Consider the following 72,089-nt stretch of genomic DNA (forward strand, 5'->3'; position numbering starts at 1 on the left):
GTGAAAAATCAACTAAACCCCATTATTAAAATAAATTTCAAAAACAAAGACAGTGAAGGAGAGAAAGTTCTTAAATAATTCGTTCAGGGCTTGTGATGAAACTTGGATTTACCACATCTACACCCACAGCTGGGTGAGACATAAGGCAGGACATTTGGGGCTGAGAGGATTGGTGAGGTTCGGTGAGCAAATGCAGACCCTTTGAAGTAATACTGTATGCTACCCATTCCCTGGGTCCCAACTCTCCTGGTTTAAGGGATTCTTCCTACAGCTAAAACATGCATGGGAAACCCAGAGGATTGTACACCATGTGATCGGGCAACGTTTCTAAAACCCATCTCATTTTTTGTCCCCTGGTACACGGGTTCGCCATTCCAGACGCTTTACTAAACATCTCCCCACGTGGAGAGTCAGTGCCTTAAAACTCCTGTTTGGCACAGTTAGCAATTTCTGCGGAGGTTGAACGGGAATCGGGAGAACCAATGAGAGACTAGCTGTAGGTGTTTGGACGGTCACATTTCACTCTAATTTCCCACCAGGAAGAGGAATTAACAAAAGGCTCAGCGTGCCGTGATGAAACAAGATTAGGGCCTGAAGCAATCCTGCAGTTCTGCGGCCAGCGCACAAGAAAGCGAGTTGAAGAAAGGACCTCAGGGGCACTGTAATTCATAAACCTGCAGAGTTATAAATGACAGCTATCGTCCAAAAATATATTGAGGTAAGGCTGCGAAGAGGACTTGAAAGCATGGCACAATTGCAGGAAATATATTTCAGGAGGTAGATGGAAACTGCATTTAAAGCATATGAAAAGCGGCAGAACTTTGACAATGATGCACTTGGCCAAAAAGGGCGTATGCGTTTTTTTCCTGAATACATGCAGGAAAAAACGCATATGCTCTTTTTGTCCAAATAAGCAAGCCTGCAACGGAGATCTGCACTACAATGAAGTCTCACTTCCCACCGGTCAAAAGGGCCATCTGAAAAAAGTGTAAAAACCAGAAAGGCAGGACAGGCCATGGAGAACTGGGAGCCTTGTTATGCTGATGGGCGGGATGTAAATTGCCAACAGCCACTCTGGAGAAGTGTATGGTGTTTCCTGAAACCTCTAAAAAACAAAGCTACAGAGCCTAGGTTGCTTCCACTTATGGTCCTATAGCTTAGGAAAATTAAAATCAACAAGACACAGCCACCCCAAAGTTTAGGGCTGCTGTGTTTACAAGAACCTCAACTATGGTACAATTTAAATATCCCAGAAAGAGGAAAAGGGATAAAGAAGTTGTGGTACTTATGTACAATGAAATATCACTCAGCAATGAAATCAATATCATCAGGCCCGTAGGAGCATAATGAGTGAATTTAGGTACGATGATTCTAAGGAAATAAGTCACACAGATAAAGAAACTTATCATAAGATATCACTTATAGAGGGAATGTAAACTTGGCTACACATGAACTGAATTACAAAACAGAACAGAGTCTCACATTTAGAAAACAAACATGTTTGCTTAAGGGGAAAGGTGAGTTGGGGTGCTGCATAAATCCAGAGATTGAAATGAGCACAGATACCGTTCCATAAGCCAAATATGTAATAGACAAGACCTACTCCTTGCTCAGCGAAGTGGACTCAACACCCCCTATTCACCGCAGAGGAATATATCTGACTAGTAAGAATCTTAAAATCTATGTATTTATATGTCTCCGTAAGAGAATCAAGTGTGTGTACAGACGCATAAACACAGCAGTGAAAATTAGCTCAACCCCATTATAAAAATAAACTTCAAAAACAAAACAGAAAGACAGTGAAAGAGAGAGAAATTCTTAAATAATTCGTTCAGGCTTGTGATGAAACCTGGATTTACCACATCTACACCCACAGCTGGGTGAGACATAAGGCTGGACACTTGGGGCTGAGAGAATTGGTGAGATTCGGTGAGCAAATGCAGGCTCTTTGAAGTAGTACTGCGTGCTACCCATTCCATGGGTCCCAACTCTCCAGGTTTAAGGGATTCTTCCTACACCTAAAACATGCGTGGGAAACCCAGAGGATGGTCCACAGTGTGATCAGGCAAGGTTTCTAAAACGCATCTCATTATTCGTCCTCTGGTACTCGGGTTCGCCATTCCAGACGCTTTAGTAACAATCTCCCCACTTGGAGAGTCAGTGCTTGTAACCTCCTGTTTGGCACACTCTGCAATTTCTGCGGAGGATGAACGGGAATAGGGAGAACCAATGAGAGACTAGCTGTAGTTGTTTGGACGGGCACATTTCACTCTAATTTCCCACCAAGAAGAAGAATTAACCAAAGGCTCAGCGTGCCACGCTGGAACCAGATTAGGGCCTGAAGCAATCCTGCCGTTTTGCGTCCAGCTCACAAAAAAGCGAGTTGGAAAAAGGAGCTCAGGGTCACTGCAATTCACAAATTTGCAGAGTTATAAAGGACAACTATCGTCCAAAAATATATTGAGGTAAGGCTGTGAAGAGGACTTGAAAGCAAGGCACAATTGCAGGAAACAGATTTCAGGAGGTAGATTGGAATTGCATTTAAAGCATATGAAAAGCGGCAGAACTTCGACAATGATGCACTTGGCCAAAAAATGCATATGCGTTTTTTCCTGAATATATCCAGGAAAAAACGCATACGGCCATTTTTGCCAACCAAGGAAGCGTGCAATGGAAATCCGCACTACAATGAAGTCTCACTTCCCACCGGTTAAATGGGCCATCTGAAAAAAGTGTAAAATCCAGAAAGGCAGGACAGGCCATGGAGAACTGGGAGCCTTGTTATGCTGATGGGCGGGATGTAAATGGCCAACAGCCACTCTGGAGAAGTGTATGGTGTTTCCTGAAACATCTAAAAAACAAAGCTACAGAGACTCGGGCACTTCCACTTATGGTCCTATAGCTTAGGGAAATTAAAATAAAAAAGACACAGCCACCCCAAAGTTTAGGGCTGCTGTGTTTACAAGAACCTCGACAACGGAACAACTTAAATATCCCAGAAAGAGAAAAATGGATAAAGAAGTTGTGGTACTTACATACAATGGAATATCACTCCGCAATGAAATCAATGTCATCAGGCCCGTAGCAGCATAATGAGTGGATTTAGGTTCGATGATTCTGAGTGAAATAAGTCACACAGAAAAAGAAACTAGTCATAAGATAACACTTATAGAGGGAATGTAAACTTGGCTACACATGAACTGAATTACAAAACAGAACAGAGTCTCACATTTAGAAAACCAACTTATGCTTGCTTAAGGGGAAAGGTGAGTTGGGGTGCTGCATAAATCCAGAGATTGAAATGAGCACAGATACCGTTCCATAAGCCAGTAATAGACAAGATATACTCCTTGTTCAACGAAGTGGACTCAACACCCCCTATTCACCGCAGAGGAATATATCTGAGTAGTAAGAATCTTAAAACCTATGTATTTATATGTCTCCGTAAGAGAATCAAGTGTGCATCGAGCGGCATAAACACAGCAGTGCAAATCAGCTAAACCCCATTATAAAAATAAATTTCAAAATCAAAACACAAAGACAGTGAAAGAGAGAGAAATTCTTAAATAACTCGTTCAGGCTTGTGATGAAACCTGGATTTACCACATCTACACCCACAACTGAGTGAGGCATAAGGCTGGACACTTGGGGCTGTGAGGATTGGTGAGGTTCGGTGAGCAAATGCAGACCCTTTGAAGTAGTACTGCGTGCTACCCATTCCATGGGTTCCAACCCTCCAGGTTTAAGGGATTCTTCCTACAGCTAAAACATGCGTGGGAAACCCAGAGGATGGTCCACAGTGTGATCGGGCAAGGTTTCTAAAACGCATCTCATTATTCGTCCTCTGGTACTCGGGTTCGCCATTCCAGACGCTTTAGTAACAATCTCCCCACTTGGAGAGTCAGTGCTTGTAACCTCCTGTTTGGCACATCGTTTGGCAGCGATGCACTTGGCCAAAAAGGGCGTATACGTTTTTTCCTGAGTATATTCAGGATAAAATGCATACACACTTTTTGGCCCACCAAGCAAGCGGGAAATTCAAATCTGCACTACAAAGAAGTCTCATCCTAACACGTACACTATCCCTATCCCGCTACCATACCCTAACCTGTACCTGAGACCGTACCCGTTCCCTAACCCTAACCCTTACCCTAAGCTGTACACGAACACTAACCCGTACGCTAACATGTACCCTAACAGTAACACATAGCCATACACTAAACTTTATCCTAACCCTACCCCGTATCCTAACCCTTTCCCTAAACCGTACCATAACCCGTATCCTAATCCTAATCCATCCCCTAACACTAACCCATAACCTAACCCGTACCCTAATCCTAACCCATACACTAACACGTACCCTAACCTTAACCCGTTGTCATACCCTAACCTGCAACCTAATCTGTACCCATTCCCTAACCCTAACCCTTACACTATCCCGTACCATAATCCTAACCTGTACACTAACACTAAACCGTACCCTAACACTTACCCTACTCCTAACCCGTGGTCATACCCTAAACTGTACCCCAAACCATACCCGTCCCCTAACCCTAACTCTAAACCTTACCCTAAACCGTACCCTAATCCTAACCCGTACACTAACACTAAACTGTACCCTAACACGTACCCTAACCCTAACCCTTTGTTGTTCCCTATCCTGTACCCTAAACTCTACCCCTTCCTTAACACTAAACCTAACCCTAACCCGTACCTAACACTAACCCATACACTAAACCTAACCATAACCCTGAACATAAACCGTACCTGAATCCTAACCCATACCCTAACACTAACCCATACCTTAACCCGTACCCTAACACTAAACCATAGCCATACCCTAAACTGTACCCTAACACTAACCCGTACCATAACCATAACCCTAAACCATACTCTAAGCCATACAATAATCCTAACCCGTACCCTAACCCTAAATCTTACCCTAAACCCTAATCCTTACCCTTAGCTTAATTTTGTTTTTTTGTATTTAAAAAAATATTTTCTTGGGTTAAAACAAACTAGCAGAACAACAAAATAGAGGGCTTCGCTGGTGGTGCGGTGGTTAGAATCTGCCTGCTAATGCAGGGGACACAGGTTCGAGCCCTGGTCTGGGAGGATCCCACATGCCATGGAGCAACTAGGCCCATAAGCCACAACCAGTGAGCCCTCGCATCTGGAGCCTGTGCTCTGCAACAAGAGAGGCCGCAATAGTGAGAGGCCTGCGCACCGAGATCAAGAGTGGCCCCCCACTTGCCACAACTAGAGAAAGCCCTCACACGGAAACTCAGACCCAACACAACAAAAATAAATAAATAAATAATAAACTCCTACCCCCCCCCAAAAAAAGAACAACAAAATAAAACAGAAAGTAACCTGAGTGTCCCTCAAAAAGCTAAGTCTGAAATAGTTGGTACTTCTGTTCTATGGAATGTTATGTAGCCTATAAAAAGTGTGAGAGCTAAATCTGTTTTTCTACAGTGAGAAGCATGATATTCCAGATGTATAGAACACCTGGATAAAATGAGAAATCTACACATTATGCTGGTCGTTTCAGTAAATGGGAAAGGATGGCAAGTGGTAAAATATTATCTTTTCCTTTAATTTTTTAAATTTCACTTGTTACAAAGAACTTCAATTATAATTGTACTTTAAAAAAGTAACAATGGAAATTTAAAAGAAAAAATATATATTGTGTGTTCAGTTACGTTTCATAGAATTATGAAATGCTCCACCCTCTGGCCATTACCTGAAAAAACAGCTTTAAAACCTATGCTAATTGTCACTTCATATGAACAAGTCCTGCAGGGCTGTAAAGGAAACCTGCCTTCATCATGTCTTGCGGGAGGTAAAGGCCAAAGTATTTCAAAATGTGGCACATATTTCAAGAAAACCATTTGAAGAACTAAGCTGTAATAACCGTTTGAAAAATAAAAGGACATGCCTGAAAGCTCAGTTTCAAAGGATTATGAGACACATGCAAATCCAACCACACAGAGGTATCAGCTCACACCATTCAGAATAACCATCAGGAAAGAAACTACAAACGATCAATGCTGAAGAGGTTGTGGAGAAATGCATACCCTTAATTTGAAGTGGGACGTAACCTGGTAAGAGTCACTAATGGGAACAGGGTGGAGGTGCCTTTAAAAGGTAAATATTGAGCTATTATATGATCCAGCAGGCCCACTCCTGGGCCTATAACATAAGAAGACAGAATTGGAAAGACACAGGCAGGCAAATCTGCACTGCAGCAGTATTACAATAGCCAAGACATGGAAGCAACCAAAAGTCCATCAACAGATGAGTGGACAAAGAGGAACTGTTACATGTAGAGATGGAATATTAGCTCGGGAAAAAAGTGAAACAATGCCATTTGCAGCACCATAGATGAGTCTAGAGGTAACCATGCAACTTGTAGTAAGTGAGAAAGCGAAAGACACCTAACGTATATCACTTATAGGTGTTACCTGAAAATTGATAACAATGAAGATATTTCCACAGAGAAAGGCAATCACAGATTCATTGAACAAACTTATGGTTCCCCAAATCGAAAGGTGTGAGGATTGGATACATTACGATATTGGGGTTAACATAGATATAGAAACACATGTGAAATATATAATCACCAAAGACCTACGGAATACCAAGAGAAGACTACTCAACATTGTGTCATAACCTACCTGGGAAAAGGTTCTGAAGAAGAATAGATATATGTATGTGTGTGAAAGAACCACATCTTGCACACCTAGAACAAAAAAAAAAAACATTGTAATCAAATTTGCTGCGATAAAAAATAAAAATTAAATTAAAAATATGAACAAGAAATAATGAGACATAAACTGAAAGGAATTTTTCCTGGCACATCCCATTCTAATTTTCAACCTAGAACAGGACTTCCATTAAGGCTCTGTTGCCCTGGTAACCAGATTTGGTAAAGGAGAAATGCTGCCGCCTTGTGACTGTTTCACACAACAGCAGCTTTAAACCAAGAGGTAATGGTCACTTAATATTCAAAATATGTGCAGCACTGTAAAGGACACCGGGCCTCAAAAATGTCCTGGGGTCGTAATCGACCAGAAAATTCAAAAGACGTCAACATTTCAAGAAGACAATGTCAAGAGGCATATTTTACGCACATTTTGTCTTTTCTTTTTTTTCTCTTTAAAATAAAAGGGAATTGAAAAATGCGCAACATCAGCAATGAATAAAGCCATGCAAATCCAATTACAGAAATGTTCACCTCACAGCCGTCAGAATGTTCTTCAGCAAAAAGTCTACAAAGAATAAATGCTGAAGGGGTTTCAGAGAACTGTGTACCCTCCAGCTGCTGGGGGGGATGTAAACTGGTAACAGCCAGTAGTGAGAACATAATGGAGGTGCGTTTAAGGGTAAAAATTGAGCTACCATGTGATCTGGTAGGTCCTTTGATGTGCCTATCACCTGAGCAGAGCAGAATGGAAAAGACACAGACTGGCAATCCTGCACTGCAGGAATATTTAACATAGCCAAGACTTGGAAGAAACCAAAATGTCCATCAACAGAAAAATGCACAAAGAGGAAGTGGTCCATGTAAACAATGGAATATAAGCCATGGAAAACAATGAAACAGTGCCGTTTGCACCACCATATAAGGACCTAGAGATAATCACTCAAATTAAAGAAAGAAAGTGAAAGACAGATATCCTATGACATCACTTCTAGGTGTTACCTAAAAGTTGATACTCATGAACTTATTTCCAAGAGAAGGAAAAGCATGGATTAAGAAAAAAAAATTATGTTTAACCAATGGAAAAGTGTAAGGAATGTGTGAATTAGGATATGAGGGTTAACAGACATGTACTAATACATATGAAATATATAATCACAAAATACCTATGGAATACCAAGAGAGGTCTAGGCAACACTCTGTAATAACCTACATGGTAAAGAATGCAAAGATAAATGACAGATACATTGATATAATGAACGAGATTCTGTACACCTAGGAGAAACAAAATATTTTTATCAAGTTTGCTCTGATAATTAATAAAAATTAAATTTATAAAACAAACAAGAAGTAAGGAGATATAAGCTCTTGGGGATGTGCTCTGGCACATTCCACTCTAATTTGCAGCCTACTAACACGATTTCCAGGAAGGCTCTGCTGCCCAAAAACCCAGAGTTGGAAATGTAGAAATTCTGCTGCCTTGTGGCCATTTTCCGCAAGAGCGGCGTTAAGCCCACAGCTAATGTTCTCTTAACATTCACAAGGACTCAGGGCTGCAAAGGACACCTGCCCTAAACAACTGTGCTGAGGTAGGGAATGGACAATAAAATTCAAAACTGGCAAATTTTTCAAGACGATAGTATGAAGAGGTAAGTTTGACTCACTCTCTTGTTTAAAAAAAGGAAAATGGGTGAAAGCTCAACCTCAGGAATTATTAGACTCATGCAAATCTAATGTACAAAAAGGTTTCAACTCACACCAGTCGACTGACCATCAGCAAAAGGTCTACAAACAATAAATTCTGAAGGGGTTTTAGAGAACTGTGTACCCTCTAGCTGCTGGTGAGATGTAACGTGGTAAGAGCCAATAATGAGAACAGAAAGGAGCTACGATTAAAAGTAAAAGTTGAGGTACCATTCGATGCAGCAGTCACACCACTGGGCCTCTCACCTGAGAAGACCAGAATCGAGAAGACGCGGGCTGCAAAAGCTGCACTGCAGCCTTATTCACAATAGCCAAGACAGTGAAGCCACCAAAATGTCCATCAACAGATGTATGGATGAAGAAGAAGTGGTCCACGTTCACAATAGAATATTAGCCATGGAAAACAATGAAACACTGCTATTTGAGGTGCCATAGATGAGCTTGGAGATAATCACAGAATATGAGGTAAGTCAGAAAGCAAAAGACCTATATCCTATGATATCACTTATAGGCGTTATCTAATAACTAACACAAATGAACATATTTCCACAGAGAAAGACACTCACAGACTTAGAAATTAAGTATGCTTATCTAAAAGGAAAGGTGGGCAGAATGGATAAATTAAGATTAACGTTACCATACGTATACAAATACATATAATAAACATATATCAAAAAGACGGACCATATAGCAAGGGAGGTCTATGGAACACTGTAATATTTTACATGGGAAGAGGATCTGAACATGAATAGACATATATATTGTACAAATGAACCAGATTGTGTACATCTGGACAAACAATATCTAATCATTACCCCGATTAAATAAATTTTAAAAACCAAGATGTAATGAGACATAAACTTATGGGCGTTCCTCCTGGCACATTCCATTCTAACTTAAAACCTAGGACCACGACTTCCAGAAAGGCTCTGCTGCCCTAGTACCCAGATTTGGGAAAGGACAAATGCTGCCTCCTTGTGGCCGTTTCCCACAACAGCAGCTTTAAACCCAGTGCTAATGGTCACTAAATATTCACCAAACTTGCAGTTCTGTAATGACATCTGCCCTCCAAAAAAATCCTGGGGTCGAATATCCACCAAAAATTCAAAAGAGGGCAACCTTCCAAGAAGACAGCTTCAAGAGATAGATTGTACTCACACTTGATTTTTAACAGAAAGGAAAAAGGCGTGGAAAATGATGAATTTTAGGAATTTTTAAAGTCATGCAAACCCAAATTACAAAAACCTATCAGGTCACAACAGTCAGATTGGCCATTAGCAAAAATGCTGCAAACTATAAATGCTGAAGGGATTGTGGAGAAGTTCGTACCCTCGGCTCTAAGGGAGACATGGTAAGAGCCACTAATGAAAACACAATGGAGGTGCTTTGAAAAGGTAAACATTGAGCTACTAGTCAATCAGTCATACCCACTGCTGGGACTATCACCTGAGAAAATGAGAATCAAAAAGTCACAAGCTGGCAATCTTGCACTCCAGCAATATTTAATATAGCCAACACTTGGAAGCAACGAAAATGTCCCTCAACAGAGCAATGCACCAAGAAGTGGTCCATATACAAAATGGAATATTATTCCGATAAAAATATAAATTAAATTAAAAAAACAAACAAAAGTAAGGAGACATCAGCCTTTGGGGGTTTATCCGGGCACATTCCACTCTAATTTATAACCGAGGAAGACCACCGGCCGGAAGCTCTGTTTCCCTAGTACCAGCATGGGGAACAAAGAAAGGCTGCCGCAATCTGGCCGTTACCTGCAAAAGCAGCTTTAAAGCCTGTGCTAATGGTCACTTCATGTGAACAAGTACTGCAGGGCTGTAAATGAAACCTGCCCTCAAAATGTTTTGAGGGAGGTAATGGCCAATAAATTTCAAAATGTAACACATACTTTAGAAAACACTTTGAAGAGCTAAGCTGTAATCACAGTTTGAAAAATAAAAAGGACATGACTTAAAGCTCAATTTCAAAGGATTATGAGTCATATGCAAATTCAACCACAAAGAGGTATCAGCTCACACCAGTCAGAATATCCATCAGCAAGAAAACTACAAACAATAAATGCTGAAGCCATAAAAAGAAACGAAATTGAGCTATTTGTAATGAGGTGGATAGACCTAGAGTCTGTCATACACAGTGAAGTAAGTCAGAAAGAGAGAGACAAATACCGTATGCTAACACATATACCTGGAATTTAAGGGAAAAAAATGTCATGAAGAACCTAGGGGTAAAACAGGAATAAAGACAGAGATCTACTAGAGAATGGACTTGAGGATATGGGGAGGGGGAAGGGTAAGCTGTGACAAAGGGAGAGAGAGGCATGGACATATATACACTACCAAACGTAAGGTAGATAGCTAGTGGGAAGCAGCAGCATGGCACAGGGAGATCAGCTCGGTGCTTTGTGACCGCCTGGAGGGGAGGGAGGGTGGGAGGGAGGGAGACGCAAGAGGGAAGTGATATGGGAACATATGTATATGTATAACTGATTCATTTTGTTGTAAAGCACAAGCTAGCACACCATTGTAAAGCAATTATACTTCAATAAAGATATTAAAAATAAATAAATAAATAAATGCTGAAGGTGTTGTGGAGAAATGCATACCCTCAACTTTAAGTGGGATGTAACCTGGAAAGAGCCAATAATGAGCACAGAATCGTGGTGCATTTAAACGGTAAACCCCGAGATACCATATGATACAGGATGCCCACTCCTGGGCCTATAACATAAGAAGACAGAATTGTAAAGACACAGGCAGGCAAATGTGCAGTGCAGCAGTATTACAATAGCCAAGACATGGAGGCAACCAAAAAGTCCATCAACAGGTGAGTGGACAAAGAAGAACTGGTACATGTACAGATGGAATATTATCTAGGGAAAAAAATGAAACAATGCCATTTGCAGCACCGTAGATGATTCTAGAGGTAATCAGGCAAATTGTACTAAGTCAGACAACAAAAGACACATATCCTATAATATCACTTATAGGTGTTAGCTAAAAATTGATACCAATGAAGATATTTCCACAGAGAAAGGCAATCACAGATTCATTAAACAAAGTTATGGTTCACCAAATGGAAAGGTGTGAGGACTGGATACATTAGGATATTGGGGTTAACATAGATATAGAAACACATGTGAAATATATAATCACCAAAGACCTATGGAATACCAAGAGAAGACTACTCAACATTGTGTCACAAGCTACATGAGAAAACGATCTGAAGAAGTATAGATACATGTATATGTGTAAAAGAACAACATCTTACACACCTAGAACAAACAAAACATTTTAATCAAATTTGCTCTGATAAAAAATAAACATTAAAAAAAGAACAAGAAAAAAAAGAGAGAAAAAAAGGGGAAAAAAAGAACGAGAAGTAATGAGACATACACTTAAGGGGCTTTTTGCTGGCACATTGCATTCTAATTTACAACCAGAACACGACTTCCATTAAAGCTCTGTCATCACTAATAAAGCAGCTTTATAAGCAATGTTGAAGGTAGCTTAAAAGAATTCTCACTAATTATTGACAGTAACAAGAAAACAAACAAAAGTAAAAATCTCACGGCAAAAAGTATACATAGAGTAAGGGTAGTAGATCAAACACTTATTAAACTTCTGTAAAGAATAAAAGACAACAGTAGTATTTTTTTTAAAGAGAGGGGCCAAATAAATCAGAACTGAAAGAGATGATGTTACAAGAGCCACCACAGAAATACAAAGTATCCTAAGATACACACAGGGTAACTCAGGGCTCAGACTGGACAGAGCCCACTCTCCATTCCCCTGTACATGACTTACAGGAGCCTCAGGAACTGAGGAGGGGGTCCTTGAGGAGAGGCACAAGATAGAAGATGTTAGGCATTAACATGACTGCATTCATTTTAAACGTGCCTGAACTACATTCACATGAGATGATTTTGTCCTGTTTGTACATCAGCACCTCTAGTCGGAACTGCAGATCTTTGGTTTCACCACCTCTATGACAGCATTAGCTTCACCTGCTGTGGACTGTCTCCTATAGGATTTCTAGAACCACAAAACATCGAAGCTTCACAGGACCCAGAGTCTGTGCGACTCCACTCAGAGTCTCAACTGCATTCAGAGACTCAGAGTCTCAACAGAGACTCCACTCTTGGAGGACACACACAAAGTAGTGTGCACATCAGGACCCAAGGGAAGGAGCAGTCACCCCGTAGGTGAATGATCATACCTAGCTGCTAGTTTTAGAGGGTCTCCTGCAGAGGTGGGGTGTGGCTGCAGCTCACCATGGGGACAACGACACTGACAGCAGAAGTTCTGGGAAATACTCCTTGGCGTGAACTCTCCCAGAGTCCACCATTAGCCCCACCAAGAGCAAGGTAGGCTCCAGTGCTGGGTCACCTCAGTCCAAACAACCAACAGGGAGGGAACCCAGCCCCATGCATTAGCAGACAAGTGGATTAAACTTTTTATTAAACTTTTATTTAATCCACAGACAAGCAGATTAAAGCTCTGCCCACCAGAACAACACCCAGCTCTACCCACCACCAGTCCCTCGCATAAGGAAGCTTGCACAAGCCTCTCAGATAGACTCAATCACTGGAGAGCAGACAGCAGAAGCAAGAAGAACTACAATTCTGCAGCCTGTGGAAGGAAAACCACATTCACAGAAAGATAGAGAAAATGAAAAGGCAGAGGACTTTATACCAGATCAAGGAACAAGATAAATCCTCAGAAAAACAACGAAATGAAGTGGGGATAGGTAACCTTCCAGTAAAAGAATTCAGAATAATGATAGTGAAGATGATCCAAAACCTTAGAAAAATAATGGAGGCAAAGATCGAGAAGATGCAAGAAATGCTTAACAAAGACCTAGAAGAATTAAGGAACAAACACCTAGAAGAATTAAAGAACAAACAAACAGAGATGAACAATACAATAACTGAAATGAAAAATACACTAGAAGGAATCAGTAGCAGAATAACTGTGACAGAAGAACGGATAAGTGACCTGGAAGACAGAAAGGTGGAAATCACTGCCATGGAACAAAATAAAGAAAAAGAATGAAAATAAATGAAGACAACCTAAGAGACTTCTGGGACAACATTAAATGCAACAACATTCGCATTATAGGGGTCCCAGATGGAGAACAGAGAGAGAAAGGACTCGAGAAAATATCTGAAGAGATTATAGTTGAAAACTTCCCTAGCATGGGAAAAGAAATAGCCACCGAAGTCCACGAAGCGCAGAGAGTCCCAGGCAGGATAAACCAAAGGAGAAAAATGCCGAGACACACAGTAATCAAATTGAAAAAATTAAAGACAAAGAAAAATTATTGAAAGCAACAAGGGAAAAATGACAACATACAACGGAATTCCCATAAGGTTAACAGCTGATTTCTCAGCAGAAAATCTACAAGCCAGAAGGGAGTGGCATGATAAATTTAACGTGATGAAAGGGAAGAACCTACCACCAAGAGTACTCCACCCAGCAAGTATCTCATTCAGATTTGATGGAGAAATCAAAAGCTTTACAGACAAGCAAAAGCTAAGAGAATTCAGCACCACGAAACCAGCTCTACAACAAATGCTAAAGGAACTTCTCTAAGTGGGAAACACAAGAGAAGAAAAGGACCCACTAAGACAAACCCATAACAATTAAGAAAATAATAATAGGAACATACATATTGATAATTACCTTAAACGTGAATGGATTAAATGCTCCAACCAAATGACACAGGCTCACTGAATGGATACAAAAACAAGATCCATATATATGCTGTCTACAAGAGACCCATTTCAGACCTAGGGACACATACAGACTGAAAGTGAGAGGATGGAAAAATATATTCCATGCAAATGAAAATCAAAAGAAAGCTGGAGTAGCAATACTCATATCAGATAAAATAGATTTTAAAATAAAGAATGTTACAAGAGACAAGGAAGGACACTACATAATGATCAAGGGATCAATCCAAGATATAACAATTATAAATATATATGTACCCAACACAGGAACACCTCAATACATAAGGCAACTGCTAACAGCTATAAAAGAGGAAATCAACAGTAACACAATAATAGCAAGGGACTTTAACACCTCACTTACACCAATGGAGATCATCCAGACAGAAAATTAATAAGGAAACACAAGCTTTAAATGACACAATAGACCAGATAGATTTAATGGATATTTATAGGACATTCCATCCAAAAACAGCAGACTACAAGTTCTTCTCAATGGCACACGGAACATTCTCCGGGATAGATCACATCTTGGGTCACAAATAAAGCCTCAGTAAATTTAAGAAAACTGAAATCATATCAAGCAGCTGTTCCGACCACAATGCTATGAGATTAGAAATCAATTACAGGGAAAGTAACGTAAAAAACAAACACATGGAGGCTAAACAATACATTTCTAAATAACCAAGAGATCACTGAGGAAATCAAAGAGGAAATCAAAAAATACCTAGAGACAAATGACAACAAAAACACGATGATCCAAAACCTATGGGATGCAGCAAAAACAGTTCTAAGAGGGAAGTTTATAGCAATAAAAGCCTACCTCAAGAAACCAGAAAAATCTCAAATAAACAATCTAACCCTACACCTAAAGGAACTAGAGAATGAAGAACAAAACCCAAAGTTAATAGAAGGAAAGAAATCATAAAGATCAGAGCAGAAATAAATGAAATAAAAACAATAGCAAAGATCAATAAAACTAAAAGCTGGTTCTTTGAGAAGATAAACAAAAATGATAAACCTTTAGCCAGACTCAAGTAAAAGAGGGAGAGGACTCAAATCAATAAAATTAGAAATGAAACAGGAGAAGTTGTAACAGACACCACAGAAATACAAAGCATCCTAAGAGACCTCTACAAGCAACTCTATGCCAATAAAATGGACAACCTGGAAGAAATGGACAAATTCTTAGAAAGGTATAACCTTCCAAGACTGAACCGGGAAGAAATAGAAAATATGAACAGACCAATCACAAGTAATGAAATTGAAAGTGTGATTAAAAATCTTCCAACAAACAAAAGTCCAGAACGAGATGGCATCAGAAGTGAATTCTATCAAACGTTTAGACAAGAGCTAACACCCAATCTTCTCAAACTCTTCAGAACTTTTCAGGGGAAGGAACACTCCCAAACTCATTATATGAGGCCACAATCACCCTGATACCAAAACCAGACAAAGATACTACAGAAAAAGAAAATTAAAGACCAATATCACTGATTAATATAGATGTAAAAATCCTCAACAAAATACTAGGAAACAGAATTAAACAACACATTAAAAGGATCATGCACCATGATCAGGTGGGGTTTATCCCAGGGATGCAAGAATTCTTCAATATACACAAATCAATCAATGTGATACACCATATTAACAAATTGTAGAATAAAAATATGATCATCCCAATAGATGCAGGAAAAGCTTTTGACAAAATTCAACACCAATTTATGATTAAAAGTCTCCAAAAAGTGGGCATAGAGGGAATCTACCTCAACATAATAAAGGCAGTATATGACAAACCCACAGCAAACATCATTCTCAATAGTGAAAAACTAAAAGCATTTCCTCTAAGATCAGGAACAAGACAAGGATGTCCACTCTCACCACTATTACTCAACATAGTTTTTGGAAGTCCTAGACACAGTAATCAGAGAAGAAAAAGAAATAAAAGGAATACAAATTGGAAAAGAAGAAGTAAAATTGTCACTGTTTGCAAATGACACGATACTACACATAGTGAATCCTAAAGATGCCACCAGAAAACTACCAGAGCTAATCAATGAATTTGGTAAAGTTGCAGGATACAAAATTAATGCACAGAAATCTCTTGCATTCCTATACACTAACAATGAAAGATCAGAAAGAGAAATTAAGGAAACAATCTCATTCACCATTGCAACAAAAAGAATAAAATACGGAGGAATGACCCTACATAAGGAGGTAAAAGACCTGTACTCAGAAAACTATAAGACACTGCTGAAAGAAATCAAAGATGATATAAACATATGGAGGTATAAACCATGTTCTTGGATTAGAAGAATCAATATTGTGAAAATGACTATAGTACCCAAAGCAAGCTACAGATTCAATGCAATCCCTATCAAATACCACTGGCATTTTCTACAGAACTAGAACAAAAAAATCTTAAAATTTGTATGGAGACACAAAAGACCCCGAATAGCCAAAGCAGTCTTGAGGGAAATTAAAAGAGCTGGAGGAATCAGACTTCCTAACTTCAGACTATACTACAAAGCTACATTAATCAAGACTATATGGTACTGGCACAAAAACAGAAATATAGATCAATTGAACAAGATAGAAAGCCCAGAGATAAACCTACGTACCTATGGCTAACTCATCTATGACAAAGGAGGCAAAGATATACAATGAAGAAAAGACAGTCTCTTCAGTAAGTGGTGCTGGGAAAACTGGACAACTACATGTGAAAGAATGAAATTAGAACACTCCATAACACCATACACAAAAATAAACTCGAAATGAATTAGAGATCTAAATGTTAGACCAGACACTATAAAATTATTAGAGGAAAACATAGGCAGAACACTCTATGACATAAATCACAGCAAGATCCTTTTTGACCCACCTCCTAGAGAAGTGGAAATAAAAACAAAAATAAACAAATGGGACCTAATGAAACTTCAAAGCTTTTGCACAGCAAAGGAAAACATAAACAAGACGAAAATACAACCCTCAGAATGGGAGAAAATGTTTTCAAATGAAGCAAATGACAAAAGATTAATCTCCAAAATTTACAAGCAGCTCGTGTAGCTCAATATCACAAAAACAAACAACACAATCCAAAAATGGGCAGAAGACCTAAATAGACATTTCTCCAAAGGAGATATACAGATTGCCAATAAACACGTGAAAGGATGCTGAACATCACTAATCATTAGAGAAATGCAAATCAAAACTACAGTGAGGTATCAACTCCCAGCAGTCAGAATGGCAATCATCAAAAAATCTACAAACAATAAATGCTGGAGAGGCATTTACTGGAGAAAAGGGAACGTTCTTGCACTGTTGCTGGGAATGTAAATTGCTATACCCACTAGGGATAACAGTATAGAGGTTCCTGAAAAAACTAAAAATAGAAGTACCATACGACCCAGCAATCCAACTACTGGGCATTTGCCCTGAGAAAACCATAATTCAAAAAGAGTTATATACAACAATGTTCATTGCAGTTCTACTTACAATAGCCAGGACATGGAAGCAACCTAAGTGTCCATCGACAGATAAATGGATAAAGAATATCTGGCACATATATAAATGGAATATTACTCAGCCATAAAAAGAAACAAAACTGAGTTATTTGTAGTGAGGGGGATGGACTTAGAGTCTGTCCTACACAGTGAAGTAAGTCAGAAAGAGAAAAATAAATACCGTGTACTAACAGAGATATATGGAATCTAAAGAAAAAAGTTTATGAAGAACCTAGGGGCAGGACAGGATTAAGGACACAGACATAGAGAAAGGACTTGAGGACACGGGGAGGGGGAAGGGTAAGCTGGGACGAAGTGAGAGAGTGCCATGGACATATATACATTACCAAATGTAACATCGATAGCTACTGGGAAGCAGCCACATAGCACAGGGAGATCAGCTCGGTGCTTTGCGACCACCTAAAGGGGTGGGATGTGGAGGGTGGGAGGGAGATGTAAGAGGGAGGGGATATGGTGATATATGTATATGTATAATTGACTCACTTTGTTATACAGCAGAAACTAACACTCCATTGTAAAGCAATTATACTCCAATAAAGGTGTAAAAGGAAAATAAAAAAGAAAGAAGCCCAGAGATAAACCTACACACCTATGGTCAACTAATCTATGACAAAGTAGGCAAGACTATACAATGGAGAAAAGACAGTGTCTTCAATCAATGGTGCTGGGAAAAATGGACAGCTACATGTAAAAGAATGAAATTAGAACACCCCCTAACACCATACACAAAAATAAATTCAAAATGGATTAGAGACCTTAATGTAAGACCGGACAGTATAAAACTCTTAGAGGAAAACATAGGAAGAATACTCTAACATAAATCACAGCAAGATCTTTTTTGATCCACCTCCTAGAGTAATGACATAAAAAAGAAAACTAAACAAATGGGACCTAATGAAACGTAAAAGCTTTTGCAAAGCAATGGAAACTACAAACACAAAAAGACAACCCTCAGAATGGGAGAATATATTTGCAACTGAATCAATGGACAAAGGATTAATCTCCAATATATATAAACAGCTGATGCAGCTCAATATTAAAAAAACAAACAACCCAATACAAAAATGGGCAGAAGATCTAAATAGACATTTCTTCCAAAAAGATGTAGAGATGGCCAAGGAGCACATGAAAAGCTGCTCTACATCACTAATTATTAGAGAAATGCAAATCAAAACTACAATGAGGTATCACCTCACACCTGTTAGAATGGGCATCATCAGAAAATCTACAAACAACAAATGCTGGAGAGGGTGTGGAGAAAAGGAACCCTCTTCCACGATTGGTGGGAATGTAAATTGATAGTCACTATGGAGAACAGTATGGAGGTTCCTTAAAAAACTAAAAATAGAATTACCATATGATCCAGCAACCCACTACTGGGCATATACCCAGAGAAAACCATAAATCAAAAAGACACATTCACCACAATGTTCATTGCAGCACTATTTACAATAGCCAGGTAATGGAAGCAACCTAAATGCCCAGACAGACGAATGGATAAAGATGTGGTACATATATAAAATGGACTATTAGCCATAAAAAGGAATGAAATTGTGTCATTTGTAGAGACGTCGATGGATCTAGAGACTGTCATACAGAGTGGAGTAAGTCAGAGAGAGAAAAACAAATATTGTATATTAACGCATATATGTGGAACCTAGAAAAATGGTACAGATGAACCAGTTTGAAGGGCAGAAATAGAGACACAGATGTAGAGAACAAATGTATGGACACAAAGAGGGGAAAACCATGGGGGGGGTGGCGGTGGGAGGAGTTGGGAGATTGGGATTGACATGTATACATTTATATGTATAAAATAGATAACCAATAAGAACCTGCTGTATAAAAATAAATAAAATAAAATGAAAAATAAAATTTTTTAAAAAACGGAAAAAAGTTATTCCCTTCACATACATGTATTTATATGAATGAATTATTTCCATGCTTACATCCATAAGTACAAAAAAGAGGAATAAAACCTACCTTGAAACAAAAAAGAAAAAACAAAACAGAACCCACCAGTTATACAGATGAAAACCCTATCAGGGCACTTGCTTCAGTGGTAGACAATTCTGAAGTTGGTCAGAGGTGGGGAATCATCTCGCATGCAGCCAGCAGCCCCCCCGCAAGGAGTGTCCTCATTACAAGCCTGGGGGACTGTGCCGAGGCATCTGTGAGTAAACGTGAGATGAGCCCCAGGCCAGCTGCTGCTGAACTGTTCCCAACCTTCCCAGGTAAAACACCTGAATATGTACAAGGACTTGAAAGCCTAGAGGAAGGGCCATGGAGCCACACGAGTGACAGCATGCCAGCCGACTTGGTGCCTGCAGGCCAGCCAGGATGGTACTGGCCCTGGGTGCTCTTCTGGAAGATTTCCATTTCCCTGCCTGAGATACCCGTCCTGTCCCTGCCCCCACTGCTTTTTTCCTTCCTCACCTCTGCCCAGGGAGAAATTCCAGCAGCAGGTATGGGTGACACATCCTCTTCCTTAGCAGGTGGCAGCCTGGCAACTGCTGCAGAAAGTCCAACAGAGCCCCACTCACACTGGGCCACCCACAAAGCTGTGGCCTCTCACTCCCTCCCACCAGCCCAGCCCCGAGACTGCTGACAGGGCAGAGAAAATGGCGTCAGGCACGGCTGCAGGGGCTCTTGCTGCCTGGAGTGGTATTTATATTGATCTCAACCCAGGCACACCTGGGGAGGGCTGGCCGGCACGGTAAGGCTGCCCAGGTCAGCCAATCATCACCCCTCAGGGGCTCACAGTTGCAGAAAATGGAACTTGCTGAACCGGCCAGGTCCAAGGAACAGGTGTGGGCTCCTGAGAGTCAAGATAGACAAGGGGCTGCAGCTTTGGCTTGTTTTCTAATCATTTTATCTGGCCCATGAGTGGGAGACAACTTCAAGAAAACACTCTCCTAATGAGAGGAACCCAGGAGTCAGGGAGAGGAGGGGTGGGTGGTGGTTGGAGACAGAGGCCTGGTGCCCCGGGTGCAGTGGAAGTCTCTGGAAGACCAGGTGGAGGGAGGCCGTACAGAGTGATGACCAGGGTCACAGACCTGTCGCAGCTGCTGTTTGTTAGTTCAAGTCCTGCTCTGAGGTGCTCTGTGTCAGCTCTGAGTGACAGGTGAGCTGGGGGTGCTCTGCAATGAGGGCTATGTGCATGGTTCCTGTGTGCCCAGCCCTGCCACGGTACCTGCAAGGGTAGCTCTGTATCCGGGGATTGGTCTGACCACGAGAGCCCCATGGGCTGCTGGGGACCTGGTAAAGAATGTCAGGACAGTCAGTGAAGCCACCGAGGATATACCTCCAGCTGCTCCTAATTCCTACACCCTGCTGGTCATTCTACCAACCACCAGGACATGGTATTCTGTATTAGTCTTCAATGATGCCTTCTTTTGTATTCCATTAGTCCCAGAGTCACAAGAAATTTTGGCTTGTGAGTGGCAGGACTCAACATACAACTAAAACAATACTTCCGGGCCGTCTTGCCCCAAGGGTGCAAAAATTCCCACACCGTCTTTGGGGAAAGCTTAGGTAAAGACCTAAAAGTTCTACCTCTGGAAAAGGAAACCCTCCTTCAATACGCAGATGACATTCTGATCGCCAGCCCTACTAAGGAGGCCTCTGAACTACCAAGCCAATAAAGGATAGAAGTCGTCCAAAAAGAAGCTCAAATATCACAGACTGCGGTGACCTGCCTGGGCTTCATTCTCACAGAAGGTCAGAGAAGCCCATCCCAGGAAAGGGAAGAAACCATTTTCAGCCTTACCCCTTTCTAAAACTAGAAGACAGCTTAGGGGTTCCTGGGGAGGCCAGGGTTTGCTGCTTCTGGATCCCTAACTACAGTCTACTAGCTGGGCCTCTATATGAAACACTGAAAGGAAAAGATGATGATCCTTTTGAATAGAATCCAGAAGTGGCCTTTCAAGAATGGAAAGAGCAGTCAATTCAGACCCTTGCCCTGGAACTCCCTAATTTAGCTAAACCCTTTGACCTTTACATTCCCGGTGAAAGGTGAATCGCCATTGGAGAATTAGTGCAAAAACTGGGACCACTTGAAATGGAACAATGCAAGAATGCCATCCAGGTAGGATAAACTATGGTCACCAAGGGGCTTGACCCACTGCCACATCTGGCCAAGATACTGGCGGTATCTAAAAACCTGGAAATCAGCAGCCCAAAAGGCCACCTCCCTCCTAAGGGAAAAGGACCCCACGTGGTGATCCTAACCACCAACCATGCCCTGAAGTTGCAGGGTTCGTTCCGTTGGCACACCGACCTCGAGTGAGGAGGCCTTCCAACTCCAACATCCAGAGAGATAACCGGGGGCAACAGAGCACCATGACGACTCGTGTGAACATCACTTGACCTGGAGTTTTTCTCATAAAACAACAAGAGTGTGTCCCAAAACAGTAGACTACTGCTTGCAGGACTTACTGCACCCAGAGGGGAGCTAATAATCTTGGCGGGGGAACCGTATATCACACTGTCACTATAGAAAAGCCTACAGACACCGTGATGATGGTGGCCAATAAGACCGGCTGGACTCCTGTTTACTTCAAAAGGCTGTTGACTCAGTGGCCATCATGGTCCTTGATCACCACTGACCCTGGACTGTCTGGGAGTTGAGTGGGCAGGGCTCTGACACCTGGTGCTGTTTGTACGTTAATTCAGGGACCTAATTGAAGAAAGCACAGACTACTGGTCAGAGCATCTAGGCTGGCAGAAACGGTCAGCCTAAGGTGGCCGAACAAATGTGGGGCGGGGTGAAACCGGCCCCCACAACGTCTCTGCACATCTCTTTCCTGGACCCTTAAAGGTCATTAGAATCTATAACACTTCCAATGCTGGTGTTCAGGTGGACGAGCAAGGAGGCAGGGGGCCTGGGGAAAATCAACGTCACCTGGAGGCTGCTGGGGAGAAGTTCTGACCCTCGCCCCTGGGTATGAGGGCTCCCAACTCAGCACTCAGCAGTTACAGAAGAAGGGTCTGCACCCTCAGAACTCCAAGAATGAGCAACGGGACAAAAGGCAGAGGAGGGGTTTGTCCCCAGCAAAGCCCATTAAAAATCCCTGGGAGATAAAAATAGAATCTGTGCAATAAAGTCAAGTCTAACTTTTTTATCCTTTGTGCTTTGTCTAATTTCACGTACTCCTAGGGTCTCGCATGCAGAGGCTCCACACCCGCCACTTCAGACCAGATTTCCTAGTGCAGAATGGCTGGGTCGACACCTCAGCTCCTGGGGCCCAGTGCAGACTCCACGATATAGAGCCTGAGCTGCAGCCAACCCAGCCCTTGAAAGCTCTGTCCCCTCCCTCCCAATGACTCTGACAGGATCTCTACACAGCAGCCCAGCCCACAGCCCACGGGGTAGTGCATGCTCTCACCTCTCCATTCTCTGATCAAAATATAAAGTTTCCTTTGCTTGTGAACCAAACTCAGTCTCGATCTGTTGGCCCCAATGACACTGGGCAGGGGAACACTTGTTGGGGTCCACTCTGGAGGATCAGTAACAGAAATTGAGACTATTGTAACCTCAATGAACAGATGTGTGAGCCAAACTGTAGTTAACATAGAACAGTGTATAAGGCTCGGGTAAAATAAGATGTTTCTAACACTTCCATTTGATATTTCCATCACTTTATTATAAGCAAGTTCAGTGAAAGGGTTTGTCTTATTTGTCAGGTCAATATTAGAGAAACGAAGTGATTTCTTTCCAAGGATGTACATCTAATAATCTTGGTTAAACCTTCAATCTTGTTTTAAATGCTTTTCCATTGAAAATGATACCTCTCTTTCAGCTCCCCCATTTCTGAGAAGTATAAAATCTTATAATTTATTATTACCAAAGGGGAAAGGTGGGAGGAGGGATAAATTAACAGTTTGGGATTAACACATACACACTGCTATGTATAAAATAGATCATCAACAAGGAACTACTGTATAGCACAGGGAACTACACTCAACATTTTGCAATAACCTATAAGGGGAAATAATCTGAAAAAGAATAGATATTTTTATTGACATCATCTATCAATGACAGTTAAAGTGTAGCCTAAGGGAAGCTGGTGGTGAGTGCTTCTGACCCTGAAGACTTCAATCATCTAAAGTTTGGACTCTGCCTACTTCCCAAGGCCCTTAATGAACATATGTGTAGCCGTAGCTTAAAAAATTCCCCAGTTTGGGTTTCGGGGAGACACTGATTTTGAAAAAGCCCTGGTGTTCTCCTTACATGAATGGGACTCTTCCTACTGCTAAAACATGTCTGTCACACCCAGAGGATAGTATACCGTCTGATCGGGAAGAGTTTGGAAAAGGCATCTCATCTCCTCATCTCCTGGTGCTCGGGTTCACCCCTCCAGCGTCTTTACTAACAGTCTCCCCACTTGGAGATGTCAGCACTGTCAACATCCTGTTGCGTACAGTTTGGAATTTGTCCAGAGGATGAAGCGGAAGGATGAGGAACAATGAGAGACAAGTCCTAGGTGTTCAGACAGGCACATGTCACTCTAATTTCCAATCAGGAAGACGAATTGACCAAAGGCTAGGGTTGCCCATGGAAACAGTATAGGGCTTGAGGAAATCCTGCTGCTTTGTGGCCAGTTCCCATAAACACAAGTTGAACAATGGAACTCAGGGGCAGTAAAATTCACGAAACTGCAGAGTTGAAAATATCCATCACTGAAAAATGTCTTGAGGAAAGTCAGAGAAAAGGACTTGTAAGCAAGGGAGAATGGCAGGAAAGGGATTTGAGGAGGTAGAAAGGACTCGCCATTAAGCACAAGAAAAGGAGCTGAACATTGCCAACATTGCAGTTGGCCAAAAAGGGTGTATGCGTTTTTTTCTGTATATATTCAAGAAAAGGGCATACACTTTTTTAGCCAACCAAACAGGTGGGCACTGGAAATCAATACTACAAAAGATATCACTTCGCATCAGTCACAAGAGCCATCCTCATAAAGCGTAAACAACAGAAATGCAGGACAGGGCAATGAGAAGAGGGAGCCCTGTGAGACTTATAGTGGAAATGTATATTGCCAACGGCCATTCTGGAGAAGTATATTGTGTTTACTAAAGCATCTAAAAAATGAGCTACAGAGCATAGGGCACTTGCACTCATGGGCGTATATCTTGGGAAAAACAAAAATCGAGAGGACACAGGCACCCCAATGTTTACCCCCTCTCTGTTTAAAAGATCCTCGACTAGGATATAACTTAAATGTCTCTGGAGGGAAAAAATGGATAGAGATGAGGTACTTATGTAGAGTGGAATATTACTCAGCCTGGAAATCAATGAAATATGGCCAGTTGTAACAACTCTGGAGGAGTTACGTATGATCATTCTAAGTGACAGAATTCAAAAAGAAAAAGACACATATCATAAGATATCACTTAAAGGTGGAATCCAAAATAGCTACACATGAAATAAATTACAAAACAAAAACATAGTCAAATATGTAGAAAACACGCATAAGGCTGCTAAACGGGAAAGGTGGGGAGGGGTGAGGCATCATCCAGGAGGTTGAAATTAGCAAAGATACCATTCCAAATACCAAACTGATAATCAACAAGGCCTACACGGTAGCTAAAAGAACTACACTCAGCACACTCAAGTCACCGGAAAAGAATATATACGACTGGTAAGAATCTGAAAAAGAATTTACTGATGTCTCTCTGTACGTGAATCAAGTGGATGTACAGCAGCAAGAAACAGAGCTTTGAAAATCAGCTGTAACCAATATAGTAATAAATTGAAAAAAATAAACGACAGAGAGACAGAGAAAACCTCTTACAACTTTTCCTCAGGGACGGTGATGCAACATGGATTGAACACGTCTAGACCCACAGCAGGATGAGACATAAGGCTGGAAACTGTTCGCGCTAAGAGAAATGTGAGCTTGGGTGAGGAAATGCACACCCTTTAAAGTAATACTACCTGGTGCCCATTCAATGGGTCCCAAATCTGCAGGTTCAAGGGATCTTCCTACAGCTAAAACATGCATGGAAAACCCAGAGGACTGTACACCATGTGATCGGGAGATGTGTCTAAAATGCAGCTCATTTATCCTCTCCTGGTGCTCCTGTTCACCATTCCAGCCACGTTACTTAGAATCTCCCCACTTGGAGAATCAGCACATTTCAACTTCTGTTTCACACATTTTGCAAATTGTGAGGAGGATGAACGGGAAGAGGGGGAACCAATGAGAGAATAGTTGTAGGGGTTTGGACGGGCACATATCACTCTAATTTCCCATTAAGAATAAGAATTAAAAAAAGGCTCAGCCCACCTTGCTGGAGCCAAAATAGGGCCTGAAGCAATCCTGCGGGTTTGAGGCCAGCTCACAAAAGAGCAACTTAAAAAATGGAGCTCAGGGTCACTGCAATTCACAAACCTGCAGAGTTATAAATGAAAACTAACGTCCAAAATTATGTTGAGGTAAGGCAAAGAAGAGGATCTGAATGCAAGACAGAATTGCAAGAAACAGATTTCAAGAGATAGATTGGACTCGTCTTTAACGCACATGAAAAGCGGCAGAATTTCGACAATGATGCAGTTGGCCCAAAAGGGCGTATGCGTTTTTTCCTGATTATATCCAGGAAAAAACGCATATGCACCTTATGGGCAAGGAACCAAGCAAGCAATGCAAATGTGCACAACAAAGAAGTCTCACTTCCCACCGGTCAAAAGGGCCATCCTAAAAAATTGTAAAAACCAGAAATGCAGGACAGGCCATGGAGAACAGGGAGCCTTTATACGTTGATGGGCAGTGTGTGAACTGCCGAGAGCCACTCTGGAGGAGTGTATGGTGGTTCCTAAATCATCTAAAAAACAGAGCTACAGAGCATAGGACACTTCCAATCATGGGAGTATATCTAGGGAAGTCTAAAAATCAACAAGACACAAGCACACCACAGTTTAGGGCTACTCTGTTTACAAGAACCTCAACTTCAGTACACCTTAAATATCCCAGGAAAGAGAACAATGGATAAAGAAGATGTGGTACTTATGTACAATGGAATATCTCTTCACCATGAAATCAATGTAATAAGGCTAGTAGAAGGATAAAGAGTGGATTTAGGTCCGATAATACTACTTGAAATAAGTCAAACAGAAAAAGAAACATATCATAAGATATCACTTATAGAGGGAGGGTAAATATGGCTGCACAAGAAATGAATTACAGAACAGAACAGTGTCTCACATTTAGAAAACACACTTATGTCAGCTTAAGGGGAAAGGAGAGGTGGGGTGATGCATAAAACCAGAGTTTGAAATTAGCACAGATACCGTTCAATAAACCAAATAGGTATTAGACAAGATCTACACCTTGCTCAATGAACTGGCCTCAACACACCCTATACACCGCAGAGAAATATATCTGAGTAATAAGAATCTTAAAACCCATGTATTGATATATCTCCATAAGGGAATCAAGTGTGTGCAGAGCGGCACAAACACAGCAGTGAAGATGAGCTAAACCCCATTATAGAAATAAATTTTAAAAACAAAACGCAGAAACAATGAAAGAGAGAAAAATTCTTACAAAATTCGCTCAGGGGCTGTGATGCAACCTGGATTGACCACATATAAACCCACAGCTGGATAAGACATAAGGCTGGACACTTGGGGCTGAGAGGATTGGTGAGCTTTGGTGAGCAACTGCCAAAAGTTTAATGCAATACTTCATGCTACTCATTCCAAGGGTCCCAACACTCCAGGTTGAAGGGAATCTTCCTACAGCTAAACCATGCTTGGGAAACCCAGCGACTGGTATACCATATGATCAGGAAAGGTTTCTAAAACACACCTCATTGTTCCTCTCCTGGGGCTCCGGATCGACATTCCAGCCGCTTTACTAACAACAACCTCACATGGAGAGTCAATGCCTTTAAGTCCCAGTATCGCACAGTCTGCAGATAGTGCGGAGGATGAATGGGTTAGGGGGAACCAGTGAGAAACTAATGTAGTGGTTTCAATGGGCACATGTCACTCTAATTTCACATCAGTAAGAAGAATTAACCAAAGGCACAGCAAGGTGTCCCACAAGAACAATAGGGCCTGAAGGAATCCTGCGGTTATGAGGCAAGATCACAAAAATAAGAGCTGAAAAATGGAGCTCAGGGCCACTGCAATTCAAAAACGTGCAGAGTTATAAAGGCCAACAATTTTCAAAAAGGATATTGAGGAAAGGCTATGAAGAGGCATTGAAAGAAAGGCAGAATTGCAGGAAACCAATTTCAGGAGGTAGACTGGAATTGCATTTAAAGCATAGGAAATGAGGCAGAACGTCGACAATGATGCACTTGGCCAAAAAGGGCGTATGTGTTTTTTCCTGAATATATTCAGGAAAAAACGCATATGCACTTTTTGTACAACCAAGCAAGCTTGCAAAGGAAATCTGCACTACAATGAAGTCTCACTTCCCACTGGTTAAAAGGGCCATCTGAGAAAAGTGTAAAATCCAGAAAGGCAGGACAGGCCATGGAGAACTGGGAGCCTTGTTATGCTGATGGGCGGGATGTAAATTGCCAACAGACACTGGGGAGAACTGTATGGTGTTTCCTGAAACATCTAAAAAACAAAGCAACAGAGCCTAGGGCACTTCCACTTATGGTCCTATAGCTTAGGGAAATTAAAATCAAAAAGACACAGCCACCCCAAAGTTTGGGACAGCTCTGTTTACAAGAACCTCATTTACGGTAAAAGTTCAATATCGCAGAAAGTGAAAAATGGATAAAGAAGTTGTGGTACTTACGTAGAATGCAATATCACTCAACAATGAAATCTATGTCATCAGGCCCGTAGCAGCATAATGAGTGGATTCAGGTATGATAATTCTAACTGAAATAAGTCACACAGAAAAAGAAACATCATAAGATATCACTAATACACGGAATGGAAACTTGGCTACACAGGAACTGGATTGCAAAACAGAACAGGGTCTCAAATTTAGAAAACCAACTTATGCTTGCTTAAGAGGAAAGGTGAGTTGGGGTGCTGCATAAAACCAGGGATTGAAATGAGCACAGATAAATTTCCTTAAGCCAAATATGGAATGGACAAGAGCTACTCCTTGCTCAACGAAATAGACTCAACACCCCATATTAAACGCCTAAGAATGTACCTGACTAGTAAGTATCTGAAAACCTATGGATTGCTATGTCTCCGAAAGAGAATCAAGCGTGTGTACAGGGGCATAAACGCAGCAGTGATAGGATTGGAGATGTTCGGTGAGCAAATGAAGACCCTTTGAAGTCATATTGCATGGTACCCATTCCACGGGTCTCAACTCTCCAGGTTTAAGGGATTCTTCCTTCAGCAAAAACATGCATGTGGAACCCAGAGTATCATCAACCGTGTGATCGGGAGACGTGTTCAAATATGTCTCAGTTTTCGTACCCTGGTAATCGGGTGCAACATTCCAGACGCTTTACTAACACTCTCCCATCTTGGAGAGTCAGTGCCTTTAACCTCCTGTTTGGCCCAGTTTGCAATTTCTGCGGAAGATGAACAGGAATAGGGAGACCCAATGAGAGACTAGCTGGAGGTGTCTGGACGGGCAAATTTAACTCTCATTTCCCACCAGGAAGAGGAAATAAACAAAGGCTCAGTGTGCCGTTCCGGAACAAGATTAGGGCCTGAAGCCATCCTGCAGTGTTGCGGCCAGCTCAAAAGAAAGCGAGTTGAAGAAAGGAGCTCAGGGGCACTGTAATTCACAAACCTTCAGAGTTATAAATGACAGCTATCGTCCAAAAATAGACTGAAGTAAGGCTGCCAAGAGGACTTGAAAGCGGGGCAGAATTGCAGGAAACCGATTTCAGGAGGTAGACTGGAATTGCATTGAAAGCATAGGAAAAGAGGCAGAACGTCCACAATGATGCACTTGGCCAAAAAGGGCGTATGCGTTTTTTCCTGAATATATTCAGGAAAAAACGCATACGCCCTTTTTGGCCAACCAAGCAAGCTTGCAAAGGAAATCTGCACTACAATGAAGTCTCACTTCGCCCCAGTCAAAAGGGCCATCTGAAAAAAGTGTAAAATCCAGAAAGGCAGGACAGGCCATGGAGAACTGGGAGCCTTGTTGTGCTGATGGGCGGGATGTAAATTGCCAACAGACACTCGGGAGAAGTGTATGGTGTTTCCTGAAACATCTAAAAAACAAAGCAACAGACCCTAGAGCACTTCCACTTATGGTCCTATAGCTTAGGGAAATTAAAATCAAAAAGACACAGCCACCCCAAAGTTTAGGACGCCTATGTTTACAAGAACCTCATTTACAGTACAAGTTCAACATCGCAGAAAGTGAAAAATGGATAAAGAAGTTGTGGTATTTACTTACGAAGCAATATCACTCAGCAATGAAGTCTATGTCATCAGGCCCTTAGCAGCACAATGAGTGGATTCAGGTATGATGATTCTAACTGAAATAAGTCACACAGAAAAAGAAACATCATAAGATATCAGTAATACATGGAATGTAAACTTGGCTACACAGGAACTGAATTACAGAACAGAACAGGGTCTCAAATTTAGAAAACCAACTTATGCTTGCTTAAGGGTAAAGGTGAGTTGGGGTGCTGCATAAAACCAGAGATTGAAATGAGCACAGATAAAGTTCCTTAAGCCAAATATGGAATAGACAAGAGCTACTCCTTGCTCAACGAAATGGACTCAACACCGCATATTAAACGCCTATGAATGTACCTGACTAGTGAGTATCTTAAAACCTATGGATTGCTATGTCTCTGAAAGAGAATCAAGCATGTGTACAGGGGCATAAACGCAGCAGTGATAGGATTGGAGAGGTTCAGTGAGCAAATGAAGACCCTTTGAAGTCATATTGCATGGTACCCATTCCACGGGTTTCAACTACCCAGGTTTAAGGTATTCTTCCTTCAGCTAAAACATGCATGTGGAACCTACAGTATGATCAACCATGTGATCGGGAGACGTGTTCAAATATGTCTCAGTTTTCGTACCCTGGTACTCGGGTGCAACATTCCAGACGCTTTACTAACACTCTCCCGACTTGGAGAGTCAGTCCCTTTAACCTCCTGTTTGGCCCAGTTTGCAATTTCTGCGGAAGATGAACAGGAATAGCGAGAACCAATGAGAGACTAGCTGGAGGTGTCTGGACTGACAAATTTAACTCTCATTTCCCACCAGGAAGAGGAATTAACCAAAGGCTTAGCATGCTGTGCCGGAACCAGATTAGGGCCTGAAGCCATCCTGCGGTGTTGCGGCAAGGTCACAAGAAAGCAAGTTGAAGAAAGGAGCTCAGGGGCACTGTAATTCACAAACCTGCAGAGTTATAAATGACAGCTATGGTCCAAAAATATACTGAAGTAAGGCTGCCAAGAGGACTTGAAAGCGGGGCAGAATTGGAGAAACCAATTTCAGGAGGTAGACTTGAATTGCATTGAAAGCATAGGAAAAGAGGCAGAACGTCCACAATGATGCACTTGGCCAAAAAGGGCGTATGCGTTTTTTTCAGGAAAAAATGCATACGCCCTTTTTGGCCAACAAAGCAAGCTTGCAAAGGAAATCTGCACTACAATGAAGTCTCACTTCCCCCCAGTCAAAAGGGCCATCTGAAAAAAGTGTAAAATCCAGAAAGGCAGGAAAGGCCATGGAGAACTGGGAGCCTTGTTATGCTGATGGGCGGGATGTAAATTGCCAACAGACACTTGGTAGAAGTGTATGGTGTTTCCTGAAACTTCTAAAAAACAAAGCAACAGACCCTAGGGCACTTCCACTTATGGTCCTATAGCTTAGGGAAATTAAAATCAAAAAGACACAGCCACCCCAAAGTTTGGGACGCCTTGGTTTACAAGAACCTCGTTTACAGTACAAGTTCAACATCGCATAAAGTGAAAAATGGATAAAGAAGTTGTGGTATTTACTTACAAAGCAATATCACTCAGCAATGAAATCTATGTCATCAGGCCCTTAACAGCAGAGTGAGTGGATTCAGGTATGATGATTCTAACTGAAATAAGTCACACAGAAAAAGAAACATCATAAGATATCACTAATACACGGAATGTAAACTTGGCTACACAGGAACTGAATTCCAAAACAGAACAGGGTCTCAAATTTAGAAAACCAACTTATGCTTGCTTAAGGGGAAAGGTGAGTTGGGGTGCTGCATAAAACCAGAGATTGAAATGAGCACAGATAAAGTTCCTTAAGCCAAATATGGAATAGACAAGAGCTACTCCTTGCTCAACGAAATGGACTCAACACCCCATATTAAACGCCTAAGAATGTACCTGACTAGTAAGTATCTTAAAACCTATGGATTGCTATGTCTCCAAAAGAGAATCAAGCGTGCGTGCAGGGGCATAAACGCAGCAGTGATAGGATTGGAGAGGTTCGGTGAGCAAATGAAGACCCTGTGAAGTCATATTGCATGGTACCCATTCCACGGGTTTCAACTACCCAGGTTTAAGGTATTCTTCCTTCAGCTAAAACATGCATGTGGAACCCAGAGTATGATCAACCGTGTGAACGGGAGACGTGTTCAAATATGTCTCAGTTTTCCTCCCCTGGCACTCGGGTGCAACATTCCACATGGTTTACTAACACTCTCCCCACTTGGAGAGTCAGCGCCTTTAACCTCCTGTTTGGCCCAGTTTGCAATTTCTGCGGAAGATGAACAGGAATAGGGAGAACCAATGAGAGGCTAGCTGCAGGTGTCTGGACGGGCAAATTTAACTCTCATTTCCCACCAGGAAGAGGAATTAACCAAAGGCTCAGCATGCCGGGCCGGAACCAGATTAGGGCCTGAAGCCATCCTGCGGTGTTGCGGCCAGGTCACAAGAAAGCGAGTTGAAGAAAGGAGCTCAGGGGCACTGTAATTCACAAACCTGCAGAGTTATAAATGAAAACTAACGTCCAAAATTATGTTGAGGTAAGGCAAAGAAGAGGATCTGAATGCAAGACAGAATTGCAAGAAACAGATTTCAAGAGATAGATTGGACTCGTCTTTAAAGCACATGAAAAGCGGCAGAATTTCGACAATGATGCAGTTGGCCCAAAAGGGTGTATGCGTTTTTTCCTGATTATATCCAGGAAAAAACGCATATGCACCTTATGGGCAAGGAACCAAGCAAGCAATGCAAATGTGCACAACAAAGAAGTCTCACTTCCCACCGGTCAAAAGGGCCATCCTAAAAAATTGTAAAAACCAGAAATGCAGGACAGGCCATGGAGAACAGGGAGCCTTTATACGCTGATGGGCAGTGTGTGAACTGCCGAGAGCCACTCTGGAGGAGTGTATGGTGGTTCCTAAATCATCTAAAAAACAGAGCTACAGAGCATAGGACACTTCCAATCATGGGAGTATATCTAGGGAAGTCTAAAAATCAACAAGACACAAGCACTCCACAGTTTAGGGCTACTCTGTTTACAAGAACCTCAACTTCAGTACACCTTAAATATCCCAGGAAAGAGAACAATGGATAAAGAAGATGTGGTACTTATGTACAATGGAATATCTCTTCACCATGAAATCAATGTAATAAGGCTAGTAGAAGGATAAAGAGTGGATTTAGGTCCGATAATACTACTTGAAATAAGTCAAACAGAAAAAGAAACATATCATAAGATATCACTTATAGAGGGAGGGTAAATATGGCTGCACAAGAAATGAATTACAGAACAGAACAGTGTCTCACATTTAGAAAACACACTTATGTCAGCTTAAGGGGAAAGGAGAGGTGGGGTGATGCATAAAACCAGAGTTTGAAATTAGCACAGATACCGTTCAATAAACCAAATAGGTATTAGACAAGATCTACACCTTGCTCAATGAACTGGCCTCAACACACCCTATACACCGCAGAGAAATATATCTGAGTAATAAGAATCTTAAAACCCATGTATTGATATATCTCCATAAGGGAATCAAGTGTGTGCAGAGCGGCACAAACACAGCAGTGAAGATGAGCTAAACCCCATTATAGAAATAAATTTTAAAAACAAAACGCAGAAACAATGAAAGAGAGAAAAATTCTTACAAAATTCGCTCAGGGGCTGTGATGCAACCTGGATTGACCACATATAAACCCACAGCTGGATAAGACATAAGGCTGGACACTTGGGGCTGAGAGGATTGGTGAGCTTTGGTGAGCAACTGCCAAAAGTTTAATGCAATACTTCATGCTACTCATTCCAAGGGTCCCAACACTCCAGGTTGAAGGGAATCTTCCTACAGCTAAACCATGCTTGGGAAACCCAGCGACTGGTATACCATATGATCAGGAAAGGTTTCTAAAACACACCTCATTGTTCCTCTCCTGGGGCTCCGGATCGACATTCCAGCCACTTTACTAACAACAACCTCACATGGAGAGTCAATGCCTTTAAGTCCCAGTATCGCACAGTCTGCAGATAGTGCGGAGGATGAATGGGTTAGGGGGAACCAGTGAGAAACTAATGTAGTGGTTTCAATGGGCACATGTCACTCTAATTTCACATCAGTAAGAAGAATTAACCAAAGGCACAGCAAGGTGTCCCACAAGAACAATAGGGCCTGAAGGAATCCTGCGGTTATGAGGCAAGATCACAAAAATAAGAGCTGAAAAATGGAGCTCAGGGCCACTGCAATTCAAAAACGTGCAGAGTTATAAAGGCCAACAATTTTCAAAAAGGATATTGAGGAAAGGCTATGAAGAGGCATTGAAAGAAAGGCAGAATTGCAGGAAACCGATTTCAGGAGGTAGACTGGAATTGCATTTAAAGCATAGGAAATGAGGCAGAACGTCGACAATGATGCACTTGGCCAAAAAGGGCGTATGTGTTTTTTCCTGAATATATTCAGGAAAAAACGCATATGCACTTTTTGTACAACCAAGCAAGCTTGCAAAGGAAATCTGCACTACAATGAAGTCTCACTTCCCACTGGTTAAAAGGGCCATCTGAGAAAAGTGTAAAATCCAGAAAGGCAGGACAGGCCATGGAGAACTGGGAGCCTTGTTATGCTGATGGGCGGGATGTAAATTGCCAACAGCCACTCGGGGAGAACTGTATGGTGTTTCCTGAAACATCTAAAAAACAAAGCAACAGAGCCTAGGGCACTTCCACTTATGGTCCTATAGCTTAGGGAAATTAAAATCAAAAAGACACAGCCACCCCAAAGTTTGGGACAGCTCTGTTTACAAGAACCTCATTTACGGTAAAAGTTCAATATCGCAGAAAGTGAAAAATGGATAAAGAAGTTGTGGTACTTACGTAGAATGCAATATCACTCAACAATGAAATCTATGTCATCAGGCCCGTAGCAGCATAATGAGTGGATTCAGGTATGATAATTCTAACTGAAATAAGTCACACAGAAAAAGAAACATCATAAGATATCACTAATACACGGAATGGAAACTTGGCTACACAGGAACTGGATTGCAAAACAGAACAGGGTCTCAAATTTAGAAAACCAACTTATGCTTGCTTAAGAGGAAAGGTGAGTTGGGGTGCTGCATAAAACCAGGGATTGAAATGAGCACAGATAAATTTCCTTAAGCCAAATATGGAATGGACAAGAGCTACTCCTTGCTCAACGAAATAGACTCAACACCCCATATTAAACGCCTAAGAATGTACCTGACTAGTAAGTATCTGAAAACCTATGGATTGCTATGTCTCCGAAAGAGAATCAAGCGTGTGTACAGGGGCATAAACGCAGCAGTGATAGGATTGGAGAGGTTCGGTGAGCAAATGAAGACCCTTTGAAGTCATATTGCATGGTACCCATTCCACGGGTCTCAACTCTCCAGGTTTAAGGGATTCTTCCTTCAGCAAAAACATGCATGTGGAACCCAGAGTATCATCAACCGTGTGATCGGGAGACGTGTTCAAATATGTCTCAGTTTTCGTACCCTGGTAATCGGGTGCAACATTCCAGACGCTTTACTAACACTCTCCCATCTTGGAGAGTCAGTGCCTTTAACCTCCTGTTTGGCCCAGTTTGCAATTTCTGCGGAAGATGAACAGGAATAGGGAGACCCAATGAGAGACTAGCTGGAGGTTTCTGGACGGGCAAATTTAACTCTCATTTCCCACCAGGAAGAGGAAATAAACAAAGGCTCAGTGTGCCGTGCCGGAACCAGATTAGGGCCTGAAGCCATCCTGCAGTGTTGCGGCCAGCTCAAAAGAAAGCGAGTTGAAGAAAGGAGCTCAGGGGCACTGTAATTCACAAACCTTCAGAGTTATAAATGACAGCTATCGTCCAAAAATAGACTGAAGTAAGGCTGCCAAGAGGACTTGAAAGCGGGGCAGAATTGCAGGAAACCGATTTCAGGAGGTAGACTGGAATTGCATTGAAAGCATAGGAAAAGAGGCAGAACGTCCACAATGATGCACTTGGCCAAAAAGGGCGTATGCGTTTTTTCCTGAATATATTCAGGAAAAAACGCATACGCCCTTTTTGGCCAACCAAGCAAGCTTGCAAAGGAAATCTGCACTACAATGAAGTCTTACTTCGCCCCAGTCAAAAGGGCCATCTGAAAAAAGTGTAAAATCCAGAAAGGCAGGACAGGCCATGGAGAACTGGGAGCCTTGTTGTGCTGATGGGCGGGATGTAAATTGCCAACAGACACTCGGGAGAAGTGTATGGTGTTTCCTGAAACATCTAAAAAACAAAGCAACAGACCCTAGAGCACTTCCACTTATGGTCCTATAGCTTAGGGAAATTAAAATCAAAAAGACACAGCCACCCCAAAGTTTAGGACGCCTATGTTTACAAGAACCTCATTTACAGTACAAGTTCAACATCGCAGAAAGTGAAAAATGGATAAAGAAGTTGTGGTATTTACTTACGAAGCAATATCACTCAGCAATGAAGTCTATGTCATCAGGCCCTTAGCAGCACAATGAGTGGATTCAGGTATGATGATTCTAACTGAAATAAGTCACACAGAAAAAGAAACATCATAAGATATCAGTAATACATGGAATGTAAACTTGGCTACACAGGAACTGAATTACAGAACAGAACAGGGTCTCAAATTTAGAAAACCAACTTATGCTTGCTTAAGGGTAAAGGTGAGTTGGGGTGCTGCATAAAACCAGAGATTGAAATGAGCACAGATAAAGTTCCTTAAGCCAAATATGGAATAGACAAGAGCTACTCCTTGCTCAACGAAATGGACTCAACACCGCATATTAAACGCCTATGAATGTACCTGACTAGTGAGTATCTTAAAACCTATGGATTGCTATGTCTCTGAAAGAGAATCAAGCATGTGTACAGGGGCATAAACGCAGCAGTGATAGGATTGGAGAGGTTCAGTGAGCAAATGAAGACCCTTTGAAGTCATATTGCATGGTACCCATTCCACGGGTTTCAACTACCCAGGTTTAAGGTATTCTTCCTTCAGCTAAAACATGCATGTGGAACCTAGAGTATGATCAACCATGTGATCGGGAGACGTGTTCAAATATGTCTCAGTTTTCGTACCCTGGTACTCGGGTGCAACATTCCAGACGCTTTACTAACACTCTCCCGACTTGGAGAGTCAGTCCCTTTAACCTCCTGTTTGGCCCAGTTTGCAATTTCTGCGGAAGATGAACAGGAATAGCGAGAACCAATGAGAGACTAGCTGGAGGTGTCTGGACTGACAAATTTAACTCTCATTTCCCACCAGGAAGAGGAATTAACCAAAGGCTTAGCATGCTGTGCCGGAACCAGATTAGGGCCTGAAGCCATCCTGCGGTGTTGCGGCAAGGTCACAAGAAAGCAAGTTGAAGAAAGGAGCTCAGGGGCACTGTAATTCACAAACCTGCAGAGTTATAAATGACAGCTATGGTCCAAAAATATACTGAAGTAAGGCTGCCAAGAGGACTTGAAAGCGGGGCAGAATTGCAGGAAACCAATTTCAGGAGGTAGACTGGAATTGCATTTCAAGCATAGGAAAAGAGGCAGAACGTCCACAATGATGCACTTGGCCAAAAAGGGCGTATGCGTTTTTTTCAGGAAAAAATGCATACGCCCTTTTTGGCCAACCAAGCAAGCTTGCAAAGGAAATCTGCACTACAATGAAGTCTCACTTCCCCCCAGTCAAAAGGGCCATCTGAAAAAAGTGTAAAATCCAGAAAGGCAGGACAGGCCATGGAGAACTGGGAGCCTTGTTATGCTGATGGGCGGGATGTAAATTGCCAACAGACACTTGGTAGAAGTGTATGGTGTTTCCTGAAACTTCTAAAAAACAAAGCAACAGACCCTAGGGCACTTCCACTTATGGTCCTATAGCTTAGGGAAATTAAAATCAAAAAGACACAGCCACCCCAAAGTTTGGGACGCCTTGGTTTACAAGAACCTCGTTTACAGTACAAGTTCAACATCGCATAAAGTGAAAAATGGATAAAGAAGTTGTGGTATTTACTTACAAAGCAATATCACTCAGCAATGAAATCTATGTCATCAGGCCCTTAACAGCAGAGTGAGTGGATTCAGGTATGATGATTCTAACTGAAATAAGTCACACAGAAAAAGAAACATCATAAGATATCACTAATACACGGAATGTAAACTTGGCTACACAGGAACTGAATTCCAAAACAGAACAGGGTCTCAAATTTAGAAAACCAACTTATGCTTGCTTAAGGGGAAAGGTGAGTTGGGGTGCTGCATAAAACCAGAGATTGAAATGAGCACAGATAAAGTTCCTTAAGCCAAATATGGAATAGACAAGAGCTACTCCTTGCTCAACGAAATGGACTCAACACCCCATATTAAACGCCTAAGAATGTACCTGAGTAGTAAGTATCTTAAAACCTATGGATTGCTATGTCTCCAAAAGAGAATCAAGCGTGCGTGCAGGGGCATAAACGCAGCAGTGATAGGATTGGAGAGGTTCGGTGAGCAAATGAAGACCCTGTGAAGTCATATTGCATGGTACCCATTCCACGGGTTTCAACTACCCAGGTTTAAGGTATTCTTCCTTCAGCTAAAACATGCATGTGGAACCCAGAGTATGATCAACCGTGTGAACGGGAGACGTGTTCAAATATGTCTCAGTTTTCCTCCCCTGGCACTCGGGTGCAACATTCCACATGCTTTACTAACACTCTCCCCACTTGGAGAGTCAGCGCCTTTAACCTCCTGTTTGGCCCAGTTTGCAATTTCTGCGGAAGATGAACAGGAATAGGGAGAACCAATGAGAGACTAGCTGGAGGTGTCTGGACGGGCAAATATAACTCTCATTTCCCACCAGGAAGAGGAAATAACCAAAGGCTCAGCGTGCCGTGCCGGAACCAGATTAGGGCCTGAAGCCATCCTGCGGTGTTGCGGCCAGCTCAAAAGAAAGCGAGTTGAAGAAAGGAGCTCAGGGGCACTGTAATTCACAAACCTGCAGAGTTATAAATGACAGCTATCGTCCAAAAATATACTGAAGTAAGGCTGCCAAGAGGACTTGAAAGCGGGGCAGAATTGCAGGAAACCGATTTCAGGAGGTAGACTGGAATTGCATTGAAAGCATAGGAAAAGAGGCAGAACGTCCACAATGATGCACTTGGCCAAAAAGGGCGTATGCGTTTTTTCCTGAATATATTCAGGAAAAAACGCATACGCCCTTTTTGGCCAACCAAGCAAGCTTGCAATGGAAATCTGCACTACAATGAAGTCTCACTTCCCCCTGGTCAAAAGGGCCATCTGAAAAAAGTGTAAAATCCAGAAAGGCAGGACAGACCATGGAGAACTGGGAGCCTTGTTATGCTGATGGGCGGGATGTAAATTGCCAACAGCCACTCTGGAGAAGTGTATGGTGTTTCCTGAAACATCTAAAAAACAAAGCAACAGAGCCTAGGGCACTTCCACTTATGGTCCTATAGCTTAGGGAAATTAAAATCAAAAAGACACATCCACCCCAAAGTTTGGGACGCCTCTGTTTACAAGAACCTCATTTACAGTACAACTTCAACATCGCAGAAAGTGAAAAATGGATAAAGAACTTGTGGTATTTACTTACAAAACAATATCACTCAGCAATGAAATCTATGTCATCAGGCCCTTAGCAGCACAATGAGTGGATTCAGGTATGATGATTCTAACTGAAATAAGTCACACAGAAAAAGAAACATCATAAGATATCAGTAATACACGGAATGTAAACTTGGCTACACAGGAACTGAATTACAGAACAGAACAGGGTCTCAAATTTAGAAAACCAACTTATGCTTGCTTAAGGGGAAAGGTGAGTTGGGGTGCTGCATAAAACCAGAGATTGAAATGAGCACAGATAAAGTTCCTTAAGCCAAATATGGAATAGACAAGAGCTACTCCTTGCTCAACGAAATGGACTCAACACCGCATATTAAACGCCTAAGAATGTACCTGACTAGTAAGTATCTTAAAACCTATGGATTGCTATGTCTCCGAAAGAGAATCAAGCATGTGTACAGGGGCATAAACGCAGCAGTGATAGGATTGGAGAGGTTCGGTGAGCAAATGAAGACCCTTTGAAGTCATATTGCATGGTACCCATTCCACGGGTTTCAACTACCCAGGTTTAAGGTATTCTTCCTTCAGCTAAAACATGCATGTGGAACCTAGAGTATGATCAACCATGTGATCGGGAGACGTGTTCAAATATGTCTCAGTTTTCGTACCCTGGTACTCGGGTGCAACATTCCAGACGCTTTACTAACACTCTCCCGACTTGGAGAGTCAGTCCCTTTAACCTCTTGTTTGGCCCAGTTTGCAATTTCTGCGGAAGCTGAACAGGAATAGCGAGAACCAATGAGAGGCTAGCTGCAGGTGTCTGGACGGGCAAATTTAACTCTCATTTCCCACCAGGAAGAGGAATTAACCAAAGTCTCAGCATGCCGGGCCGGAACCAGATTAGGGCCTGAAGCCATCCTGCGGTGTTGCGGCCAGGTCACAAGAAAGCGAGTTGAAGAAAGGAGCTCAGGGGCACTGTAATTCACAAACCTGCAGAGTTATAAATGAAAACTAACGTCCAAAATTATGTTGAGGTAAGGCAAAGAAGAGGATCTGAATGCAAGACAGAATTGCAAGAAACAGATTTCAAGAGATAGATTGGACTCGTCTTTAAAGCACATGAAAAGCGGCAGAATTTCGACAATGATGCAGTTGGCCCAAAAGGGCGTATGCGTTTTTTCCTGATTATATCCAGGAAAAAACGCATATGCACCTTATGGGCAAGGAACCAAGCAAGCAATGCAAATGTGCACAACAAAGAAGTCTCACTTCCCACCGGTCAAAAGGGCCATCCTAAAAAATTGTAAAAACCAGAAATGCAGGACAGGCCATGGAGAACAGGGAGCCTTTATACGCTGATGGGCAGTGTGTGAACTGCCGAGAGCCACTCTGGAGGAGTGTATGGTGGTTCCTAAATCATCTAAAAAACAGAGCTACAGAGCATAGGACACTTCCAATCATGGGAGTATATCTAGGGAAGTCTAAAAATCAACAAGACACAAGCACACCACAGTTTAGGGCTACTCTGTTTACAAGAACCTCAACTTCAGTACACCTTAAATATCCCAGGAAAGAGAACAATGGATAAAGAAGATGTGGTACTTATGTACAATGGAATATCTCTTCACCATGAAATCAATGTAATAAGGCTAGTAGAAGGATAAAGAGTGGATTTAGGTCCGATAATACTACTTGAAATAAGTCAAACAGAAAAAGAAACATATCATAAGATATCACTTATAGAGGGAGGGTAAATATGGCTGCACAAGAAATGAATTACAGAACAGAACAGTGTCTCACATTTAGAAAACACACTTATGTCAGCTTAAGGGGAAAGGAGAGGTGGGGTGATGCATAAAACCAGAGTTTGAAATTAGCACAGATACCGTTCAATAAACCAAATAGGTATTAGACAAGATCTACACCTTGCTCAATGAACTGGCCTCAACACACCCTATACACCGCAGAGAAATATATCTGAGTAATAAGAATCTTAAAACCCATGTATTGATATATCTCCATAAGGGAATCAAGTGTGTGCAGAGTGGCACAAACACAGCAGTGAAGATGAGCTAAACCCCATTATAGAAATAAATTTTAAAAACAAAACGCAGAAACAATGAAAGAGAGAAAAATTCTTACAAAATTCGCTCAGGGGCTGTGATGCAACCTGGATTGACCACATATAAACCCACAGCTGGATAAGACATAAGGCTGGACACTTGGGGCTGAGAGGATTGGTGAGCTTTGGTGAGCAACTGCCAAAAGTTTAATGCAATACTTCATGCTACTCATTCCAAGGGTCCCAACACTCCAGGTTGAAGGGAATCTTCCTACAGCTAAACCATGCTTGGGAAACCCAGCGACTGGTATACCATATGATCAGGAAAGGTTTCTAAAACACACCTCATTGTTCCTCTCCTGGGGCTCCGGATCGACATTCCAGCCACTTTACTAACAACAACCTCACATGGAGAGTCAATGCCTTTAAGTCCCAGTATCGCACAGTCTGCAGATAGTGCGGAGGATGAATGGGTTAGGGGGAACCAGTGAGAAACTAATGTAGTGGTTTCAATGGGCACATGTCACTCTAATTTCACATCAGTAAGAAGAATTAACCAAAGGCACAGCAAGGTGTCCCACAAGAACAATAGGGCCTGAAGGAATCCTGCGGTTATGAGGCAAGATCACAAAAATAAGAGCTGAAAAATGGAGCTCAGGGCCACTGCAATTCAAAAACGTGCAGAGTTATAAAGGCCAACAATTTTCAAAAAGGATATTGAGGAAAGGCTATGAAGAGGCATTGAAAGAAAGGCAGAATTGCAGGAAACCGATTTCAGGAGGTAGACTGGAATTGCATTTAAAGCATAGGAAATGAGGCAGAACGTCGACAATGATGCACTTGGCCAAAAAGGGCGTATGTGTTTTTTCCTGAATATATTCAGGAAAAAACGCATATGCACTTTTTGTACAACCAAGCAAGCTTGCAAAGGAAATCTGCACTACAATGAAGTCTCACTTCCCACTGGTTAAAAGGGCCATCTGAGAAAAGTGTAAAATCCAGAAAGGCAGGACAGGCCATGGAGAACTGGGAGCCTTGTTATGCTGATGGGCGGGATGTAAATTGCCAACAGCCACTCGGGGAGAACTGTATGGTCTTTCCTGAAACATCTAAAAAACAAAGCAACAGAGCCTAGGGCACTTCCACTTATGGTCCTATAGCTTAGGGAAATTAAAATCAAAAAGACACAGCCACCCCAAAGTTTGGGACAGCTCTGTTTACAAGAACCTCATTTACGGTAAAAGTTCAATATCGCAGAAAGTGAAAAATGGATAAAGAAGTTGTGGTACTTACGTAGAATGCAATATCACTCAACAATGAAATCTATGTCATCAGGCCCGTAGCAGCATAATGAGTGGATTCAGGTATGATAATTCTAACTGAAATAAGTCACACAGAAAAAGAAACATCATAAGATATCACTAATACACGGAATGGAAACTTGGCTACACAGGAACTGGATTGCAAAACAGAACAGGGTCTCAAATTTAGAAAACCAACTTATGCTTGCTTAAGAGGAAAGGTGAGTTGGGGTGCTGCATAAAACCAGGGATTGAAATGAGCACAGATAAATTTCCTTAAGCCAAATATGGAATGGACAAGAGCTACTCCTTGCTCAACGAAATAGACTCAACACCCCATATTAAACGCCTAAGAATGTACCTGACTAGTAAGTATCTGAAAACCTATGGATTGCTATGTCTCCGAAAGAGAATCAAGCGTGTGTACAGGGGCATAAACGCAGCAGTGATAGGATTGGAGAGGTTCGGTGAGCAAATGAAGACCCTTTGAAGTCATATTGCATGGTACCCATTCCACGGGTCTCAACTCTCCAGGTTTAAGGGATTCTTCCTTCAGCAAAAACATGCATGTGGAACCCAGAGTATCATCAACCGTGTGATCGGGAGACGTGTTCAAATATGTCTCAGTTTTCGTACCCTGGTAATCGGGTGCAACATTCCAGACGCTTTACTAACACTCTCCCATCTTGGAGAGTCAGTGCCTTTAACCTCCTGTTTGGCCCAGTTTGCAATTTCTGCGGAAGATGAACAGGAATAGGGAGACCCAATGAGAGACTAGCTGGAGGTTTCTGGACGGGCAAATTTAACTCTCATTTCCCACCAGGAAGAGGAAATAAACAAAGGCTCAGTGTGCCGTGCCGGAACCAGATTAGGGCCTGAAGCCATCCTGCAGTGTTGCGGCCAGCTCAAAAGAAAGCGAGTTGAAGAAAGGAGCTCAGGGGCACTGTAATTCACAAACCTTCAGAGTTATAAATGACAGCTATCGTCCAAAAATAGACTGAAGTAAGGCTGCCAAGAGGACTTGAAAGCGGGGCAGAATTGCAGGAAACCGATTTCAGGAGGTAGACTGGAATTGCATTGAAAGCATAGGAAAAGAGGCAGAACGTCCACAATGATGCACTTGGCCAAAAAGGGCGTATGCGTTTTTTCCTGAATATATTCAGGAAAAAACGCATACGCCCTTTTTGGCCAACCAAGCAAGCTTGCAAAGGAAATCTGCACTACAATGAAGTCTCACTTCGCCCCAGTCAAAAGGGCCATCTGAAAAAAGTGTAAAATCCAGAAAGGCAGGACAGGCCATGGAGAACTGGGAGCCTTGTTGTGCTGATGGGCGGGATGTAAATTGCCAACAGACACTCGGGAGAAGTGTATGGTGTTTCCTGAAACATCTAAAAAACAAAGCAACAGACCCTAGAGCACTTCCACTTATGGTCCTATAGCTTAGGGAAATTAAAATCAAAAAGACACAGCCACCCCAAAGTTTAGGACGCCTATGTTTACAAGAACCTCATTTACAGTACAAGTTCAACATCGCAGAAAGTGAAAAATGGATAAAGAAGTTGTGGTATTTACTTACGAAGCAATATCACTCAGCAATGAAGTCTATGTCATCAGGCCCTTAGCAGCACAATGAGTGGATTCAGGTATGATGATTCTAACTGAAATAAGTCACACAGAAAAAGAAACATCATAAGATATCAGTAATACATGGAATGTAAACTTGGCTACACAGGAACTGAATTACAGAACAGAACAGGGTCTCAAATTTAGAAAACCAACTTATGCTTGCTTAAGGGTAAAGGTGAGTTGGGGTGCTGCATAAAACCAGAGATTGAAATGAGCACAGATAAAGTTCCTTAAGCCAAATATGGAATAGACAAGAGCTACTCCTTGCTCAACGAAATGGACTCAACACCGCATATTAAACGCCTATGAATGTACCTGACTAGTGAGTATCTTAAAACCTATGGATTGCTATGTCTCTGAAAGAGAATCAAGCATGTGTACAGGGGCATAAACGCAGCAGTGATAGGATTGGAGAGGTTCAGTGAGCAAATGAAGACCCTTTGAAGTCATATTGCATGGTACCCATTCCACGGGTTTCAACTACCCAGGTTTAAGGTATTCTTCCTTCAGCTAAAACATGCATGTGGAACCTAGAGTATGATCAACCATGTGATCGGGAGACGTGTTCAAATATGTCTCAGTTTTCGTACCCTGGTACTCGGGTGCAACATTCCAGACGCTTTACTAACACTCTCCCGACTTGGAGAGTCAGTCCCTTTAACCTCCTGTTTGGCCCAGTTTGCAATTTCTGCGGAAGATGAACAGGAATAGCGAGAACCAATGAGAGACTAGCTGGAGGTGTCTGGACTGACAAATTTAACTCTCATTTCCCACCAGGAAGAGGAATTAACCAAAGGCTTAGCATGCTGTGCCGGAACCAGATTAGGGCCTGAAGCCATCCTGCGGTGTTGCGGCAAGGTCACAAGAAAGCAAGTTGAAGAAAGGAGCTCAGGGGCACTGTAATTCACAAACCTGCAGAGTTATAAATGACAGCTATGGTCCAAAAATATACTGAAGTAAGGCTGCCAAGAGGACTTGAAAGCGGGGCAGAATTGCAGGAAACCAATTTCAGGAGGTAGACTGGAATTGCATTTCAAGCATAGGAAAAGAGGCAGAACGTCCACAATGATGCACTTGGCCAAAAAGGGCGTATGCGTTTTTTTCAGGAAAAAATGCATACGCCCTTTTTGGCCAACCAAGCAAGCTTGCAAAGGAAATCTGCACTACAATGAAGTCTCACTTCCCCCCAGTCAAAAGGGCCATCTGAAAAAAGTGTAAAATCCAGAAAGGCAGGACAGGCCATGGAGAACTGGGAGCCTTGTTATGCTGATGGGCGGGATGTAAATTGCCAACAGACACTTGGTAGAAGTGTATGGTGTTTCCTGAAACTTCTAAAAAACAAAGCAACAGACCCTAGGGCACTTCCACTTATGGTCCTATAGCTTAGGGAAATTAAAATCAAAAAGACACAGCCACCCCAAAGTTTGGGACGCCTTGGTTTACAAGAACCTCGTTTACAGTACAAGTTCAACATCGCATAAAGTGAAAAATGGATAAAGAAGTTGTGGTATTTACTTACAAAGCAATATCACTCAGCAATGAAATCTATGTCATCAGGCCCTTAACAGCAGAGTGAGTGGATTCAGGTATGATGATTCTAACTGAAATAAGTCACACAGAAAAAGAAACATCATAAGATATCACTAATACACGGAATGTAAACTTGGCTACACAGGAACTGAATTCCAAAACAGAACAGGGTCTCAAATTTAGAAAACCAACTTATGCTTGCTTAAGGGGAAAGGTGAGTTGGGGTGCTGCATAAAACCAGAGATTGAAATGAGCACAGATAAAGTTCCTTAAGCCAAATATGGAATAGACAAGAGCTACTCCTTGCTCAACGAAATGGACTCAACACCCCATATTAAACGCCTAAGAATGTACCTGAGTAGTAAGTATCTTAAAACCTATGGATTGCTATGTCTCCAAAAGAGAATCAAGCGTGCGTGCAGGGGCATAAACGCAGCAGTGATAGGATTGGAGAGGTTCGGTGAGCAAATGAAGACCCTGTGAAGTCATATTGCATGGTACCCATTCCACGGGTTTCAACTACCCAGGTTTAAGGTATTCTTCCTTCAGCTAAAACATGCATGTGGAACCCAGAGTATGATCAACCGTGTGAACGGGAGACGTGTTCAAATATGTCTCAGTTTTCCTCCCCTGGCACTCGGGTGCAACATTCCACATGCTTTACTAACACTCTCCCCACTTGGAGAGTCAGCGCCTTTAACCTCCTGTTTGGCCCAGTTTGCAATTTCTGCGGAAGATGAACAGGAATAGGGAGAACCAATGAGAGACTAGCTGGAGGTGTCTGGACGGGCAAATATAACTCTCATTTCCCACCAGGAAGAGGAAATAACCAAAGGCTCAGCGTGCCGTGCCGGAACCAGATTAGGGCCTGAAGCCATCCTGCGGTGTTGCGGCCAGCTCAAAAGAAAGCGAGTTGAAGAAAGGAGCTCAGGGGCACTGTAATTCACAAACCTGCAGAGTTATAAATGACAGCTATCGTCCAAAAATATACTGAAGTAAGGCTGCCAAGAGGACTTGAAAGCGGGGCAGAATTGCAGGAAACCGATTTCAGGAGGTAGACTGGAATTGCATTGAAAGCATAGGAAAAGAGGCAGAACGTCCACAATGATGCACTTGGCCAAAAAGGGCGTATGCGTTTTTTCCTGAATATATTCAGGAAAAAACGCATACGCCCTTTTTGGCCAACCAAGCAAGCTTGCAATGGAAATCTGCACTACAATGAAGTCTCACTTCCCCCTGGTCAAAAGGGCCATCTGAAAAAAGTGTAAAATCCAGAAAGGCAGGACAGACCATGGAGAACTGGGAGCCTTGTTATGCTGATGGGCGGGATGTAAATTGCCAACAGCCACTCTGGAGAAGTGTATGGTGTTTCCTGAAACATCTAAAAAACAAAGCAACAGAGCCTAGGGCACTTCCACTTATGGTCCTATAGCTTAGGGAAATTAAAATCAAAAAGACACATCCACCCCAAAGTTTGGGACGCCTCTGTTTACAAGAACCTCATTTACAGTACAACTTCAACATCGCAGAAAGTGAAAAATGGATAAAGAACTTGTGGTATTTACTTACAAAACAATATCACTCAGCAATGAAATCTATGTCATCAGGCCCTTAGCAGCACAATGAGTGGATTCAGGTATGATGATTCTAACTGAAATAAGTCACACAGAAAAAGAAACATCATAAGATATCAGTAATACACGGAATGTAAACTTGGCTACACAGGAACTGAATTACAGAACAGAACAGGGTCTCAAATTTAGAAAACCAACTTATGCTTGCTTAAGGGGAAAGGTGAGTTGGGGTGCTGCATAAAACCAGAGATTGAAATGAGCACAGATAAAGTTCCTTAAGCCAAATATGGAATAGACAAGAGCTACTCCTTGCTCAACGAAATGGACTCAACACCGCATATTAAACGCCTAAGAATGTACCTGACTAGTAAGTATCTTAAAACCTATGGATTGCTATGTCTCCGAAAGAGAATCAAGCATGTGTACAGGGGCATAAACGCAGCAGTGATAGGATTGGAGAGGTTCGGTGAGCAAATGAAGACCCTTTGAAGTCATATTGCATGGTACCCATTCCACGGGTTTCAACTACCCAGGTTTAAGGTATTCTTCCTTCAGCTAAAACATGCATGTGGAACCTAGAGTATGATCAACCATGTGATCGGGAGACGTGTTCAAATATGTCTCAGTTTTCGTACCCTGGTACTCGGGTGCAACATTCCAGACGCTTTACTAACACTCTCCCGACTTGGAGAGTCAGTCCCTTTAACCTCTTGTTTGGCCCAGTTTGCAATTTCTGCGGAAGCTGAACAGGAATAGCGAGAACCAATGAGAGGCTAGCTGCAGGTGTCTGGACGGGCAAATTTAACTCTCATTTCCCACCAGGAAGAGGAATTAACCAAAGTCTCAGCATGCCGGGCCGGAACCAGATTAGGGCCTGAAGCCATCCTGCGGTGTTGCGGCCAGGTCACAAGAAAGCGAGTTGAAGAAAGGAGCTCAGGGGCACTGTAATTCACAAACCTGCAGAGTTATAAATGAAAACTAACGTCCAAAATTATGTTGAGGTAAGGCAAAGAAGAGGATCTGAATGCAAGACAGAATTGCAAGAAACAGATTTCAAGAGATAGATTGGACTCGTCTTTAAAGCACATGAAAAGCGGCAGAATTTCGACAATGATGCAGTTGGCCCAAAAGGGCGTATGCGTTTTTTCCTGATTATATCCAGGAAAAAACGCATATGCACCTTATGGGCAAGGAACCAAGCAAGCAATGCAAATGTGCACAACAAAGAAGTCTCACTTCCCACCGGTCAAAAGGGCCATCCTAAAAAATTGTAAAAACCAGAAATGCAGGACAGGCCATGGAGAACAGGGAGCCTTTATACGCTGATGGGCAGTGTGTGAACTGCCGAGAGCCACTCTGGAGGAGTGTATGGTGGTTCCTAAATCATCTAAAAAACAGAGCTACAGAGCATAGGACACTTCCAATCATGGGAGTATATCTAGGGAAGTCTAAAAATCAACAAGACACAAGCACACCACAGTTTAGGGCTACTCTGTTTACAAGAACCTCAACTTCAGTACACCTTAAATATCCCAGGAAAGAGAACAATGGATAAAGAAGATGTGGTACTTATGTACAATGGAATATCTCTTCACCATGAAATCAATGTAATAAGGCTAGTAGAAGGATAAAGAGTGGATTTAGGTCCGATAATACTACTTGAAATAAGTCAAACAGAAAAAGAAACATATCATAAGATATCACTTATAGAGGGAGGGTAAATATGGCTGCACAAGAAATGAATTACAGAACAGAACAGTGTCTCACATTTAGAAAACACACTTATGTCAGCTTAAGGGGAAAGGAGAGGTGGGGTGATGCATAAAACCAGAGTTTGAAATTAGCACAGATACCGTTCAATAAACCAAATAGGTATTAGACAAGATCTACACCTTGCTCAATGAACTGGCCTCAACACACCCTATACACCGCAGAGAAATATATCTGAGTAATAAGAATCTTAAAACCCATGTATTGATATATCTCCATAAGGGAATCAAGTGTGTGCAGAGTGGCACAAACACAGCAGTGAAGATGAGCTAAACCCCATTATAGAAATAAATTTTAAAAACAAAACGCAGAAACAATGAAAGAGAGAAAAATTCTTACAAAATTCGCTCAGGGGCTGTGATGCAACCTGGATTGACCACATATAAACCCACAGCTGGATAAGACATAAGGCTGGACACTTGGGGCTGAGAGGATTGGTGAGCTTTGGTGAGCAACTGCCAAAAGTTTAATGCAATACTTCATGCTACTCATTCCAAGGGTCCCAACACTCCAGGTTGAAGGGAATCTTCCTACAGCTAAACCATGCTTGGGAAACCCAGCGACTGGTATACCATATGATCAGGAAAGGTTTCTAAAACACACCTCATTGTTCCTCTCCTGGGGCTCCGGATCGACATTCCAGCCACTTTACTAACAACAACCTCACATGGAGAGTCAATGCCTTTAAGTCCCAGTATCGCACAGTCTGCAGATAGTGCGGAGGATGAATGGGTTAGGGGGAACCAGTGAGAAACTAATGTAGTGGTTTCAATGGGCACATGTCACTCTAATTTCACATCAGTAAGAAGAATTAACCAAAGGCACAGCAAGGTGTCCCACAAGAACAATAGGGCCTGAAGGAATCCTGCGGTTATGAGGCAAGATCACAAAAATAAGAGCTGAAAAATGGAGCTCAGGGCCACTGCAATTCAAAAACGTGCAGAGTTATAAAGGCCAACAATTTTCAAAAAGGATATTGAGGAAAGGCTATGAAGAGGCATTGAAAGAAAGGCAGAATTGCAGGAAACCGATTTCAGGAGGTAGACTGGAATTGCATTTAAAGCATAGGAAATGAGGCAGAACGTCGACAATGATGCACTTGGCCAAAAAGGGCGTATGTGTTTTTTCCTGAATATATTCAGGAAAAAACGCATATGCACTTTTTGTACAACCAAGCAAGCTTGCAAAGGAAATCTGCACTACAATGAAGTCTCACTTCCCACTGGTTAAAAGGGCCATCTGAGAAAAGTGTAAAATCCAGAAAGGCAGGACAGGCCATGGAGAACTGGGAGCCTTGTTATGCTGATGGGCGGGATGTAAATTGCCAACAGCCACTCGGGGAGAACTGTATGGTGTTTCCTGAAACATCTAAAAAACAAAGCAACAGAGCCTAGGGCACTTCCACTTATGGTCCTATAGCTTAGGGAAATTAAAATCAAAAAGACACAGCCACCCCAAAGTTTGGGACAGCTCTGTTTACAAGAACCTCATTTACGGTAAAAGTTCAATATCGCAGAAAGTGAAAAATGGATAAAGAAGTTGTGGTACTTACGTAGAATGCAATATCACTCAACAATGAAATCTATGTCATCAGGCCCGTAGCAGCATAATGAGTGGATTCAGGTATGATAATTCTAACTGAAATAAGTCACACAGAAAAAGAAACATCATAAGATATCACTAATACACGGAATGGAAACTTGGCTACACAGGAACTGGATTGCAAAACAGAACAGGGTCTCAAATTTAGAAAACCAACTTATGCTTGCTTAAGAGGAAAGGTGAGTTGGGGTGCTGCATAAAACCAGGGATTGAAATGAGCACAGATAAATTTCCTTAAGCCAAATATGGAATGGACAAGAGCTACTCCTTGCTCAACGAAATAGACTCAACACCCCATATTAAACGCCTAAGAATGTACCTGACTAGTAAGTATCTGAAAACCTATGGATTGCTATGTCTCCGAAAGAGAATCAAGCGTGTGTACAGGGGCATAAACGCAGCAGTGATAGGATTGGAGAGGTTCGGTGAGCAAATGAAGACCCTTTGAAGTCATATTGCATGGTACCCATTCCACGGGTCTCAACTCTCCAGGTTTAAGGGATTCTTCCTTCAGCAAAAACATGCATGTGGAACCCAGAGTATCATCAACCGTGTGATCGGGAGACGTGTTCAAATATGTCTCAGTTTTCGTACCCTGGTAATCGGGTGCAACATTCCAGACGCTTTACTAACACTCTCCCATCTTGGAGAGTCAGTGCCTTTAACCTCCTGTTTGGCCCAGTTTGCAATTTCTGCGGAAGATGAACAGGAATAGGGAGACCCAATGAGAGACTAGCTGGAGGTTTCTGGACGGGCAAATTTAACTCTCATTTCCCACCAGGAAGAGGAAATAAACAAAGGCTCAGTGTGCCGTGCCGGAACCAGATTAGGGCCTGAAGCCATCCTGCAGTGTTGCGGCCAGCTCAAAAGAAAGCGAGTTGAAGAAAGGAGCTCAGGGGCACTGTAATTCACAAACCTGCAGAGTTATAAATGACAGCTATCGTCCAAAAATAGACTGAAGTAAGGCTGCCAAGAGGACTTGAAAGCAGGGAAGAATTGCAGGAAACCGATTTCAGGAGGTAGACTGGAATTGCATTGAAAGCATAGGAAAAGAGGCAGAACGTCCACAATGATGCACTTGGACAAAAAGTGCATATGCGTTTTTTCCTGAATATATTCAGGAAAAAACGCATACGCCCTTTTTGGCCAACCAAGCAAGCTTGCAAAGGAAATCTGCACTACAATGAAGTCTCACTTCCCCCCGGTCAAAAGGGCCATCTGAAAAAAGTGTAAAATCCAGAAAGGCAGGACAGACCATGGAGAACTGGGAGCCTTGTTATGCTGATGGGCGGGATGTAAATTGCCAACAGACACACGGGAGAAGTGTATGGTGTTTCCTGAAACATCTAAAAAACAAAGCAACAGAGCCTAGGGCACTTCCACTTATGGTCCTATAGCTTAGGGAAATTAAAATCAAAAAGACACAGCCACCCCAAAGTTTGGGACGCCTCTGTTTACAAGAACCTTGTTTACAGTACAAGTTCAACATCGCAGAAAGTGAAAAATGGATAAAGAAGTTGTGGTATTTACTTACAAAGCAATATCACTCAGCAATGAAATCTATGTCTTCAGGCCCGTAGCCGCACAATGAGTGGATTCAGGTATGATGATTCTAACTGAAATAAGTCACACAGAAAAAGAAACACCATAAGATATCAGTAATACACGGAATGTAAACTTGGCTACACAGGGACTGCATTCCAAAACAGAACAGGGTCTCAAATTTAGAAAACCAACTTATGCTTGCTTAAGGGGAAAGGTGAGTTGGGGTGCTGCATAAAACCACAGATTGAAATGAGCACAGATAAAGTTCCTTAAGCCAAATATGGAATAGACAAGAGCTACTCCTTGCTCAATGAAATGGACTCAACACCGCATATTAAACGCCTAAGAATGTACCTGACTAGTAAGTATCTTAAAACCTATGGATTGCTATGTCTCCGAAAGAGAATCAAGCATGTGTACAGGGGCATAAACGCAGCAGTGATAGGATTGGAGAGGTTCGGTGAGCAAATGAAGACCCTTTGAAGTCATATTGCATGGTACCCATTCCACGGGTTTCAACTAACCAGGTTTAAGGTATTCTTCCTTCAGCTAAAACATGCATGTGGAACCTAGAGTATGATCAACCATGTGATCGGGAGATGTGTTCAAATATGTCTCAGTTTTCGTACCCTGGTACTCGGGTGCAACATTCCAGACGCTTTACTAACACTCTCCCCACTTGGAGAGTAAGTCCCTTTAACCTCCTGTTTGGCCCAGTTTGCAATTTCTGCGGAAGATGAACAGGAATAGCGAGAACCAATGAGAGACTAGCTGGAGGTGTCTGGACGGGCAAATTTAACTCTCATTTCCCACCAGGAAGAGGAATTAACCAAAGGATCAGCGTGCCGTGCCGGGACCAGATTAGGGCCTGAAACCATCCTGCGGTGTTGCGGACAGCTCACAAGAAAGCGAGTTGAAGAAAGGAGCTCAGGGGCACTGTAATGCACAAACCTGCAGAGTTATAAATGACAGCTATCGTCCAAAAATATACTGAAGTAAGGCTGCCAAGAGGACTTGAAAGCGGGGCAGAATTGCAGGAAACCGATTTCAGGAGGTAGACTGGAATTGCATTGAAAGCATAGGAAAAGAGGCAGAACGTCCACAATGATGCACTTGGACAAAAAGGGTGTATGCGTTTTTTCCTGAATATATTCAGGAAAAAACGCATACGCCCTTTTTGGACAACCAAGCAAGCTTGCAAAGGAAATCTGCACTACAATGAAGTCTCACTTCCCCCCGGTCAAAAGGGCCATCTGAAAAAAGTGTAAAATCCAGAAAGGCAGGACAGGCCTTGGAGAACTGGGAGCCTTGTTATGCTGATGGGCGTGATGTAAATTGCCAACAGACACTCGGGAGAAGTGTATGGTGTTTCCTGAAACATCTAAAAAACAAAGCAACAGAGCCTAGGGCACTTCCACTTATGGTCCTATAGCTTAGGGAAATTAAAATCAAAAAGACACAGCCACCCCAAACTTTGGGATGCCTCTGTTTACAAGAACTTCGTTTACCGTACAAGTTCAATATCACAGAAAGTGAAAAATGGATAAAGAAGTTGTGGTACTTACGTACAATGCAGTATCACTCAGCAATGAAATCTATGTCATCAGGCCCTTAGCAGCACAATGAGTGGATTCAGGTATGATGTTTCTAACTGAAATAAGTCACACAGAAAAAGAAACATCATAAGATATCAGTAATACACGGAATGTAAACTTGGCTACACAGGAACTGAATTACAGAACAGAACAGGGACTCAAATTTAGAAAACCAACTTATGCTTGCTTAAGGGGAAAGGTGAGTTGGGGTGCTGCATAAAACCAGAGATTGAAATGAGCACAGATAAAGTTCCTTAAGCCAAATATGGAATAGACAAGAGCTACTCCTTGCTCAACGAAATGGACTCAACACCCCATATTAAACGCCTAAGAATGTACCTGACTAGTAAGTATCTTAAAACCTATGGATTGCTATGTCTCCGAAAGAGAATCAAGCATGTGCACAGGGGCATAAACGCAGCAGTGATAGGATTAGGAGAGGATCGGTGAGCAAATGAAGACCCTTTGAAATCATATTGCATGGTACCCATTCCACGGGTTTCAACTACCCAGGTTTAAGGTATTCTTCCTTCAGCTAAAACATGCATGTGGAACCTAGAGTATGATCAACCATGTGATCGGGAGACGTGTTCAAATATGTCTCAGTTTTCGTACCCTGGTACTCGGGTGCAACATTCCAGACGCTTTACTAACACTCTCCCGACTTGGAGAGTCAGTCCCTTTAACCTCCGGTTAGGCCCAGTTTGCAATTTCTGCGGAAGATGAACAGGAATAGCGAGAACCAATGAGAGACTAGCTGGAGGTGTCTGGACGGGCAAATTTAACTCTCATTTCCCACCAGGAAGAGGAATTAACCAAAGGCTCAGCGTGCCGTGCCGGAACAAGATTAGGGCCTGAAGCCATCCTGTGGTGTTGCGGCCAGCTCACAAGAAAGCGAGTTGAAGAAAGGAGCTCAGGGGCACTGTAATTCAAAAACATGCAGAGTTATAAATGACAGCTATCGTCCAAAAATATACTGAAGTAAGGCTGCCAAGAGGACTTGAAAGCGGGGCAGAATTGCAGGAAACCGATTTCAGGAGGTAGACTGGAATTGCATTGAAAGCATAGGAAAAGAGGCAGAACGTCCACAATGATGCACTTGGCCAAAAAGGGCGTATGCGTTTTTTCCTGAATATATTCAGGAAAAAACGCATACGCACTTTTTGGCCAACCAAGCAAACTTGCAAAGGAAATCTGCACTACAATGAAGTCTCACTTCCCCCCGGTCAAAAGCGCCATCTGAAAAAAGTGTAAAATCCAGAAAGGCAGGACAGGCCATGGAGAACTGGGAGCCTCGTTATGCTGATGGGCGGGATGTAAATTGCCAACAGCCACTCTGGAGAAGTGTATGGTGTTTCCTGAAACATCTAAAAAACAAAGCAACAGAGCCTAGGGCACTTCCACTTATGGTCCTATAGCTTAGGGAAATTAAAATCAAAAAGACACAGCCACCCCAAAGTTTGGGACGCCTCTGTTTACAAGAACCTCGTTTACCATACAAGTTCAATATCACAGAAAGTGAAAAATGGATAAAGAACTTGTGGTACTTACGTACAATGCAGTATCACTCAGCAATGAAATCTATGTCATCAGGCCCGTAGCAGCATAATGAGTCGATTCAGGTACGATGATTCTAACTGAAATAAGTCACACAGAAAAAGAAACATCATAAGATATCACTAATACATGGAATGTAAACTTGGCTACACAGGAACTGAATTCCAAAACAGAACAGGGTCTCAAATTTAGAAAACCAACTTATGCTTGCTTAAGGGGAAAAGTGAGTTGGGGTGCTGCATAAAGCCAGAGATTGAAATGAGCACAGATAAAGTTCCTTAAGCCAAATATGGAATAGACAAGAGCTACTCCTTGCTCAACGAAATGGACTCAACACCGCATATTAAACGCCTAAGAATGTACCTGACTAGTAAGAATCTGAAAACCTATGGATTGCTATGTCTCCAAAAGAGAATCAAGCGTGTGTACAGGGGCATAAACGCAGCAGTGATAGGATTGGAGAGGTTCGGTGAGCAAATGAAGACCCTTTGAAGTCATATTGCATGGTACCCATTCCACGGGTCTCAACTCTCCAGGTTTAAGGTATTCTTCCTTCAGCTAAAACATGCATGTGGAACCCAGAGTATGGCCAACCGTGTGAACGGGAGACGTTTTAAAATATGTCTCAGTTTTCCTCCCCTGGTACTCGGGTGCAACATTCCAGACGCTTTACTAACACTCTCCCCACTTGGAGAGTCAGCGCCTTTAACCTCCTCTTTGGCCCAGTTTGCAATTGCTGCGGAAGATGAACAGGAATAGTGAGAACCAATGAGAGACTAGCTGGAGGTGTCTGAACGGGCAAATTTAACTCTCATTTCCCACCAGGAAGAGGAATTAACCAAAGGCTCAGCGTGCCATGCCGGAACCAGATTAGGGCCTGAAGCCATCCTGCGGTGTTGCGGGTAGCTAACAAGAAAGCGAATTGAAGAAATGAACTCAGGGGCACTGTAATTCACTAACCTGCAGAATAATAAATGACAGCTATCGTCCAAAAACATACTGAAGTAAGGCTGCCAAGAGGACTTGAAAGCGGGGAAGAATTGCAGGAAACCGATTTCAGGAGGTAGACTGGAATTGCATTTCAAGCATAGGAAAAGAGGCAGAACGTCCACAATGATGCACTTGGCCAAAAAGGGCGTATGCGTTTTTTCCTGAATATATTCAGGAAAAAACGCATACGCCCTTTTTGGCCAACCAAGCAAGCTTACAAAGGAAATCTGCACTACAATGTAGTCTCACTTCCCCCCGGTCAAAAGGGCCATCTGAAAAAAGTGTAAAATCCAGAAAGGCAGGACAGGCCATGGAGAACTGGGAGCCTTGTTATGCTGATGGGCGGGATGTAAATTGCCAACAGCCACTCTGGAGAAGTGTATGGTGTTTCCTGAAACATCTAAAAAACAAAGCAACAGAGCCTAGGGCACTTCCACTTATGGTCCTATAGCTTAGGGAAATTAAAATCAAAAAGACACAGCCACCCCAAAGTTTGGGACGCCTCTGTTTACAAGAACCTCGTGTACAGTACAAGTTCAACATCACAGAATGTGAAAAATAGATAAAGAAGTTGTGGTATTTACTTACAAAGCAATATCACTCAGCAATGAAATCTGTGTCATCAGGCCCTTAGAAGCACAATCAGTGGATTCAGGTATGATGATTCTAACTGAAATAAGTCACACAGAAAAAGAAACATCATAAGATATCAGTAATACACGGAATGTAAACTTGGCTACACAGGAACTGAATTACAGAACAGAACAGGGTCTTAAATTTAGAAAACCAACTTATGCTTGCTTAAGGGGAAAGGTGAGTTGGGGTGCTGCATAAAACCAGAGATTGAAATGAGCACAGATAAAGTTCCTTAAGCCAAATATGGAATAGACAAGAGCTACTCCTTGCTCAACGAAATGGACTCAACACCGCATATTAAACGCCTAAGAATGTACCTGACTAGTAAGTATCTTAAAACCTATGGATTGCTATGTCTCCAAAAGAGAATCAAGCGTGTGTACAGGGGCATAAACGCAGCAGTGATAGGATTGGAGAGGTTCGGTGAGCAAATGAAGACCCTTTGAAGTCATATTGCATGGTACCCATTCCACGGGTCTCAACTCTCCAGGTTTAAGGTATTCTTCCTTCAGCTAAAACATGCATGTGGAACCCAGAGTATGATCAACCGTGTGAACGGGAGATGTGTTCAAATATGTCTCAGTTTTCCTCCCTGGTACTCGGGTGCAACATTCCAGACGCTTTACTAACACTCTCCCCCCTTGAAGAGTCAGTCCCTTTAACCTCCTGTTTGGCCCAGTTTGCAATTTCTGCGGAAGATGAACAGGAATAGCGAGAACCAATGAGAGACTAGCTGGAGGTGTCTGGACGGGCAAATTTAACTCTCATATCCCACCAGGAAGAGGAAATTACCAAAGGCTCAGCGTGCTGTGCCGGAAGCAGATTAGGGCCTGAAGCCATCCTGCGGTGTTGCGGCCAGGTCACAAGAAAGCGAGTTGAAGAAAGGAGCTCAGGGGCACTGTAATTCACAAACCTGCAGAGTTATAAATGACAGCTATCGTCCAAAAATATACTGAAGTAAGGCTGCCAAGAGGACTTGAAAGCGGTGCAGAATTGCAGGAAACCGATTTCAGGAGGTAGACTGGAATTGCATTGAAAGCATAGGAAAAGAGGCAGAACGTCCACAATGATGCACTTGGACAGAAAGGGCGTATGCGTTTTTTCCTGAATATATTCAGGAAAAAACGCATACGCCCTTTTTGGCCAACCAAGCAAGCTTGCAAAGGAAATCTGCACTATAATGAAGTCTCACTTCCCCCCGGTCAAAAGGGCCATCTGAAAAAAGTGTAAAATCCAGAAAGGCAGGACAGGCCTTGGAGAACTGGGAGCCTTGTTATGCTGATGGGCGTGATGTAAATTGCCAACAGACACTCGGGAGAAGTGTATGGTGTTTCCTGAAACATCTAAAAAACAAAGCAACAGAGCCTAGGGCACTTCCACTTATGGTCCTATAGCTTAGGGAAATTAAAATCAAAAAGACACAGCCACCCCAAAGTTTGGGACGCCTCTGTTTACAAGAACCTCGTTTACCGTACAAGTTCAATATCACAGAAAGTGAAAAATGGATAAAGAAGTTGTGGTACTTACGTACAATGCAGTATCACTCAGCAATGAAATCTATGTCATCTGGCCCTTAGCAGCACAATGAGTGGATTCAGGTATGATGTTTCTAACTGAAATAAGTCACACAGAAAAAGAAACATCATAAGATATCAGTAATACACGGAATGTAAACTTGGCTACACAGGAACTGAATTACAGAACAGAACAGGGTCTCAAATTTAGAAAACCAACTTATGCTTGCTTAAGGGGAAAGGTGAGTTGGGGTGCTGCATAAAACCAGAGATTGAAATGAGCACAGATAAAGTTCCTTAAGCCAAATATGGAATAGACAAGAGCTACTCCTTGCTCAACGAAATGGACTCAACACCCCATATTAAACGCCTAAGAATGTACCTGACTAGTAAGTATCTTAAAACCTATGGATTGCTATGTCTCCGAAAGAGAGTCAAGCATGTGCACAGGGGCATAAACGCAGCAGTGATAGGATTAGGAGAGGATCGGTGAGCAAATGAAGACCCTCTGAAGTCATATTGCATGGTACCCATTCCACGGGTTTCAACTACCCAGGTTTAAGGTATTCTTCCTTCAGCTAAAACATGCATGTGGAACCTAGAGTATGATCAACCATGTGATCGGGAGATGTGTTCAAATATGTCTCAGTTTTCGTACCCTGGTACTCGGGTGCAACATTCCAGACGCTTTACTAACACTCTCCCGACTTGGAGAGTCAGTCCCTTTAACCTCCTGTTTGGCCCAGTTTGCAATTTCTGCGGAAGTTGAACAGGAATAGCGAGAACCAATGAGAGACTAGCTGGAGGTGTCTGGACGGGCAAATTTAACTCTCATTTCCCACCAGGAAGAGGAATTAACCAAAGGCTCAGCGTGCCGTGCCGGAACCAGATTAGGGCCTGAAGACATCCTGTGGTGTTGCGGCCAGCTCACAAGAAAGCGAGTTGAAGAAAGGAGCTCAGGGGCACTGTAATTCAAAAACATGCAGAGTTATAAATGACAGCTATCGTCCAAAAATATACTGAAGCAAGGCTGCCAAGAGGACTTGAAAGCGGGGCAGAATTGCAGGAAACCGATTTCAGGAGGTAGACTGGAATTGCATTGAAAGCATAGGAAAAGAGGCAGAACGTCCACAATGATGCACTTGGCCAAAAAGGGCGTATGCGTTTTTTCCTGAATATATTCAGGAAAAAACGCATACGCCCTTTTTGGCCAACCAAGCGAACTTGCAAAGGAAATCTGCACTACAATGAAGTCTCACTTCCCCCCGGTCAAAAGCGCCATCTGAAAAAAGTGTAAAATCCAGAAAGGCAGGACAGGCCATGGAGAACTGGGAGCCTTGTTATGCTGATGGGCGGGATGTCAACTGCCAACAGACACTCGGGAGAAGTGTATGGTGTTTCCTGAAACATCTAAAAAACAAAGCAACAGAGCCTAGGGCACTTCCACTTATGGTCCTATAGCTTAGGGAAATTAAAATCAAAAAGACACAGCCACCCCAAAGTTTGGGACGCCTCTGTTTACAAGAACCTCGTTTACAGTACAAGTTCAACATCGCAGAAAGTGAGAAATGGATAAAGAAGTTGTGATATTTACTTACAAAGCAATATCACTCAACGATGAAATCTATGTCATCAGGCCCTTAGCAGCACAATGAGTGGATTCAGGTATGATGATTCTAACTGAAATAAGTCACACAGAAAAAGAAACATCATAAGATATCAGTAATACACGGAATGTAAACTTGGCTACACAGGAACTGAATTACAGAACAGAACAGGGTCTCAAATTTAGAAAACCAACTTATGCTTGCTTAAGGGGAAAGGTGAGTTGGGGTGCTGCATAAAAGAAGAGATCGAAATGACCACAGATAAAGTTCCTTAAGCCAAATATGGAATAGACAAGAGCTACTCCTTGCTCAACGAAATGGACTCAACACCGCATATTAAACGCCTAAGAATGTACCTGAGTAGTAAGTATCTTAAAACCTATGGATTGCTATGTCTCCAAAAGAGAGTCAAGCATATGTACAGGGGAATAAACACAGCAGTGATAGGATTGGAGAGGATCGGTGAGCAAATGAAGACCCTTTGAAGTCATATTGCATGGTACCCATTCCACGGGTCTCAACTCTCCAGGTTTAAGGTATTCTTCCTTCAGCTAAAACATGCATGTGGAACCCAGAGTATGATCAACCGTGTGAACGGGAGACGTGTTCAAATATGTCTCAGTTTTCGTACCCTGGTACTCGGGTGCAACATTCCAGACGCTTTACTAACACTCTCCCGACTTGGAGAGTCAGTCCCTTTAACCTCCTGTTTGGCCCAGTTTGCAATTCCTGCGGAAGATGAACAGGAATAGCGAGAACCAATGAGAGACGAGCTGGAGGTCTCTGGACGGGCAAATTTAACTCTCATTTCCCACCAGGAAGAGGAATTAACCAAAGGCTCAGCGTGCCGTGCCGGAACCAGATTAGGGCCTGAAGCCATCCTGCGGTGTTGCGGCCAGCTCACAAGAAGCGAGTTGAAGAAAGGAGCTCAGGGGCACTGTAATTCACAAACCTGCAGAGTTATAAATGACAGCTATCGTCCAAAAATAGACTGAAGTAAGGCTGCCAAGAGGACTTGAAAGCGGGGCAGAATTGCAGGAAACCGATTTCAGGAGGTAGACTGGAATTGCATTGAAAGCATAGGAAAAGAGGCAGAACGTCCACAATGATGCACTTGGCCAAAAAGGGCGTATGCATTTTTTCCTGAATATATTCAGGAAAAAACGCATACACACTTTTTGGCCATCCAAGCAAGCTTGCAAAGGAAATCTGCACTACAATGAAGTCGCACTTCCCCCCGGTCAAAAGGGCCATCTGAAAAAAGTGTAAAATCCAGAAAGGCAGGACAGGCCATGGAGAACTGGGAGCCTTGTTATGCTGATGGGCGGGATGTAAATTGCCAACAGACACTCTGGAGAAGTGTATGGTGTTTCCTGAATCATCTAATAAACAAAGCAACAGAGCCTAGGGCACTTCCACTTATGGTCCTATAGCTTAGGGAAATTAAAATCAAAAAGACACAGCCACCCCAAAGTTTGGGACGCCTCTGTTTACAAGAACCTCGTTTACAGTACAAGTTCAATATCACAGAAAGTGAAAAATGGATAAAGAACTTGTGGTACTTACGTACAATGCAATATCACTCAGCAATGAAATCTATGTCATCAGGCCCTTAGCAGCACAATGAGTGGATTCAGGTACGATGATTCTAACTGAAATAATTCACACAGAAAAAGAAACATCATAAGATATCACTAATACACGGAATGTAAACTTGGCTACACAGGAACTGAATTACAGAACAGAACAGGGTATCAAATTTAGAAAACCAACTTATGCTTGCTTAAGGGGAAAGGTGAGTTGGGGTGCTGCATAAAACCAGAGATTGAAATGAGCACAGATAAAGTTCCTTAAGCCAAATATGGAATAGACAAGAGCTACTCCTTGCTCAACGAAATGGACTCAACACCGCATATTAAACGCCTAAGAATGTACCTGACTAGTAAGTATCTTAAAACCTATGGATTGCTATGTCTCCAAAAGAGAATCAAGCATGTGTACAGGGGCATAAACGCAGCAGTGATAGGATTGGAGAGGTTTGGTGAGCAAATGAAGACCCTTTGAAGTCATATTGCATGGTACCCATTCCACGGGTTTCAACTACCCAGGTTTAAGGTATTCTTCCTTCAGCTAAAACATGCACGTGGAACCTAGAGTATGATCAACCATGTGATCGGGAGACGTGTTCAAATATGTCTCAGTTTTCGTACCCTGGTACTCGGGTGCAACATTCCAGATGCTTTACTAACACTCTCCCGACTTGGAGAGTCAGCGCCTTTAACCTCCTGTTTGGCCCAGTTTGCAATTTCTGCGGAAGATGAACAGGAATAGGGAGAACCAATGAGAGACTAGCTGGAGGTGTCTGGACGGGCAAATTTAACTCTCATTTCCCACCAGGAAGAGGAAACCACCAAAGGCTCAGCGTGCCGTGCCGGAACCAGATTAGGGCCTGAAGCCATCCTGCGGTGTTGCGGCCAGCTCACAAGAAAGCGAGTTGAAGAAAGGAGCTCAGGGGCACTGTAATTCACAAACCTGCAGAGTTATAAATGACAGCTATCGTCCAAAAATATACTGAAGTAAGGCTGCCAAGAGGACTTGAAAGCGGGGCAGAATTGCAGGAAACCGATTTCAGGAGGTAGACTGGAATTGCATTGAAAGCATAGGAAAAGAGGCAGAACGTCCACAATGATGCACTTGCCCAAAAAGGGCGTATGCGTTTTTTCCTGAATATATTCAGGAAAAAACGCATACGCCCTTTTTGGCCAACCAAGCAAGCTTGCAAAGGAAATCTGCACTACAATGAAGTCTCACTTCCCCTCTGTCAAAAGGGCCATCTGAAAAAAGTGTAAAATCCAGAAAGGCAGGACAGGCCATGGAGAACTGGGAGCCTTGTTATGCTGATGGGCGGGATGTAAATTGCCAACAGACACTCGGGAGAAGTGTATGGTGTTTCCTGAAACATCTAAAAAACAAAGCAACAGAGCCTAGGGCACTTCCACTTATGGTCCTATAGCTTAGGGAAATTAAAATCAAAAAGACACAGCCACCCCAAAGTTTGGGACGCCTCTGTTTACAAGAACCTCGTTTACAGTACAAGTTCAACATCGCAGAAAGTGAAAAATGGATAAAGAAGTTGTGGTATTTACTTACAAAGCAATATCACTCAGCAATGAAATCTATGTCATCAGGCCCTTAGCAGCACAGTGAGTGGATTCAGGTATGATGATTCTAACTGAAATAAGTCACACAGAAAAAGAAACATCATAAGATATCAGTAATACACGGAATGTAAACTTGGCTACACAGGAACTGAATTCCAAAACAGAACAGGGTCTCAAATTTAGAAAACCAACTTATGCTTGCTTAAGGGGAAAGGTGAGTTGGGGTGCTGCATAAAACCAGAGATTGAAATGAGCACAGATAAAGTTCCTTAAGCCAAATATGGAATAGACAAGAGCTACTCCTTGCTCAATGAAATGGACTCAACACGGCATATTAATCGCCTAAAAATGTACCTGACTAGTAAGTATCTTAAAACCTATGGATTGCTATGTCTCCGAAAGAGAATCAAGCATGTGTACAGGGGCATAAACGCAGCAGTGATAGGATTGGAGAGGTTCGGAGAGCAAATGAAGACCCTTTGAAGTCATATTGCATGGTACCCATTCCACGGGTTGCAACTACCCAGGTTTAAGGGATTCTTCCTTCAGCTAAAACATGCATGTGGAACCTAGAGTATGATCAACCATGTGATCGGGAGACGTGTTCAAATATGTCTCAGTTTTTGTACCCTGGTACTCGGGTGCAACATTCCAGACGCTTTACTAACACTCTCCGGACTTGGAGAGTCAGTCCCTTTAACCTCCTGTTTGGCCCAGTTTGCAATTTCTGCGGAAGATGAACAGGAATAGGGAGAACCAATGAGAGACTAGCTGGAGGTGTCTGGACGGGCAAATTTAACTCTCATTTCCCACCAAGAAGAGGAATTAACCAAAGGCTCAGCATGCCGTGCCGGAACCAGATTAGGGCCTGAAGCCATCCTGCGGTGTTGCGGCCAGCTCAAAAGAAAGCGAGTTGAAGAAAGGAGCTCAGGGGCACTGTAATTCACAAACCTGCAGAGTTATAAATGACAGCTATCGTCCAAAAATATACTGAAGTAAGGCTGCCAAGAGGACTTGAAAGCGGGGCAGAATTGCAGGAAACCGATTTCAGGAGGTAGACTGGAATTGCATTGAAAGCATAGGAAAAGAGGCAGAACGTCCACAATGATGCACTTGGCCAAAAAGGGCGTATACATTTTTTCCTGAATATATTCAGGAAAAAACGCATACACACTTTTTGGCCATCCAAGCAAGCTTGCAAAGGAAATCTGCACTACAATGAAGTCGCACTTCCCCCCGGTCAAAAGGGCCATCTGAAAAAAGTGTAAAATCCAGAAAGGCAGGACAGGCCATGGAGAACTGGGAGCCTTGTTATGCTGATGGGCGGGATGTAAATTGCCAACAGACACTCTGGAGAAGTGTATGGTGTTTCCTGAAACATCTAAAAAACAAAGCAACAGAGCCTAGGTCACTTCCACTTATGGTCCTATAGCTTAGGGAAATTAAAATCAAAAAGACACAGCCACCCCAAAGTTTCGGACGCCTCTGTTTACAAGAACCTCGTTTACAGTACAAGTTCAACATCGCAGAAAGTGAAAAATGGATAAAGAAGTTGTGGTATTTACTTACAAAGCAATATCACTCAGCAATGAAATCTATGTCATCAGGCCCTTAGCAGCACAATGAGTGGATTCAGGTATGATGATTCTAACTGAAATAAGTCACACAGAAAAAGAAACATCATAAGATATCACTAATACACGGAATGTAAACTTGGCTACACAGGAACTGAATTACAGAACAGAACAGGGTCTCAAATTTAGAAAACCAACTTATGCTTGCTTAAGGGGAAAGGTGAGTTGGGGTGCTGCATAAAACCAGAGATTGAAATGAGCACAGATAAAGTTCCTTAAGCCAAATATGGGATAGACAAGAGCTACTCCTTGCTCAACGAAATGGACTCAACACCGCATATTAAACGCCTAAGAATGTACCTGACTAGTAAGTATCTTAAAACCTATGGATTGCTATGTCTCCGAAAGAGAATCAAGCGTGTGTACAGGGGCATAAACGCAGCAGTGATAGGATTGGAGAGGTTCGGTGAACAAATGAAGACCCTTTGAAGTCATATTGCATGGTACCCATTCCACGGGTCTCAACTCTCCAGGTTTAAGGTATTCTTCCTTCAGCTAAAACATGCATGTGGAACCTAGAGCATGATCAACCATGTGATCGGGAGACGTGTTCAAATATGTCTCAGTTTTCGTACCCTGGTACTCGGGTGCAACATTCCAAACGCTTTACTAACACTCTCCCGACTTGGAGAGTCAGTCCCTTTAACCTCCTGTTTGGCCCAGTTTGCAATTTCTGCGGAAGATGAACAGGAATAGCGAGAACCAATGAGAGACTAGCTGGAGGTGTCTGGACGGGCAAATTTAACTCTCATTTCCCACCAGGAAGAGGAATTAACCAAAGGAGCAGCGTGCCGTGCCGGAACCAGATTAGGGCCTGAAGCCATCCTGCGGTGTTGCGGCCAGCTCACAAGAAAGCGAGTTGAAGAAAGGAGCTCAGGGGCACTGTAATTCACAAACCTGCAGAGTTATAAATGACAGCTATCGTCCAAAATTATACTGAAGTAAGGCTGCCAAGAGGACTTGAAAGCGGGGCAGAATTGCAGGAAACCGATTTCAGGAGGTAGACTGGAATTGCATTGAAAGCATAGGAAAAGAGGCAGAACGTCCACAATGATGCACTTGCCCAAAAAGGGCGTATGCGTTTTTTCCTGAATATATTCAGGAAAAAACGCATACGCCCTTTTTGGCCAACCAAGCAAGCTTGCAAAGAAATCTGCACTACAATGAAGTCTCACTTCCCCTCTGTCAAAAGGGCCATCTGAAAGAAGTGTAAAATCCAGAAAGGCAGGACAGGCCATGGAGAACTGGGAGCCTTGTTATGCTGATGGGCGGGATGTAAATTGCCAACAGACACTCGGGAGAAGTGTATGGTGTTTCCTGAAACATCTAAAAAACAAAGCAACAGAGCCTAGGGCACTTCCACTTATGGTCCTATAGCTTAGGGAAATTAAAATCAAAAAGACACAGCCACCCCAAAGTTTGGGACGCCTCTGTTTACAAGAACCTCGTTTACAGTACAAGTTCAACATCGCAGAAAGTGAAAAATGGATAAAGAAGTTGTGGTATTTACTTACAAAGCAATATCACTCAGCAATGAAATCTATGTCATCAGGCCCTTAGCAGCACAGTGAGTGGATTCAGGTATGATGATTCTAACTGAAATAAGTCACACAGAAAAAGAAACATCATAAGATATCACTAATACACGGAATGTAAACTTGGTTACACAGGAACTGAATTCCAAAACAGAACAGGGTCTCAAATTTAGAAAACCAACTTATGCTTGCTTAATGGGAAAGGTGAGTTGGGGTGCTGCATAAAACCAGAGATTGAAATGAGCACAGATAAAGTTCCTTAAGCCAAATATGGAATAGACAAGAGCTACTCCTTGCTCAAGGAAATGGACTCAACACCCCATATTAAACGCCTAAGAATGTACCTGACTAGTAAGTATCTTAAAACCTATGGATTGCTATGTCTCCAAAAGAGAATCAAGAGTGTGTGCAGGGGCATAAACGCAGCAGTGATAGGATTGGAGAGGTTCGGTGAGCAAATGAAGACCCTTTGAAGTCATATTGCATGGTACCCATTCCACGGGTCTCAACTCTCCAGGTTTAAGGTATTCTTCCTTCAGCTAAAACATGCATGTGGAACCCAGAGTATGATCAACCATGTGAACGGGAGATGTGTTCAAATATGTCTCAGTTTTCCTCCCCTGGCACTCGGGTGCAACATTCCACATGCTTTACTAACACTCTCCCCACTTGGAGAGTCAGCGCCTTTAACCTCCTGTTTGGCCCAGTTTGCAATTTCTGCGGAAGATGAACAGGAATAGGGAGAACCAATGAGAGACTAGCTGGAGGTGTCTGGACGGGCAAATATAACTCTCATTTCCCACCAGGAAGAGGAAATAACCAAAGGCTCAGCGTGCTGTGCCAGAACCAGATTAGGGCCTGAAGCCATCCTGCGGTGTTGCGGCCAGCTCAAAAGAAAGCGAGTTGAAGAAAGGAGCTCAGGGGCACTGTAATTCACAAACCTGCAGAGTTATAAAAGACAGCTATCGTCCAAAAATATACTGAAGTAAGGCTGCCAAGAGGACTTGAAAGCGGGGCAGAATTGCAGGAAACCGATTTCAGGAGGTAGACTGGAATTGCATTGAAAGCATAGGAAAAGAGGCAGAACGTCCACAATGATGCACTTGGCCAAAAAGGGCGTATGCATTTTTTCCTGAATATATTCAGGAAAAAACGCATACACACTTTTTGGCCATCCAAGCAAGCTTGCAAAGGAAATCTGCACTACAATGAAGTCGCACTTCCCCCCGGTCAAAAGGGCCATCTGAAAAAAGTGTAAAATCCAGAAAGGCAGGACAGGCCATGGAGAACTGGGAGCCTTGTTATGCTGATGGGCGGGATGTAAATTGCCAACAGACACTCTGGAGAAGTGTATGGTGTTTCCTGAATCATCTAAAAAACAAAGCAACAGAGCCTAGGGCACTTCCACTTATGGTCCTATAGCTTAGGGAAATTAAAATCAAAAAGACACAGCCACCCCAAAGTTTGGGACGCCTCTGTTTACAAGAACCTCGTTTACAGTACAAGTTCAACATCGCAGAAAGTGAGAAATGGATAAAGAAGTTGTGGTATTTACTTACAAAGCAATATCACTCAGCAATGAAATCTATGTCATCAGGCCCTTAGCAGCACAATGAGTGGATTCAGGTATGATGATTCTAACTGAAATAAGTCACACAGAAAAAGAAACATCATAAGATATCAGTAATACACGGAATGTAAACTTGGCTACACAGGAACTGAATTACAGAACAGAACAGGGTCTCAAATTTAGAAAACCAACTTATGCTTGCTTAAGGGGAAAGGTGAGTTGGGGTGCTGCATAAAACCAGAGACCGAAATGACCACAGATAAAGTTCCTTAAGACAAATATGGAATAGACAAGAGCTACTCCTTGCTCAACGAAATGGACTCAACACCGCATATTAAACGCCTAAGAATGTACCTGACTAGTAAGTATCTTAAAACTTATGGATTGCTATGTCTCCAAAAGAGAATCAAGCATATATACAGGGGAATAAACGCAGCAGTGATAGGATTGGAGAGGTTCGTGAGCAAATGAAGACCCTTTGAAGTCATATTGCATGGTACCCATTCCACGGGTCTCAACTCTCCAGGTTTAAGGTATTCTTCCTTCAGCTAAAACATGCATGTGGAACCCAGAGTATGATCAACCGTGTGAACGGGAGACGTGTTCAAATATGTCTCAGTTTTCGTACCCTGGTACTCGGGTGCAACATTCCAGACGCTTTACTAACACTCTCCCGACTTGGAGAGTCAGTCCCTTTAACCTCCTGTTTGGCCCAGTTTGCAATTTCTGCGGAAGATGAACAGGAATAGCGAGAACATATGAGAGACTAGCTGGAGGTGTCTGGACGGGCAAATTTAACTCTCATTTCCCACCAGGAAGAGGAATTAACCAAAGGATCAGCGTGCCGTGCCGGGACCAGATTAGGGCCTGAAACCATCCTGCGGTGTTGCGGCCAGCTCACAAGAAAGCGAGTTGAAGAAAGGAGCTCAGGGGCACTGTAATTCACAAACCTGCAGAGTTATAAATGACAGCTATCGTCCAAAAATAGACTGAAGTAAGGCTGCCAAGAGGACTTGAAAGCGGGGCAGAATTGCAGGAAACCGATTTCAGGAGGTAGACTGGAATTGCATTGAAAGCATAGGAAAAGAGGCAGAACGTCCACAATGATGCACTTGGCCAAAAAGGGCGTATGCGTTTTTTCCTGAATATATTCAGGAAAAAACGCATACGCCCTTTTTGGCCAACCAAGCAAGCTTGCAAAGGAAATCTGCACTACAATGAAGTCTCACTTCCCCCCGGTCAAAAGGGCCATCTGAAAAAAGTGTAAAATCCAGAAAGGCAGGACAGGCCTTGGAGAACTGGGAGCCTTGTTATGCTGATGGGCGGGATGTAAATTGCCAACAGACACTCTGGAGAAGTGTATGGTGTTTCCTGAAACATCTAAAAAACAAAGCAACAGAGCCTAGGGCACTTCCACTTATGGTCCTATAGCTTAGGGAAATTAAAATCAAAAAGACACAGCCACCCCAAAGTTTGGGACGCCTCCGTTTACAAGAACCTCGTTTACCGTACAAGTTCAATATCACAGAAAGTGAAAAATGGATAAAGAACCTGTGGTACTTACGTACAATGCAGTATCACTCAGCAATGAAATCTATGTCATCAGGCCCGTAGCAGCATAATGAGTGGATTCAGGTACGATGATTCTAACTGAAATAAGTCACACAGAAAAAGAAACATCATAAGATATCACTAATACACGGAATGTAAACTTGGCTACACAGGAACTGCATTCCAAAACAGAACAGGGTCTCAAATTTAGAAAACCAACTTATGCTTGCTTAAGGGGAAAGGTGAGTTGGGGTGCTGCATAAAACCAGAGATTGAAATGAGCACAGATAAAGTTCCTTAAGCCAAATATGGAATAGACAAGAGCTACTCCTTGCTCAACGAAATGGACTCAAAACCCCATATTAAACGCCTAAGAATGTACCTGACTAGTAAGTATCTTAAAACCTATGGATTGCTATGTCTCCAAAAGAGAATCAAGCGTGTGTACAGGGGCTAAATGCAGCAGTGATAGGATTGGAGAGGTTCGGTGAGCAAATGAAGACCCTTTGAAGTCATATTGCACGGTACCCATTCCACGGGTCTCAACTCTCCAGGTTTAAGGTATTCTTCCTTCAGCTAAAACATGCATGTGGAACCCAGAGTATGATCAACCATGTGAACGGGAGACGTGTTCAAATATGTCTCAGTTTTCGTACCCTGGTACTCGGGTGCAACATTCCAGACGCTTTACTAACACTCTCCCAACTTGGAGAGTCAGCGCCTTTAACCTCCTGTTTGGCCCAGTTTGCAATTTCTGCGGAAGATGAACAGGAATAGGGAGAACCAATGAGAGACTAGCTGGAGGTGTCTGGACGGGCAAATTTAACTCTCATTTCCCACCAGGAAGAGGAAACCACCAAAGGCTCAGCGTGCCGTGCCGGAACCAGATTAGGGCCTGAAGCCATCCTGCGGTGTTGCGGCCAGCTCACAAGAAAGCGAGTTGAAGAAAGGAGCTCAGGGGCACTGTAATTCACAAACCTGCAGAGTTATAAATGACAGCTATCGTCCAAAAATATACTGAAGTAAGGCTGCCAAGAGGACTTGAAAGCGGGGCAGAATTGCAGGAAACCGATTTCAGGAGGTAGACTGGAATTGCATTGAAAGCATAGGAAAAGAGGCAGAACGTCCACAATGATGCACTTGGCCAAAAAGGGCGTATGCGTTTTTTCCTGAATATATTCAGGAAAAAACGCATACGCCCTTTTTGGCCAACCAAGCAAGCTTGCAAAGGTAATCTGCACTACAATGAAGTCTCACTTCCCCTCTGTCAAAAGGGCCATCTGAAAAAAGTGTAAAATCCAGAAAGGCAGGACAGGCCATGGAGAACTGGGAGCCTTGTTATGCTGATGGGCGGGATGTAAATTGCCAACAGACACTCGGGAGAAGTGTATGGTGTTTCCTGAAACATCTAAAAAACAAAGCAACAGAGCCTAGGGCACTTCCACTTATGGTCCTATAGCTTAGGGAAATTAAAATCAAAAAGACACAGCCATGCCAAAGTTTGGGACGCCTCTGTTTACAAGAACCTCGTTTACAGTACAAGTTCAACATCGCAGAAAGTGAAAAATGGATAAAGAAGTTGTGGTATTTACTTACAAAGCAATATCACTCAGCAATGAAATCTATGTCATCAGGCCCTTAGCAGCTCAGTGAGTGGATTCAGGTATGATGATTCTAACTGAAATAAGTCACACAGAAAAAGAAACATCATAAGATATCACTAATACACGGAATGTAAACTTGGTTACACAGGAACTGAATTCCAAAACAGAACAGGGTCTCAAATTTAGAAAACCAACTTATGCTTGCTTAATGGGAAAGGTGAGTTGGGGTGCTGCATAAAACCAGAGATTGAAATGAGCACAGATAAAGTTCCTTAAGCCAAATATGGAATAGACAAGAGCTACTCCTTGCTCAAGGAAATGGACTCAACACCCCATATTAAACGCCTAAGAATGTACCTGACTAGTAAGTATCTTAAAACCTATGGATTGCTATGTCTCCAAAAGAGAATCAAGAGTGTGTGCAGGGGCATAAACGCAGCAGTGATAGGATTGGAGAGGTTCGGTGAGCAAATGAAGACCCTTTGAAGTCATATTGCATGGTAC

The 72,089-nt window shown here is 42.5% G+C and overlaps 1 long non-coding RNA gene across 1 annotated transcript; it reads right to left on the bottom strand.

Annotated features, from left to right (window-relative positions):
- Nucleotides 1-2,437: 2,437 nt before the first annotated feature.
- LOC307181383 lies at nt 2,438-39,731 on the bottom strand. The gene is made up of 6 exons (XR_013826620.1): nt 39,650-39,731; nt 36,501-36,582; nt 30,022-30,103; nt 28,438-28,523; nt 6,681-6,745; nt 2,438-3,117 (listed from the first exon to the last, which is right to left on the bottom strand). It is a non-coding gene; the product is annotated as an uncharacterized lncRNA (long non-coding RNA).
- Nucleotides 39,732-72,089: the final 32,358 nt, after the last annotated feature.

Source organism: Stenella coeruleoalba (assembly GCF_951394435.1).
Source record: "Stenella coeruleoalba genome assembly, contig: scaffold_267, whole genome shotgun sequence".
Lineage (NCBI taxonomy): Eukaryota > Metazoa > Chordata > Mammalia > Artiodactyla > Delphinidae > Stenella > Stenella coeruleoalba.